This window comes from Bos indicus x Bos taurus, chromosome 8 (genome assembly GCF_003369695.1).
Source record: "Bos indicus x Bos taurus breed Angus x Brahman F1 hybrid chromosome 8, Bos_hybrid_MaternalHap_v2.0, whole genome shotgun sequence".
NCBI classification, from domain to species: domain Eukaryota; kingdom Metazoa; phylum Chordata; class Mammalia; order Artiodactyla; family Bovidae; genus Bos; species Bos indicus x Bos taurus.
In genome coordinates this window covers 65,302,423-65,374,511 of record NC_040083.1, presented here as the reverse complement: position 1 = coordinate 65,374,511, position 72,089 = coordinate 65,302,423, and the positions used below count along the sequence as shown (strand labels likewise).

The 72,089-nt window shown below is 40.8% G+C and overlaps 2 protein-coding genes and 1 long non-coding RNA gene across 3 annotated transcripts in view; 1 reads left to right on the top strand and 2 right to left on the bottom strand.

The window, feature by feature from the left end:
- LOC113897462 (putative serine protease 47) overlaps positions 1-5,922 on the top strand; it is an 11,613-nt gene extending 5,691 nt beyond the window's left edge. Inside the window, exons 5-6 of the mRNA XM_027550216.1 lie at positions 5,363-5,436; positions 5,809-5,922. Coding sequence (XP_027406017.1) covers positions 5,363-5,436; positions 5,809-5,922 — 188 coding nt within the window. The remainder of the gene's footprint in view (positions 1-5,362; positions 5,437-5,808) is intronic.
- An 8,713-nt stretch (positions 5,923-14,635) lies between these two features.
- LOC113897461 (testis-expressed protein 10-like) lies at positions 14,636-47,616 on the bottom strand. The gene is made up of 9 exons (XM_027550215.1): positions 47,609-47,616; positions 46,487-46,662; positions 45,005-45,182; positions 41,025-41,131; positions 39,605-39,738; positions 28,871-28,951; positions 25,722-25,903; positions 21,079-21,191; positions 14,636-15,750 (listed from the first exon to the last, which is right to left on the bottom strand). Exons 1-9 carry the CDS (start codon positions 47,614-47,616, stop codon positions 15,677-15,679), a joined length of 1,053 nt encoding a protein of 350 aa, XP_027406016.1. The 3' UTR covers positions 14,636-15,676.
- A 455-nt stretch (positions 47,617-48,071) lies between these two features.
- Positions 48,072-58,824, bottom strand: LOC113897258. Its single transcript, XR_003512308.1, has 4 exons — positions 58,437-58,824; positions 54,564-54,746; positions 48,887-49,125; positions 48,072-48,181 (listed from the first exon to the last, which is right to left on the bottom strand). It is a non-coding gene; the product is annotated as an uncharacterized LOC113897258 (long non-coding RNA).
- Between the last annotated feature and the right edge of the window lie 13,265 nt (positions 58,825-72,089).

Below are 72,089 nucleotides of genomic sequence, written 5' to 3'. Positions count from 1 at the left end.
CTCACCTGTTCTCAGGGCCTTGGTTTCTCTGGGGAGGGGCTGTGTTGCCTCTGCTCTCTTTGTGGAGCCCCTGGGACTTCCCATTTCCTCCTCCATGCGTCTTCCTGGGCTCCATCCCTTGGCAGTGTCCGCCAGGCCACACCCCCTTCATAAGTCCCTTGCACATGAGGGCATCTACAGCATCTATTCTTGAGGCGTATATTAAAGTGTTTTTGAAGTATAACATATGCGGGGAGCCGGTGAGGCATTCCACTCGTGACAAAGGTCATGAGGAAGGAGGCTCGGCATACGCAAAGGCGGGATTGAGCCTCAGGAGTCCCCCCGGAAATTCTCGAGCATTTTCCCCCAAAAAACCAGAGTCTGCCTACTTTATTGCTTTGTGCTCTCACCTCTGACTTTACTGGGGGCTGTCCCCTACCACCATCTCGCTCTCTCTCTGTCAAAGAGTTAACTTACAGCTCCAATTAATAAAGTTCCTGGGCAATTAGGAGTGTTTAAATCCAAACCCCTCTGATGGCTCTCTAACTCGCCTGACAAGTTTACCCGGACTCCTGCAGCTATGCATACGATTGTTTACAGTCTCCCAGCCTCAAGAGGCATGGGAAGCTTAAGATATTCAAATAGCTTAGAGCCTCTCAGAGAGTTAAAAACTGTCAGAATAAACTAGTAAAGGATTTCATTGATGAGTCAATGCTTGTTGCCAAGTTTTCACATCCCCTGAATTGTATCCTTGAATATGTATCAATTAATAGTGGGTATGTAGAAAAAATAAGTAGTGGCCTTGGTGTTAGTAACTTTAGACCCTTAAGGTAATAAATTCTTTCTTTGTTGTAAACCCATTACACATCCGCCCTATAGGAATGCAATTTTATCTTTGGAAGATGGTGCCAAACCTTGAAATAATTACTCTTAGAGAAAGTAAGTCTTTGTTGATAAGTCCTTGTCAAGAGTCATAAAATGTTAGTAGGCCTTCTGGCCAGAAGATGATGTAAATCACCTAAACCATTTGTATACGATACATTTGCAGGAAAGAAACCTTGGTTTTTGATAAGAATCAAAGACTGCTGACTTTGCATCCCCTATTATCCTCTATGTGTAACTTAGGGTATAAAAGCCCCTGTTAAAAATAAAGCTACGGGCCTTGCTCACCAACGCTTGGTCTCCCCATGTCATTCTTTTAACTTCCAGCTGAGTCTCCATCTGGAGCGCGGAACCCACCACGCTTACTAATCATGCCTGGGCTTCTAAGACCCACTCGAGAAGGTGTCTAGGGTGAGACACCTTCCGCTATTCGAGAGGGCGCCTGCGGCCTACGTAAGTGGTGCAAACTTCTTGTCTTGAAGTTTTATTGGTCTCCCGCGTAAACCAAGCTACTCAGCTTCTTTTCTCCACTGAAATTTCCTACTGAGCTATCCTCATTCTATTGTTCTCTATATCTCTAATTAGCATATAAATAGTCGCCGACGCCGTCTCCCCTTCGAATACCCTGGATCAGCCGGGGCTGGTCCTCGGCAAACATACATACTAAAGAATATATCCATGCTCTTTTCATCAGTTGGATGAATTTTCACAGTGAGGCAACATGTGATCAATACCCCAGAGGCCCCGCTCACACCTCCTTCCGGTCACCAACACCCAACAGAAACCACCATCTTCACCTTTAATACCTTAGATTTAATTCTGAATGTTCCATAAAAGAAGAAAAGAAAGTGAAGTTGCTCAGTTGTGTCCGACTATTTGCGACCCATGGACACCAGCATCCTCCATCCATGGGATTTTCTAGGAAAGAGTACTGGAGTGAGTTGGCATTTCCTTCTCCAGGGAACTTCCCAACCCAGGGATTGAACCCAGGTCTCCCACGTTGTAGACAGACGCTTTACCATCTGTTCCACTTGTCAGTCTTTCTTAACATTAGATTTGTGAGATTCATCCATACGGTTACCTGTTCAGAATCCTTGCTCTACAGGACTCTACTGTGTGCTTTGAATTCTATGATCAGTTATACTGTTCATGGATATTTTAGTACTTTCCAAGTTTTTCATTTCGTTTCACTTCCAAATGTTTTATCTTCTACTTCACAGAACCCTTGAGTAGAATTGTTGGAATAAATAGTATGTGTATATTCAGCTTTGGCAGATATTACCAAACATCTCCAAAGTGGTTCACCATTTCCACTCATTCAAGCAGTGGATTAGAGTTTGTATTCTCATCAATACTTAGCATTTTCCATCTTTTCTCATTTTATATGTTTGTTTTTTATTTAATTTTTTTATTATTATTATTTTTACTTTACAATGTTGTATTGGTTGTGCCATACATCAACATGCATCCGCACGGGTGTACACATGTTCCCCATCCTGAACCCCCCTCCCACCTCCCTCCCCATACTATCCCTCTGGGTCATCCCAGTGCACCAGCCCCAAGCTTCCTGTATCCTGCATCGAACCTGGACTGGCAATTTGTTTCTTATATGATATTATACATGTTTTAATGCCATTCTCCCAAATCATCCCCCCCTCCCTCTCCCACAGAGTCCAAAAGACTGTTCTATATACATCAGTGTCTCTTTTGCTGTCTCATATACAGGGTTAGTTACTATCTTCCTAAATTCCATATATATGTGTTACTATACTGTATTGGTGTTTTTCTTTCTGGCTTACTTCACTCTGTATAGTAGGCTTCAGTTTCATCCACTTCATTAGAACTGATTCCAATGTATTCTTTTTAATGACTGAGTAATACTCCATTGTGTATATGTACCACAGCTTTCTTATCCATTCATCTGCTGATGGACATCTAGGTTGCTTCCATGTCCTGGCTATTATAAACAGTGCTGCGATGAACATTGGGGTACACGTGTCTCTTTCCCTTCTGGTTCCCTCAGTGTGTATGCCCAGCAGTGGGATTGCTGGATCATAAGGCAGTTCTATTTTCAGTTTTTTAAGGAATCTCCACACTGTTCTCCATAGTGGCTGTACTAGTTTACATTCCCACCAACAGTGTAAGAGCGTTCCCTTTTCTCCACACCCTCTCCAGCATTTATATCTGGTAGACTTTTAGATCGCAGCCATTCTGACTGGCGTGAAATGGTACCTCATTGTGGTTTTGATTTGCATTTCTCCGATAATGAGCGATGTTGAGCATCTTTTCATGTGTTTGTTAGCCATCTGTATGTCTTCTTTGGAGAAATGTCTATTTAGTTTTTTGGCCCATTTTTTGATTGGGTCGTTTATTTTTCTGGAATTGAGCTGCAGGAGTTGCTTGTATATTTTTGAGATTAGTTGTTTGTCAGATGCTTCATTTGGTATTGGTTTGCATTTTCCCAATGACCACTTAAAGGTACTTTCACATATTTATTATTATTGGATATCTTTTTTCTGTAAAGTTTCCTTTCATGATTTTTCCCCCCTCTTATTTTTCTGTTGGGTTCTCTGTTTCTTCCTTTATGTATTTTATATATTCCTGATATTTGTTTACTGTTGGGTATTTGGTTTTTGTGTGTGTTTGTTTGCTTTCGCATCTGTTTGTCTATTTTGTTTTGCTGTGTTGGATCTTGGTTGTGGCACACAAGCTCCTCATTGCAGAGCGTGGGCCTCTCTTAGTCATAGCGTGCGACCTCCAGAGCACATGGGCTCAGGAGTTGCAGCATGTAGACTTAGTTGTCCCGTGGCATGTGGGATATTAGTTCCCTAACCAGGGATGGAACCCATGTCCTCTGCAAGGAGGGAGGACTTTTAACCACTAGACCACCAAGGAAGTCCCCTTGTTGGATATTTTAATTGGGAACCTTTCTATACACTCTGTGTAGTGCCCTGTTTTATAGTTGAGCAAACAAGCCGGGAGAGGGAAAGTGGTGACCCTAAAATAAGGCAGCACAGCCTGGGCCCCTGTGTTTTCACTCAAAGCCTACAATGACCTCCACTGCATCCCCCTCAGGGCCGAGCCTCCCAAGCTGGCATCATGTGCCAAGCTCTTCCGTGGCCCTTCGTCTGCTTGCCTGCTGGACACCCATAGTGCCCTTGAGCCCACTCCTCCTCTCATTTCTCCTCAGTCTGAGGACACCACTGAGATGGACCCTCAAGACCTAAGGCAGCATATGACCCCGCTCCTGCCTCTCTCAGCCTTTCAGTCACCACAGCCTACCTGAGAGACTCCATCTAGACTCATCTTCTGCTGTATCTCTGGCCCCCATGCTCCAACTCAGGCCCCTCTTCTCTCCCTGAAAGTGCCTCCCCCCTTGCACAGGGCACCCAGAAATAGGTCTGAGGAGCGACAGACCACAGGGGCACTCAGTGCTTAGACTGTGGGGCAGAAAAGACCTGGTTCCAGTATTCAGTCTGTCATTTCCTGGGATTGTGACCTTAGCTAAGCTTCCTCACCCAGGAAATGGATTTGCTCAAGTCTCCTCTTAATAAGAAAGATCCCTGTGAGGGGCTGCCGTATATGGGGTTGCACAGAGTCAGACATTACTGAAACGACTTGGCAGCAGCACTAGGAAATTTAGTACTGTACTGGCATGCAGGAAGTATTTAGCAAGTCTTGGCTTTCAATCTCCTGGCCTGGCCTGTCTCCGTCTACCTGGGTTGTACCTGCTCTTCTGGACGTGTCTTCGACCTATCCTCTCACCCAATGTGGAATTCACTGCCCAGGCTCCACTCAGCACACACAAAACCCACACACCCATGCTCAGTTTTCTCAGTCTTTTCAGTAGTGCAAAGCACAGCTCATTTTCCATGGGATATACTAGTGGTGGGGCTTCCTCTGCCTTCTCAGAACTCCCGTTGGGTCAGGAGGCTATTGGAGCCCTTCCCATCTCCCCCATTCTGGCCCAGATTCCACCATAATATCAGCAACCACAAGACTCATCTGCATGAATCCCTGAGGCTTGGAGTGTATAGTGACCAAGCCTTCCTTGGCCTTAAAGTGCGAGGTATGGGTACATTAAGGGGAGGGCCAAGGGGACCCCAGGTGGGGACCCCAGAGGAGAAGAGCTGAGGGGATGATGGCACATTCCCAATGTCCAAGAAGCCCCTGGTGTGACTTTCTTGGTGCTCTGGTGACATCACCTTAAATTGGTGGCTCAGAGAGCAGGATGTACTATCTTACATTTCTGGACGTCAGAGTCTAAAGTCAAGGTGTTGGCCTGGCTGCTCCCTTCTGGAGGCTCTAGGAGAAAATGTTTTCTTGCTTTTTCTATCTTTTTAGAGGTCCTCAGCAATCCTCAGTTCGTGGCCCCTTCCTATGTCACCAAATCACATTGCTCCTCCCTCTGCTCCTGTCATCACATCTCCTCCTCTGACTCTGACCTCCTGCTTCCCTCTTTCCTCATGAGTACCTTTGTGTTTATGTTGGGTCCAACCAGATCATCCAGGATTATCTTCCTATTTCTTGATTCTCTACTTCATCACAGCTGCTGAGTCCCTTTTGCCGTGTAAGGTAACATAGCCCCAGGTTCTGGTGATGAGGATGGCCGTCTTCGAGGGATACTTTTGGCCAGCCACACCACGTACCCTTCTGTTTCCTTCAAGTCACCACTTCCCCCACCCTTCCCTCTCAGCTGGAGAGCTTGCTTCCTATTTCACTGAGAACACTGAAGCATTCAATGGGACTAGGTGCCATTCATCTTCCCAGTCCAGCAGGCATCTTCCATCTCTCCTGAGCCTCCTGTAGCCAGTCCCTCCTGGAGCTCTGGGTGTCCAGAGGCTCCCTTGCTCCATGTCTTCTCTCCACTTTCACGGCTCTTATATAAAGATGCAGTGGCACTCTCCTTCCTGTTACTGCCCAGTTTTTCTGCCTCCTTTCAACCAGAGACTCCTCCTAACAGCCCTGAATCTAACCCACTCTGCCCAGGAGCATTCCAAGTACCACCAGAGCCTCATGGCCAATGTCCCCAGGAACCTGTCTTGCCAGAGACACCCATAGCCCCAAGTCCTCCTCTCATTCAGCACTTGACCAAGTCTTACTGCCGTTCTGGGCACCAGGACCAGCCAGCTACTCCACTCTGCACTGGTCCCCTCCCCTCCTACCTCTAAACGCTGGAGAACCCAGGGCTCTGTGCTCAGCCTGCTCCTCCCCGCTACACTTCTTCCATGGTTGGTGAGACAGGCTCAACTTTGACAGGTCCTGTTGCGTCCTTCAATATATTGTCCCAAATCTGACTGTTTCTTACCGCCCTGGCCCCTCCCCACACATAATCTCTCACCTTCTCTCCTGTAGCTGCCTCCAAACAGGTTCATTCTCCACACAGCACCAGAGCAATCCAGGTGCTAGACTGACCCAGCAGTTCTCCATGGGTGTCAACTCCAACCCCCACCTAAAAGCCCTGGGAACCTGAGTCCTGTCTACCCGCCTTGCTTCCCACTTGTCATTGCTCTTCCTCCCACCCACCTGGCCATCCCTCCTCTCCTCGTCTGCACTCACTGCTCCCTCTGCTCCAGCATCAGAAAGTTGGGTTGTCCTATTTAGAATCTCAGGTTGGGAAAGCTCCATGCTTCCACCCTATGAAATGTCCTTCCCTTCCTGTCCTGTCCTTTCCGTGGCTTGCTTCCACATGTCACGTCTGACAATGGCAGCCTAGTTGGATTCTTTACAAAAGCTTCATGAAAGAGGAACTTCGTCATGTCACTCCTGTGCTCAAGGGCAGAAGCTGCCCTGGATGCTGGATGTGTGTGTTGGACAGGTGCTTGAAGGGGACCAAGCACAGCTATGGCCCCTGCTCCTCTACCCACCTCCAACGATGAAACCTTCCGTTTTGCTGGTGAAGTGAGGGAGTTTCCACCCAGATGGTCCTGCCCTGACAGCATTTCAGGACTCCAGTAACTCCCAGAGGCTTTCAGGAGACCCTCAGCTACTCCCTGAGCAATACAGGCTGCCTCCACCAGGCCTGGGTATGGGCACTTTCTGAAGAAACTCAACCAAGAAGTTGAAAGAAAACTAAAGGCTTGACTAAATGAATAAAAAAGGATGACGACTCAGGTGGGGATGTGCTGCTGCAGCTCAGTTTGCAAAAGCCATGTCTATTGCAGCTTCGGCTGGCCAGTTTCCACTCACACACCAGCTCTCTCTGCATCAAATCCTGTAGCTGTCCCTTCTTGGCCTTAGAGAGTGCTTTCTAAGAGAAAACCTCCGTATATTGATGGATTTACATTTGTGATTGTTCTGAGGGTCGATCACAAACTTCCTGAAGCATGATTCCAGTGCTTACCAGCATGACTTAATCAGGCTGGTCAGAGTGGGAGGCTGGTGCTTGGAATTTCACAGCTGTCCCACCCAAGTGAGGCTGGAGGGCAGAGACTCATAAGCCCCACTTTGCTACCTGGTCTTCTCAGACCTGGCTCAGTAACCCACCTGAACTCCCATTTCTTTCCTAGAGTGATTCTGAGGGGCCCCTGATCTGTGACTTCACTAGTTTTGGGTTCTGATGGGGCTGGCCAGCTGGGGCTTTGACTGCCGACACCCCATCTACCCTAGCATCTTCACCAACGTCACCAACTGGATGGATGAGATCCAGAGACTCACACCCCTCCCTGAGCCCACGTCTGCTCTCCTCCACAGACCCAGTTTCCACAACAGCCTCCTTGCTGGAACCTTCCCCCCTCCAGTGGTCCCTTCTTGACTTTCCTGTCCATCAGCTGCGACCCCCACAAACCAAGCTTGAAACACCAAATAAAAATGGAAGACTCATCCCAATCCTGTCTTGGGGCCCTATTGCTCCTCCTGATCCTCAGCACTCACCCCTTCACTTGAGGTTTGTCGTCTGACCCTCCAGACAAGGGAACAGCAACTGGCAGGAACATTGCAGCAGGAGGAGGGCGGGGGTGGGGACACTGGAGCCCAGCTGGGGAGAAAGGGCGTCTCCACTTGCACGCACCATTCCTACTGTGGGAGTGCACAGACTTCGGAGGAAGGACATCAGTCAGCTCCAGCTGCCATAACAAATATCACAAGCAATGTGGCTTAGACAACAGGAACCTTCCTGGCCCTCAACCCCACATGACCGCTCCCTTCTGGCCAGGGGCCCAGGCCAGCCTGTCCCAAGGTATCCACACACCTTCAGCAGTATGAGCCTAGGACTCCTTTCTGCTTAGCTGACTCAGGACTCAGTGACCCTGCCTATAAGCCTTGCAGCAATGCTCTCATCATCTTTCCTGCTAGTCTGCCTGACACAGAGTCCTTGTGTAGCCAGCAGAATCCAGGAAGCCTCACAATGCACTTGTCCCAGCCTTCAGAATTCCTGATAATCTGGTAAAGTTCCCCTTTAGCACATAGCCAATATGGACTAGATGCTATTCAAAAGATTCAGGCCAAATTCTTTCCAATCCTGGCATTGCCCACATATCCCGGACTCTCACTGGCAGATGAGCACAAATGGACTCACATGGACTCTCACACGGATCCCACTGGCTGGAGCCAGGAACTTGCGCAGGAACTCCCTCCCCAAGATGAGCTTGGAGGTGCATTCCCAGCATCCACACATTTCCACCGTCCCTGCCTCTGGGTGGAGTTCTACCACTGAGGTACCACCATGCTTAGCCATGTGTCCACCACCAGCATCAGCCCTTAGGAGCCCAGCAGTGTCTGGAAGGGGGGAGACTAGCATTCCCTCTCTTGTTGAACTCAGTTATGGATCCTCAGGCAAGACTGCTCAGGCCCTTGGAGTCAGTGAGCTACTACCACACCACGTGGTCCACACACATTCCCCAGATCAGGGGAGCTCAGGCAGCTTAGCTGCACTTGTAGCCACTCCACTGGTCCTAAGTTCTTATTTTCTTCCCAACTCCAGCATCCTCAGGCTGTCTGTGCCCTGGAGGCTGGCCTTCATACACCTTATTTCTGGAGTTAGGTGGTCCTCTGTCCCTCCTGGTTGTCCTTAGATCTCTAATCAGGGGATCCCAACACACACCTCATCTGTGTAACAGATGGACCAAATGTTAACTCCAGCCCAGCCAGTTCCCCATTGCCTGAAACTGACTTAGTGCTCAGCATTATCTTGTTTTAGCTGCTTTTTGAAGATAAATGGAAGCCTAGCAGGGTTAAGTAGTTTTTCAGAAATGACATAGGTAGGAATCAGTGGGAACAGGAATTGAAATCTTGACTTTCTTACAGAACTTGAATATCTTTGTTCTTTGTACTCCTGCAGACTGTACCCAGATGCCTGTTACCCTGTGTTCATTTTCCTGGAGTAAACAGCCAGGGATGCAATTGCTGGACCATATGGTAAGTACATATTTAGTTTTTTTTTAAGAAATAGACAAACTGCTTTCCAGAGTGACTTTATGATTTTACAGTTCCATTAGTAACACTATGAGAAATCCAATTTCATGGCATACTCTATAACAATAAAGTTAATTTTCATTTTAGCTGTTCTAAATTAACATTATTCTCATTGTGTTCCTAATTTGAGTTTCATTAATGACCAGGAGTTTTGAACATCTATTCATGACTTCCTTGCCAAACACATGTCCTCTTTGGTGAAATATCTCTTCATAACTTTCCCCCATTTTCTAATTGAATTTTGCCTATTTTTATTGAGTTTTGATAGTTTTTTATACGTTTTAGATACAAGACTTTTGTCAGATGTGTGACTTGCAAATAATTTCTCCAAACTCATAGCTTCTTCTCATCCTTAACAGAGTCTTTCTGATAGGAAAATACTGAATTTTAGAAAAATCCAATCTTCTCTTTTATGAGTAATGTTTCTGCTCTCATGTGTAAAACCTCTTTACCAAGCCCTAGGATCCAAAAATTTTCTCATACCTTTTTAATAAAAGTTTCAAAATTTAAAATTTTACATTTAAATCTATGTTCCACTGTGAGTTAATTTTAATATTTGTTAAAAACTCTATCCTTTTTCCATTATACTGCTTTTTAACTTTCGTGAAAAGTTAAAAATGCAGTAGAATCTCTTGGGATAGAAGTTTTTCTTTCTGCTTAAAAAGTCTTTTGCTCCTTGTGAAAAAAAAAAAGAGGAAAAAAAAAATGCCTCAAAGGGGCAGAGGTGTATGAAAACCTAACAGTGGCCATACTGAAAAAGAGAACTGGGAATCCAGAGCTCACGTTTCTTTCCTCCTCTTTGTTATAATTGTGTAGGAAATTTGTCCCTAACTCCTGCCCTACTTCCTCATGATTCCTAACATTTTTCCTAAGTCTAAATCTGAAAGATTTCAAATATAAATATATATATATATATATATATGTATATATATAATTTCAGAGGGTTTTACCAGTCACTTGAAGGGAATGACTTGTCCATCTGGATATTTCCCAGGTCTTTAACTACTCTTCCGTACAGAAATATCTTCTTACATGCACCTTACTTTTTATTTTTTATTCTCTGGGTTAGCCACTCTGTGCACTCTCCCTTGACCTTAGTTAAGAAGATGAGGTGAGTCAATTTAAAGAAAATCACAGTAAAATTAAAAAAAAAAACAAAAAACATTAAGGGTTGAAGAAATTAACAACTTGGAGACATTTCTCACTATTTGAGCTTTTCTCATGGGAAAAGATGAAATTATTTTTAACCAGGAACTTCATACTAGAGGAATGGGGAGGCAAAATATTGTACCCTGGCACTCCAGAAAGGCCGGCTTTCTTATTGGTTCTTCCCTTTGTCCTGTAAATCAGTTGTTACGAGTCTCATTCATGGCTCTGAAGAGGATTTGAGTAAGTCTTCTCAGGGCCACTGACATACAAATTAAATTGTGGAAAAAATTAACCCATCTCATGTCTGCAATCATTTTGTACTCCATCAATATCTCAGACCACAAGGCAGATATAATTAAATCAGTCCAAAAGTAATTTGGGGAGACAGGCATTAGAAGGGAGTAACTAGAAGTCCTTTGGACCATGATCTCTGACTATGTTTCCTTGCAGGTTTTTGTTATCAATCAAACATGCAAAAAGGTGGGGGCAGGTAATGTTTGCTGAGGAAAAAATCTCTGGGTATGGATCACAGACCTCAGATGACCAATCACATTCTACTGAATAATGGAACATTAGAAGTACAGTGCGGAGAAGGCGATGGCACCCCACTCCAGGACTCTTGCCTGGAAAATCCCATGGACGGAGGAGCCTGTAGGCTGCAGTCCATGGGGTGGCTAAGAGTCGGACACGACTGAGCGACTTCACTTTCCCTTTTCACTCTCATGCATTAGAGAAGGAAATAGCAACCCACTCCAGTATCCTTGCCTGGAGAATCCCAGGGACTGGGGAGCCTGGTGGGCATCTGTCTATGGGGTCGAATAGAGTCGGACACGACTGAAGCAATGCAGCAGCAGAAGTACAGTGGGATCCCATGCTTATGTCTTGTAGAGTTTTCAATCTGTGTGCTTGGAGGCTCTCAGTATTGTTAGATACCAAGGGTTTTAAGAGGTATCCTGTGAAGTAAAAATGGTACTAATCTTGGAATTGATCACTAAGAATCTGATGATCGAATCTTCTTTCAAAAGTATTACCAACCCAAGTCAATAAGTTGATTCTGCCACTATTTTTTTTTTAAGATTCAGCAGCTAAAATTCTCCAAGAAATAATAAAAATGAAAGGGAGCATAAAATTATTCCCATGCTACTGCTATCTCAACTGAAACTGACCCAAATTTTCAAGTCTTAAAGTGATTGATTAAAAAAAACCTGAAAGGAAACATGTGAGAGTCATATAGTAAATAAATACAGTAAGAAAAAGTATTCTAGTAGAGTGAATGCATTTGGATAGTCCAGGAATGGAGTCAGCAGACAGTATCTCAGAGCGTTTCCCAGGTCTGAAATTCTTTGCCAGAACTGTTCTTTAATGGAAATTTTTGGCCTATGAGGGAAAAGGACCTCCTGTTTTTTGACAGACATAAATAAGAACCAAGGAACTGCAGTCCAAGGGCATGAAAGGGCATAAAAACACTTTCCCAATTTAAGGATATTGTGCTTAGGTAGAGTTCTCCAAAACTCTTGTATCCAAGTGCATGAATGTCACATGTGCAATGTAAAAATCAACAGTAACACATCTCATAAGAGCTGGTTTTAAGAAGAGAGTGATATATGAAAGTTCCTGGTGAGAATCCATGGACAGAGAAGCTCCCCAGTGTGTCCGGACCCTCCACTTCTCTCCTCTCCTGCAGCGACCTCCTGGGACAGTTGGCTGTGTGCCCCGTGTCTGCATGCATGCACTCACCCTCTGTGGGCAGGCTGATGGCCATTATCCAACAGCTGCTCCCAGCATCTGTTCAGGTTGTTCCCTCAGAAAGACAGGAGCTCTAGCTGCAGTAAGGAGGGCAGAGCCCCATCGGCTAACCTGGCTTGGGCGGAGCTCTCATGGGAGTCTCTAGAATCAATTATAGGAACTTTGAGGTAAGGGAGACACAGATTCTTCAACCCTCAGGTGTTCGCTCTGTGCTGTTTTTCACCCTGGGGGTTACTTGTGCCCTGGTCAGCGTAGGGAGACTCCGCTATAGCGCTCAGTTCCCTTGCAGTGTTTACACCAGGGTTATCGGCACCTCTGGGGAGCAGGCTGCAAGAATGCTTCCCTGACTGCAGGGCCTACGGTGGAGGATAAATCGTGAGAGCAGTTAAACAAGTGCCATTCTACTCCGTGCCTTCTGAGGAGTACAAAAACTACAGGGAAGTTCTTCCACTTGAAAGCCGTCATCCAGTTGGCAAGAAGTACCGCACGTCATTGGAAAATGAGTTCAAAGTGAGAAGATCTAAGATACATGCTCATAGTTTCACGAGTTTCTTCCTTTTGAATATGGCTCCGAGTTTCATTGGTACAAAGGAGAACTCCAGGGCCCTTAGGACCAGCTTACTGCTACCGTAAGTTTCTCTCCAACAAAGAGCAAAGGAGAGTGATGGAAAAACGGGGGACAAATGGGGGACAAACAGTGTGCTACCCCCATGGGCCACAGCTGTCCTACAAAGAGTAAGTGGACCAGTCCCAGGGACTGGACCTTCCCTCCCAGGGAATCAGGTCCCCTTCCGGGCAGGCCTGCCAGCATCCATCAAGAGTGACAAGTGTCCCAGGCCATCCCCTCCACTGTCCAAGGCACTTCTTCAGAAATACACCTCTTTTGGTCAATCAGAACATGCTTGTCACAGCTCTGTGAAAGGAAAACTCTTCTCCAAAAAAAATGCATACCATGCATATGAGAACGTTTTTCTCTCATGTTAGAACATCCTCTGTGTGCTAAAAGCTTCTTCCTACCACAAAATTAGTTTCCTGAAATGTTTTTTCTCATGAGAAATGGTGCTCTGTCTGTGCCCTGCTGGCGGGAAGGAAATGGATCAGGGTCCACTCTTCCCAGGTGCCTGCTTTGACTTCCATATGGGACGAGGCCATGGAAGGAAAGTGAACCCCAGCATGGATACTCATCCATACCCTAATTCCCTCCCTGCACCTCAGTGTCCATACCAGCATTACAGAAACAAGCAACAGCATTCAGGATACGTCACAGTGAACTAAACCTAAAGACCCCCCTCTTCTCAGGATCTAGCTCTGTGGTCTCCATTTCTCTACCCTGAAATTGTGAGGCTGTAGGGAAAGAGTTTGCATAAGCTGAAATTCCCCTCAGGCTCAGAAAGCGTCAGAGAAAATTCACATGTCAGAATAAGGAGGGAGTTTGGGGCACTGCTGGCCCGGGGTCCAGGGTGAGAGATCGCCCCCGTGTAGTGGTGGGATTAGATGGCTCTGTCCTGGAAGCCCCTCCTCTTCCAGATGGGCTGTAATGAGATGGGCCAGGCCTGTCGCCCATCCTCTGTCCTTCTCGTGCTCTGGAGCAGTGGCGAGGATGAGGCCCACACACTCTCAGCTCTAAGCGTGTGCGGTGTGGAGCATGGAGGCCTCCAAAGGCCAGTCCACCTCCACCCTGGAGAAGAGGACAGCCCTGCCCATAGCACCCACCTCTGCCAGGGAATGGGCAGGGGCATGTCTTTGTGTGCAGTCACCTCACTGTCTGAGTGGGACACTGTGCACCTAGTGCTGGACGCGGGGAAAGGAGGCAGGGGGCAGAGCTGTCTGTAGATGGTGCAGTGACCAAGGAGCCCCTGGTGTCCCACCAGTGTCTACAGGCCCAGAGGAAAGAAGTTAGGGGCCCATTGACTCCTGGTGGCCCCACCCCAGAGTCTCCCTTCTACTCTAGCTCCCAGAGCCCAGAAAGAAGGAGGCCACCTGGAGTCCCTGACAGAGGGCCAGGCTCCCAGAGACAGAGGAGCCTCAGAGCAAGGAGTCTTCACTTCTCCACAGTGTAGTTAATCAGCTTTCACGGGACGGGGAGCTCAGGACAGACTCGCGGTCTGGGGCCTCTACCTATGCATGTGGCCCAAGGAGGCTCCCAGAGGACAGGTGGGACTCAATAGGCCCAAGGGCTCTGCTGAAGTCGTAGCAAGTCTCACTTGTTATTAACCTTGCCCAGCCCAAAGCCTGGAAGAGGAGAAAGCCAGCAGATACGATGTGTTACCCAGCAGGTGGCAAGTGACCTGTGGAGAAGGGAGCGGTCAGCTTTCTTCCCTAGGACCCATCTACACAGCAAAGTGTTAAGTTACTCAGTCATGTCCACCTCTTTAAGACCCATGGACTGTAGCCTACCACGCTCCTCTGTCCATGTAATTTTCCAGACAAGAATACTGGAGTGGGTAGCCATTCCCTTCTCCAAGGAATCTTCCTGACCCAGATATCGAACCCAGGGCTCCTGAATTGCAGGCAGATTCTTCACCATCTGAGCCATGATGGAAGCCCTGGAAAGCAGGGAGACAAGAGCAATTCTTAGAGTGATTCAGGGCTTTGTGTCATAGTCACTAAGGCTGTGGAGAGACCAGCTCCAAGGAGGGCCTCTGATCCAGGTGACAGCTGGAATGGCCCTGCCCCCATGCCTGTTAGGACCCCACATGTGGGACAAGGGCCCCCACATGTGAGACAAGGACCAGGTTTGCAGGGAAGGGTGCACAGGCCTACTTGTGCTGTGGTTTCTACCTGTAGCCAAGTCTTGCCTCTGGGTCCCATCCCCCAGGGTGCGTACAGCAGTGGGGGCTCAGCCAGGACCTAAGGGAGAGGCTGAAACCAGGACACAGAGTGGCCTCCAGCGCTCAGGCGGGAGGGAGCCATAAAGCAGAGACTCTGAGCCTAGGCGCTGCCTGGTCCTCTCAGAGGCATTGAGAGGTGAGTGCTGAGGGCGGGGGCGCTGAGTCCAAAGACACCTGTGGGGATAAGTGACACAGAGGGACACCAACAGGACAGCAAGAAACCGGAAGGGGAAAATCCCTGTGCCCTTCTCCTGCTGTAAGGGGAAGAACAGCAAGCAATTAAGGTCCCCTCACTAAGAGTCTCCACAGAGAGACCCACACTGTCCCCACATGGAGACCTCCCCCACACCTACTCTGAGCAATCTCACCCAGAGACCTCTCAGAGCATCCCAGAGAGACCTCTGTCTGAGACCTCCCACGCACACGCCTCACAGGTGTTCTTTAGGATTTGAGTATCCCCCCACCGACAGGTCCATCATGGTGATTCTGGTATCAGTTAACAAACTGGCAGCACAGGAGAAGGACCAGAGATGGTGTCCAGCCCCGACTCCTGCCCCCAGAACTCCAAGACATCCAGACATCACCAGCATTGTCCTAAACGGGGGTGGGGGTGGGGTCTCTGCTGGGGAAATGCTCATACCTTCTGTCCTTTGTTACCATTGCCTCTGAACAAAGAGTCACAGTGTTCTATGTGCAGACCTGCAGAAGTCTTTCCTCCACAGATCTTCATTAACTTCAGCTCTGTCCATGGCTTAGAGAATCACAGATTTTAAACATGAGTTCAATGCTGCCAACTTCCCATGAAAGTATCTTATTTGTCCCATTTTATTCATCTTCCTGTCAGATGGTGCCAAGATCGCATTTTTTTCTTTTCTTATCCAAGGAGGATAAGATCTGAACTCAAGATGCAGATTTCTTTACTTTGGAAACAAGGTGAAGGACTGTAGCAAATGGGCTGTAGAACAAAATAAAGCAGCAACAAGGTGTGTGCAGTTTCATTCACCTCCCAGGGGGCTGTGCAACTAACGCAGCATTTTGTACAAAACAGCTTGTGTCAGGCTTGGGTTTTATTTTTCAATGAAAATGTGTATGTTTTTCAAATGAATCATCTATCTGGCAATATTCCTTTTTGGTCTCCTGCAAAAATACACTTATTTCTTTCTCAAAATATGGTAATACCCTCAAATGATATTATGCATATTTCCAACATATGATAAAATTCTAATGTCCAGGTAACATAGCTTAAACTGAAGAATTAATTATAAAAGAAGATTCAGTATTTAAATAATTCTTCAAAATGTACAATTTCCAAGACTCAAACAGCCTCCATTTTATGTTCATTCCAGGCCTAAAAAAGGATACTTTGCCTCAAATAGTGTGGAATTTACAAAAAGATATCATATAGTCTATTTTGATGTATACTCATCCCCTAATAATATGACCAGAAGGGACTTCACATCTGAATTGAACAAAGTTTACATAAATAATCAAAGTGTGCATTAACATACACAACGTGTACAGCAATCATCAAAATCCTCACATTGTATATCCAGCCTTTCCAAAGAGGGACTTCAGTGATATCACAGACATACTTTTCATTGCTCATAAGCAACTAGTCCCCCTGCTTTGATAAAATTGACTTAAATGACAGCTGGCATGCGTTTACCATTGTTAAGTCAGATTATCCACAGGATGACAATCTTTCCTCTAAGAGAAGCAGGGTTGATATGAGAGCTCTTTTGGCTGATTTATTTTAATCAGGTGGCATGGTGATAAAGTCCCCCCTGCAATGCAGGAGACATAAGAGACGTGGGTTCCATCCCTGGGTCAGAAAGATTCCCTGGAGGAGAGTATGGCAACCCACTCCAGTATTCTTGCCTGGAGAATTCCATGGACACAGTAGAACTCTGTCCAAAAAAGCTCTTAATGACCCAGATAACCATGATGGTGTCATCTCTCACCTAGAGCCAGACATCCTGGAGTGTGAAGTCAATTGGGCCTTAGGAAGCAATACTATGAACAAAGCGAGTGGAGGTGATTGAATTTAAGCTAAGCTATTTAAAAGTCCTAAAAGATGATGCTGTTAGAGTGCTGCACTCACTATCCCAGCAAAATTGGAAAACTCAGCAGTGGCCACAGGACTGGTAAAGGTCAGTTTTCATTCCAATCCCAAAGAAAGGCAATGCCAAAGAATGTTCAAATTACCATACAATTGCACTCATCTCACATGATAGCAAGATTATGCTCAAAATTCTTCAAGTTAGGCTTTAGCAGTACATGAACTGAGAATTTCCAGATGTACAAGCTGGATTTAGAAAGGCAGAGGAACCAGAGATCAAATTGCCTATAACTGTGGGATCATAGAAAAAGCAAGAGAATTCCAGAAAAACATCTACTTCTGCTTCACTGACTATGCTAAAGCCTTTGACTGAGTGGATCACAACAAACTGTGGAATATTATGAAAGACATGGGAATAAAAGACTACCTTAGCTCTCTCCCAAGAAACCTGTATGCAGGACAAGAAGCAAAGTTAGAAATGGACATGGAACAACAGACTGGTTCCAAATTGGGAAAGGAGTGTGTCAAGGCTGAATGCAGTCACCCTGCTTTTTTAACTTATATGCAGAAGTACATCACATGAAATATTGGGCTGGACGACTCAAAAGCTGGAATCAAGATTGCTAGGAGAAATATCAATAACCTCAGATATGCAGATCTACTTTAATGACAGAAAGTTAGAGGAAGTAAACAGCCTCTTGATGAAAGTGAAAGAGTTGAAGGAAACAGGTGGGTTCCAACTCAGCATTCAAAAACAATGATCATGACATCCAGTCCTATCACTTCATGGCAAATAAATGGAGGTAAAAATGAAGACGGTTCAGATTTCATTTCTTGGGCTCCAAGATCAATGCAGATGATAAGTGGGGCCTCAAAATTAAAAGATGTTTGCTCCTTGGAAGAAAAGCAATGACAAACCTAGACAGTGTATTAGAAAGCAGAGACATCATTGTGCTGACAAAAGTCCTTACAGTCAAATCTATGGTTTTTCCACTAGTCATGTATAAATGAGAGTTGCACCATAAAGAAAGCTGATGCCGAAGAATTGATGCTTTTGAACTGTGGTGTTGGAGAAGACTCTTGCGAGTCCCTTGGACTGCAAGGAGATCCAACCAGTCCATCCTAAAAGAGATCAGTCCTGGGTGTTCATTGGAGGGACTGGTGCTGAAGCTGAAGCTCCAATATTTTGGCCACCTAATGCAAAGATCTGACTCACAGGGAAAGACCCTGATGCTGGGAAAGACTGAGGGAAAGAGGAGAAGGGGGCGACAGAGGATTAAATGGTTGGATGGCACACTGACTCAATGGACGTGAGTTTGAGCACGCTCAGGGAGACAGCGAAGGACAGGGAAGCATGGCGTGCTGCAGTCCATGAAGTCGAAAAGAATCAGACAGGACTTGGTGACTGAACAACAACTATCTCAGAAGATAATACATTTATAAACAGGGCAGCTAAAGTTGGCTGAATGTCCTTTTTATTACATGGAACCCCAAATGCAGTAAAAAGAATGCTTCCAAACTAGCTGTAGAATGGCACAGACTCTTCCCTCTTTTGTTTGTATGATCAAATAATAGATCAATCAGTCTGAGCAGGGATGATTTTAGAAATGGCTTATAAAAAGTCAGTTGTTATTTTGGAAGCCTTTTAAGGTTGCTGTGCTTGCTTAGTTGCTCAAGTCATGTCCAACTCTTTGTGACCCCGTAGACTGTAGCCCTGCCAGGCTCCTCTATCCATGGGGATTCTCCAGGCAAGAATACTGGAGTAGGTTGTCACGCCCTCCCCCAGGGGATTCTTCCCAACCCTTGAATATCATCCCAGGAGTTTTCCATTTTGCTTCCTGCATCCATCTGGGGGCCTCTCCCGGTCCTGCCAACATGTGTGCGAGCTGAGAAAGATGTAGCACTTTGGGGTCACAGGCCCTGACAATGAGTCTTAGCTCTTCAAAAAATGTTGGGGCTCCTCCTTAAGTTTCAAGAATACTTTGACTAGAGCTCTCAGTTCAGTTCTGACAAGGAGTAAAGAACAAGTGAGGGGGCTCGCCTAAAACCTCACGTACAGTTGTCTTAAATGATAATAGTTAAACATCTCTTTAGATGTATTTCAGAGAGCGAATTAGTAAAACATGAGTACTCAGGTGGAAAAAGACGTGGTAGGTCGGCAGTAGGATTGAAGTCCTTAGTTGCATCTGTCTGTAGTCTTCTTTTGTAAGGTAACTTTTGTCTCTTTAATTTTTTTATAAACATTTTTATTTAGAGGATAAATGCTTTACAATGTTGTGTTGATTTTGCAGTTTAAGAATGTGAATCAGCCAAAAGTATATGCATATATATATACTCCCTCTCTAACCTCCCTCCCACCCCAACTCATCCCACTTCTCTAGGTTGTCAAAGAGCAGGAGGTAGAACTCCCTGTGTCATATAGCAACTTCTCACTAGCTAAATATTCTACATAGAGTAATGCACCCATTTCAATGCATTCATTAGCTTTTTGTACTGAGTCCTTAAAAGAAACAGGCCTTTATTTAGGAATCTTGAAACTTTCTGGAAGCTTTTTCATATCAATTAAAGTAGGCATCTCATTCTCCTCGTCCAGTTTGGCATCTGATGCTCTCTAGAGTTTTCCTTAAATGAAATCTTGTCTAACTGGAACACTCCAAACAATGAGTACTATAATTCTAGATCAATATTAGTAAAATTTTGCCATCTTTCTAGATATCTACAACCTCAAGATCTATAGCTCTTACATATAAAATATAAAATAACTGGTGTGCCAGAAGGTGGTATGCTCAACAGAGGTATGGCTACCATTTCCTTAGCTAGCGTTTGTCATCCCAAAACAAGACAAACAAACCTGTGCCATAATATATCAGCACTACCCGAGAGATGCTATGACCACCTGCCTAAATAAGGCCTGGCATGCACAACCACCAATTCCCAGAGAACCTTGTACTGAGGAAGAGCATAGAACCAGGAAATCCCAAGAAATGAGGACTACAGACTGATTCTATGCAAAATGAAGTATAGCTGGTCACCAACAGTTCTGAGTGCAGAATCTAGGGGCTGATACTGATTCCAACACATGGGGAAGTAAAGACTACATTGTCAGCAGTTCCCAACATGGGGTCTAGCAAACAAAATTAGGAGCTAGGGTTTACCACTCAAAAATAGATTGGCAACAACCAAGAAATGTTACTGTGCACTGGAAATTTGATCTAATAGGTGGGTTTGGCCTCGGGCAGAATGATCTGCCAGCCAAGCCAACCTGCCCTGAAAGGAAAGCCAATTAGATTAGGGGCACAAATGCAAAGAGAATGGAGCTCAAACCAAGAGGAGCTTACTAACAACCTCCGTGAATGCCAAGAAAGACAGCGGACTCAGAGGATGTGTGGGCACCACAGTTGTCCCTCCTTGTCTCCAAATGTCATCAGAAATTCCCTTGAGATCCCATTGCTGCAACCAGTATATTAAAAAACAAAAATTAACTGAGTAAAGTTGAAGATTTACTTTGAATTTGTAATAAACTGACTCTAGTAAATGATTCACGAACCAGGCAGCATTTCATTCAAAAGACAGGGATATACTCCAAGGGGTTAAACATCATTGATGGGTTCTAAGCTAAGTAGAGCAGGACAAGGAAATAAGTCATCAGCAAGAGAACAAGTGTAACATCTGTGGAGGAAAGTAAACATTCAGGTGACAATGGCTTCTCATTAGCTAAACTGCAGAATTTTCTATTAGCTGGGTTTGTTGCTGGCCAAAAGGCAAGTCTTCCCTCCTCCAGCTGGAGTGGTAATGTGGCTGCACTTCTAGTTTGGGAATGCAAGGTGTATTTCTTCCTGTTGGGATATGTAAATGACCTCTTCAGGTTGAAGTAATGGAGGATGAATGACAGGGCGTGACAGCGCCCTCTTTAGACCTTGCAGACTCCAATTATAGTTACGGTTTACTTTTCTTAATTTTCACAGCTTGTTTTGTTAGCAGGAGGATTCACAATGAGGGAGAAAAGGCCAGAAGACTCACCATTAAGAAAGTTCAGAAATTCCTGAGTGGATGCATGGGAGGCAGAAGGTGGCTGTGGGGTCAGCTGGAGTCCACACTGATCACATGGCTCCATCTGATGGCTTTGCAGCTTGCTGTGGAATAATTAAAAAAAAAAAAAAAAAAGGGTCACTTCACCCCATCAGTGAAACATGAAACTGAGATGAGCTTCCCACTGCTAGAAGAATCCTAAACCATCACAAAGGAACAGAGAACACGTCTAAAGGATTTGGGAACATCAGAGTCATATCTCCTCATAGTGGGACTCCTCAGTCTCTCCAGTTCTCAGACCTCAACTCTTTCTCAGGGACAAAACCTCCCCACTATTAGGGAAATTAAATAAATAGTCTTTTTCAGGCTTCAGAGACAGAGCAGAGCAGGCCTCTGACCTAGCTTCTAACTTGCCTGCACTCTGCCCTGACTTTGAGTGCCCTGATTGCCTATGGTGAGGGCAAGCCTGGTGGCACCACAGATGATAGGGGACGAGTCTTGAAATTGCTGAGCCCTGGGAGGGACCCTGTTTGCATTGCTTTGTCTTGGGGATGGTCTTGGGGATGACGAAATGGCTTCTGCGGAGGCCTTACCACATCTGAGAAAAGAAGGGAATGAAAGGCAAAGAGAGAAGGAAAGACACCCATCTGAATGCAGAGTTCCAGAGAAGAGCACGGAGTGAGAAGAAAGCCTTCCTCAGGGATCAGTGCAGAGTGAGAGAGGAAAACAACAGAATGGGAAAGACTAGAGAACTCTTCAAGAAAACTAGAGATACCAAGGGAACATTTCATGCAAAGATAGGCACAATAAAGGACAGAAATTGTATGAACCTAACAGAAGCAGAAGATATTAAAAAGAGGTGGCAAGAATACACAGAAGAACTATACAAAAAAGATCTTCATGACCCAGATAACCACAGTGGTGCTATAACTCACCTAGAGCCAGACATCCTGCAGTGTGAAGTCAAGTAGGCCTTAGGAAGCATCACTATGAACAAAGCTAGAGGAGGTGATGGAATTTAGCTGTGCTATTTCAAGTCCTAAAAGATGATGCTGTGAAAGTGCTGCACTCAATATGCCAGCAAATTTGGAAACTCACCACAGGACTGGAAAAGGTCAGTTTTCATTCCAATCCCAAAGAAGGCAATGCCAAAGAATCTTCAAACTACTGCATAAATGCACTCATCTCACATGCTAGCAAAGTAATGCTCAAAATTCTCCAAGTGAGGCTTCAACAGTACATGAACGATGAACTTTCATATGTACAAGCTGGAGTTTGAAAAGGCAGAGGAACCAGAGATCAAATTGCCAACATCCTTTGGGTCATGGAAAAAGCAAGAGAGTTCCAGAGAAACATCTACTTCAGCTTCATTAACTATGCTAAAGCCTCTGACTGTGTGGATCACAACAAAGTGTGGAAAATTCTTAAAGAGATGGGAATACCAGACCACCTTACCTGCCTCCTGAGAAATCTGTATTCCAATCCAGAAGCAACAGTTAGAACAGGACATGGATCAATGGACTGGTTCCAAATTGGAAAAGGAGTAGGTGAAGGCTGTATATTGTCACCCTGCTTATTTAACTTACATGCAGAGAACATCATGTGAAATGCTGGGCTGGACGAAGCACAAACTGGAATCAAGGTTGTCATCTGAATAACCTCACATATGCAGATGACACCACCCTTATGGCAGAAAATGAAGAGGAACTGAAGAGCCTCTTGATGAAAATGAAAGAGGAGAGTGAAAAAGCTGGCTTAAAGGTCAACATTCAAAAAACTAAGATCATGGCATCCAGCCCCTTCACTTCATGGCAAAGAGATGGAGAAAGAATGGAAACAGTGGCTAACTGTTTTCTTAGGCTCCAAAATCACTGCAGCTGGTGACTGCAGTCATGAAATTAAGAGGCGCTTGTTCCTCAGAAGAAAAGCTATGACAAACCTCGACAGTGTATTAAAAAGCAGAGACATTACTTTCCCAACAAAGGTCCACCTAGTCAAAGCTATGGTTTTTTCCAGTAGTCATGTATGGATGTGAGAGTTGGACCATAAAGAAAGCTGATGCCGAAGAATTGATGCTTTTGCAGATTAAAGAGTGAAGTTAAGTCTCAAGCAGGGTAAATAATAACAAACCTACGCTAGGATATAACCTGACTTTCAAGACAACAAAGAGAAAAGAGTCAAAAACCATAGAAAAGAACAGACTATTATCTACAAGACAAGAGGGCTCAGTTGAAGAGCAGATCTTTCATTTATTAACAGAGTCCAGGAAACAATACAACAGTTTCTTCAGAGAACTGTGGCTACAGTTTTGAATACCTCAATTGGTCGAGCCCGATTTTTTGGTTAGCACTTGTGAAATCAAAAGTTCCCAGTAGTTTGACTGGCACTCTCATTATCTGTAATCCCACAATTACCTTGTGTAGAAGGGTAGGAGCAGCCCAAAAGGGAAACTTAAGTACCTAAGGCTCGGGCTGCCAATCCTTTCTTGTGCCTAAGTAATGTCATCCAGAGATGCATGGTATGGTCCTGGTAGTATCAAACTTTTCAATAGCCAGCACAAAACACTTTTAAAACAGAATTTTTAAACAGGCAAAATGTATTAAACACACAGAATTTTTTTCAGTCCAACCACATACAATCAAAGCAGAATGTTCTATAAGAAACTAAGAAGATTCCATATATATATGGGGAGGGAGGAGGGAGGAGGGTTCATGATGGGGAACACATGTATACCTGTGGCAGATTCATTTCGATATATGGCAAAACCAATACAATATTGTAAAGTTAAAAAATAAAATTAAATTAAAAAAAAAAAAAGAAACTAAGAAGACCTCTGAAACATAAGTATACCACGAAGGGCCTATATTTCAAGTGACAGGAAATGACAAATATCAAAATACGTATTTCATAAATGGGGATGTTCATTATAAAGTTTTTATAACCCAGAGAAGTTCCTTGCTATTTACAAAGGTTTTTCTTGGGCTATGAGACCTAAAATTTGATGATGTGTAAGAAAAGTACCATCAGATCTATTTATTTATGTGTAATTTTTACAGGATATCAACAGTGAAATCTACCAAGTTTTAAATACACACAACACTTTGTGGGAAAAATCCCCATCAGTAAGTTACAGTACATTCATAAAGCGGAATACTACAGAGCACGGGTACCAGACCACAGCCAATCCTGCTTGCAGCCTGTATTTGTAAATAAAATTTTATTGGAACACAGCACACCTATTCATTTATGTATCATGTGATGCTCCTTTCATAGCATCAGGAGTGCTGAGTAGTTCTGACAAGTTCTGACAAAAACCTAAAATATTCACCATCTGACTCTTTACATAGAAAGAAGTTTGCTGACTCCTGGTATAGAGAAACAAAATGAATTACATCCTTAAATCAACATAAGTAACTCTCATGATGATGCAAATCAAGTCATAAAAAAATACACTATGATTCCTTTTATATCAAACTCTTAAAACATGCAAAACAAAAATGCACTGTTTATAAATGCACATAAAATTTTTATATAAAAAGGCAGCAAAGTACTAACACAGAAGTGATCTCTGGAGGTGTAAAAGAGAAATTTAACTATGGAAAGGACATGGACAGAGTGCATGCTGACGACATTCTATTCCTAAACCTGGAATTTAGCTAAATGGATGTTCGGTTTATACTCTTTAAACTATTTAAATGTTTCATATAATCATATGTATGACATATTTCTATGACACTTAAAAGCTCAAAAAAGACTTGAAAGGCAAATGTCAAAATGTGACAGAATGATTTTTATTTTCTTATATGTGATCATCTCTTAAGACTGTTTAATAACCTTCTTGCAATGAACTGTAAACAGCATACCGAAAAGAACATAAGCATGAGAACACTTTTTGAAAATGAAAGTGAAATCTTCCATACTATCCTAGAAGCTTTAGTCCAAAAATTATATAGGAACAAAAGTAATAATTAAAAAACACCAGCATCTTAGAACAATTTCCTTAAACCCATGAATTTAAAATTTGACTCTGGCTAGTTCTGCTAACTGCTAAGTCACTTCAGTTGTGTCCAACTCTGTGCGACCCCATAGACGGCAGCCTACCAGGCTCTCCCGTCCCTGGGATTCTCCAGGCAAGAACACTGGAGTGGGTTGCCATTTCCTTCTCCAATGCATGAAAGTGAAAAGTGAAAGTGAACTCGCTCAGTCATGTCCTACTAGGCTCCTCCATCCATGGGATTTTCCAGGCAAGAGTACTGGAGTGGGGTGCCATTGCCTTCTCCGTGGCTAGTTCTAATGAAGCCCAAACAAAATACAAAGGCTCGTATTAATAAGTCCATTCTTCTAAAACATAGAATTTTCTTGCCAGATCTATGGCAAAGTTAAGGAACGCTCCCAAGAAACTCTATAATACCATCTAACTTTTCAAATTTGTAGCTTACAAGAAAAAACAAAAACTAAGACTGGTATACCTCATCACAAAGGGGATTCACAAAAGAACAAAGAAGCAGGTAGCGAGGGATATACAAACTCTAAAAAAGAAGTAGATTTTGGAAATATCTTTTATGGATTGATTGACTGAAGGGAGTTGAGCAAGTAGGAAAAAAATTAAAAGTTTAAGAGTACAAAACTGTTACCTTTTTCTTAGATGTTCTGCTTCTCCTTTCTCTAAAGTAAGCAGAAAATAAAGCAGACTATAGCAACAAGAAGCCAGAAACGGCAGTAGAGTTTCACTAAGTACACACGTATGATCCAGGAGCTTACAGATAACACCCAAAACACAGCCAGCCGTGCTGTCAGGAATTACAGTCAATCCAACCTAGGCAGAGAAAAATGAGGTTAATGACCTCTTCACAACAGCCCTTCTCCCCAGAATAAAAACAAACACCATCACCTGGACAATTAACCTCCCATCACTACTGGTAGCTCAGATGGTAAAGAATCTGCCTGTAATGTGGGAAGATCCAGGTTTAATCCCTGGTTTGGGAAGATCCCCTGGAGAAGGGAATGGCAACCTACTCCAACATCCTTGCTGGAGAATCCCACGGACACAGAAGCCTGGCAGGCTACAGTCCATGGGTCACACAGTCGGAGATGACTTAACGACTACACTACTACTACTACTGGTGGAAATCGGTACAACCACAATACGTGCCATGCCCCCCACCACACCTTAAGGTCCCGTTTTCCTCTGACAACTAACTGCTACCTGAAATGACTCTGAAAATATTTAAATTCAAGAAATACTATCACACTCTCCGACATACATCACAGCAGGATCCTCTATGACCCACCTCCCAGAATATTGGAAATAAAAGCAAAATAAACAAATGGGACCTAATTAAACTTAAAAGCTTCTGCACAACAAAGGAAACTATTAGCAAGGTGAAAAGACAGCCTTCAGAATGGGAGAAAATAGTAGCAAATGAAGCAACTGACAAACAATCTCAAAAATATACAAGCAACTCCTACAACTCAATTCCAGAAAAATAAACGACCCAATCAAAAAATGGGCCAAAGAACTAAACAGACATTTCTCCAAAGAAGACATACAGATGGCTAACAAACACATGAAAAGATGCTCAACATCACTCATTATCAGAGAAATGCAAATCAAAACCACTATGAGGTACCATTTCACGCCAGTCAGAATGGCTGCAATCCAAAAATCTACAAGCAATAAATGCTGGAGAGGGTGTGGAGAAAAGGGAACCCTCTTACACTGTTGGTGGGAATGCAAACTAGTACAGCCACTATGGAGAACAGTGTGGAGATTCCTTAAAAAACTGGAAATAGAACTGCCTTATGACCCAGCAATCCCACTGCTGGGCATACACACTGAAGAAACCAGAAGGGAAAGAGACACGTGTACCCCAATGTTCATTGCAGCACTGTTTATAATAGCCAGGACATGGAAGCAACCTAGATGTCCATCAGCAGATGAATGGATAAGAAAGCTATGGTACATATACATAATGGAGTATTACTCAGCCATTAAAAAGAATACATTTGAATCAGTTCTAATGAGGTGGATGAAACTAGAGCCTATAATACAGAGTGAAGTAAGCCAGAAAGAAAAACACCAATACAGTATACTAACGCATATATATGGAATTTAGAAAGATGGTAACAATAACCCTGTATACGAGACAGCAAAAGAGACACTGATGTATACAGAACAGTCTTTTGGACTCTGTGGGAGAGGGAGAGGGTGGGATGATTTGGGAGAATGGCACTGAAACATGTATAATATCATATATGAAACAAGTCGCCAGTCCAGGTTCGATGCACGATACTGGATGCTTGGGGCTGGTGCACTGGGACGACCCAGAGGGATGGTATGGGGAGGGAGGAGGGTTCAGGATGGGGAACACATGTATACCTGTGGTGGATTCATTTCAATATTTGGCAAAACCAATACAATATTGTAAAGTTTAAAAATAAAATAAAATTAAAAAAAAATACTATCAATCCAATCCCCCACATCCCCTTCAAGACAAAGTCTCTTAAATTTTCTAGATGTTACAATTTCTACTGTTGGCCAAAAACATTATTTAAAAGGATTATTTCTTGCATCCAAAGAAAATCTTGATACCAACAATCACATTTACATGATCCTGAGTATTCAGACTGGAAAATGCTAATCAGGCACCACCCTCATCCCAGGAAATTAAATGCACAAACCAGAGTTCATTTTATAATTATCCTTCCCCTGCCCTTTGATTTGACCGGTCATTCAGACATAACCAAGGAAAATCATCTGCAACGGAGTAAGGTAATACCACACTTACTCTTGACTGCCTCACTGCCCCAGATCCAGACAGGGGACATCATGGTACACTAGCTCACCTGGACTCTGCTGTATAAACAGTCATTAAGGTGGACTCTGTGTAAGTATACACAGTCAAAATCTCCTGCAAGCAACTGTTGAGTAATCATAGTCTGCAGGCTCTGAGGTCTTAACCTTTCCACCAGGCTGTCTGAAGAAAGTGACCGACTGGAATGCTGATCTTGGAACAGTGAATGTAATCAAAGGAGGGCATACATTTCTAGAGTGGAAGTTAAAAAAAAAAAAAAGATGGGGATCTTTGGAGATACAATGTATATGGATTGGAAGTTTAATAGCAGGAAGAAAAGGGTACTGAAGTCAAAGTGGTAGTCTTCCAATTTGAGGGTAGTAAAAGGGGGTATGCATGTGCCTATAAAATTATCCAAACAAGTGACAGTCCCTTGAAGAAAACCTTGGGGGCTCTCCCTTGCACTGTAATATATCATTATACTAAAAAGTCAAAGATCAAAGTGTAAAGGTTGGAGGAAGTTAAAAGCAAAACCCAGGCATACCTAATGAGAATTCAATACCACTGGGAACAAGAGACATCCACAAGCCCAGAGACAAGTAAGTTTCATGGCTAAGCTCACTGTTCCCAGTGACCAGGCCTTAAGCTTGTGAGGTGACAGCCCTACTCCACACCTCACCCCTTCTAGGTATGACACCAAGCACATGTTCATGAAAGCATTTCAAGTCAGAAAGATCCAAGGTATCATTTTAAGGTCTTTCATTGCTCATATGTAGAAAGTAAGGGCCATTTCCCTAAGGTCACAGAATTAATTAGCAACAGCCAGCAAACAAACCAAGATTTCTCAGTTCTCACCACAGATGAGAGGCCATGAAATTATTAAGCTTAGATTCTGGACACTCAGTCTCTCCCCGATTATGGCAAACCAAATCTTAACCAGTGAATCTCTATGCTTTTTGTGTAACAGAAAAAATTTTAAGTATATTTACCAAATGCTTACTGATGGCAGTCTGCAGGACGTCAAAGCTTTGGCTTCGGACAGGGACAACCAATAAACTGTGACAGACTGTCTGTGAGAAAGGAGAAAACCGGTACCAAATCAGAACACTGTAGGTCAGAAACAAGTCCAACAGTTTTTTTTTAAACCTAGTTGCTCTACATATTAAAAAGAAACTCAACAAGAAGTGACTCTAAAGATGCAAGCACCAAACAAGCAATCCTCATATATATGTGCTAATTTTCCAAATAATTCATTTATTAAATACTTACTGAGCACTGTGGAGAAGGAAATGGCAACTCACTCTGGTATTCTTGCCTGGAGAATTCCATGGACAGAAGAGTCTGACAAGCTACCAAATATGGGGTCACAAAGAGTTGGACACAACTGCCTGACTACCACACAAACTGAGCTAGTCTTATCAGGCGCTACACACAGGAGTGAAAGAATGAGAAACTTCTGTCTCACAGCCCTCGGGTAGCTTACAATCAACCAAGGTAGAGCCCACATTCCCATTAAATAAGTGCTACAACAGGGAGGTCTCAGTGATGTAAACAAAGAGCGGACAAAAGCTTTTCTCCCATTCGGTGGAAAAATACATCATTGAAAAAAACATGATCCAGAAAATAGAAATACCACGTGCAAATTATGCTGCCTCTTATTCCCTAAAGGTAAAAGAACAGTCTATAAGGAAGAAAAATATGAATGAGATGAGAATCAAATCTTTAGTATTTTTAATTTTCTAAGATCTTAAAACAAGAAGCAGAATGATAGCATCAAGTCCTTCAGAGAATCACAACACAACTCCAGAAGTTGATGGAATGCAGTACCAAAATGAAGTATGTAGAAAAATCCCATGGGGAGACAAAGATAAGGCTAGTGGAAATAAGACTATGACTCTAGGAAGAGAAGGAACAGTCAAGATAAATTCAAGAGAACTGTCAATCCTCAAAAATCAACAGTATCTGCATTATGTCTCTATAAAACCTCTTGCAGAGTGATAGTACCCAGAGTTTTCACAGGGCAATTGTCTCCGCTTTTAAACCTGTAGGTAACAATGTAAACAGGATTATTTTCAATGCTATCTTCCTTCTTCAAAATGAGCATAGTGAATATTATCATTCATAAAAGGTAAATCATATTTGAAAGGCCCATTCAATAATAAATGATCACTCAATCCCCTCCTTTTTCCATTCTGCCTCCCTCCCCTCCTGAACAAATCAGTTCTAAAGCTACTGCATGAGGCCAAGCTAGACATCAGCACTAGAGTCAATGGGAGGGCTTCAGTGGCCCAGAGTCAGTTAACTGTTAACAAATACAGGTGCTCTGTCCCCAAGAATTGGGAGTTCAAATGGGATAAGAAAGATGCCCACAGGGGAAAAGGGTGGCACCAAAAGGAGACGATCACAGACGAAGTGACCGAGTAGGTAAATATATTAAGTAAATGGAAGTCGGGTTTCTCACCATCAGAAAAAGCAGATACAAGAGGGAAAGGAGAAAACCAGAATGAACCCCATGGTGTTGAATTCCTGATTTCTGTTCACTGATAAGGTCTGGGAACAGCAACATCAAATAGCAATGAACACACTTATAAGAGTCGAGGGCTCCGGCCATATCAGCCTGAAGGCGCCCGATCTCGTCTGATCTCGGAAGCTAAGCAGAGTCGGGCCTGCTTAGTATAAAAAAAAAAAAAAAGAGTCGAGAATTGTTTCCTAAAATGCATTCTCCACCTAAAGGAAAACTGGGCTTCTTAAAGAAATACCTGATTGCTGGGCTGGGACAGGGGAAATACAACACGAATCTGAAACAATCTGTGATACAATAAAGGTAGTACAGCTAACCCTTGAACAACACGGGGAGGGGATTAAAGGCACAGACCCTCTGTGCGGTTGAAAATCTGCACCTAACTTAATAGCGGGCCCTCCACATCTAACGCTGTTCGTATCTGCAGATGCAACCATGGGTCCATGCAGTAATGTAGTATTTACTACTGAGGTAAATCTGCATGTAAGTGGGCCTGCACAGTTCGCACCTGTGTTGTTCAAGGTCAACAGCACTCAGAGAAACACGAGGACATGTCAAAAGAACAAAGACGTTTGCTTCCAGGAGGTGACCATGGCAAACGTGAGTATCAAAGATAATAAAGATAGTAAGGAAATTTACCCCACTGGAAAATATAAGAAACCATACTAACAAAAAGAAAGAAATGAATAAAAGAGAAGACCAAAAAGAAGTGATATTTACACTGTTTCAAAACATCATAAAATGTTACTAAAGGGGAAAAACTAGAGTGCAGAAGGTGACCAGATACCACTTACTCAAGTGGGCAAAGTGAACATCTAATGGGACAAATCAAAACCCTGCACCGTCTGACAAGCTGCCATCAGAATCCCACAGCATCACTTGTCATATTCCTGCCACATCTGTACAACCTGATTTAACCATGCGGAAATAAACCTGAATTGAGAGAAATTTTACAGAATAACTGTCCTGCAAAAAAGATGCTTACTCTTTAGAAGAAAAGTTATGACCAGCCTATACCTAGACAGCATATTAAAAAGCAGAGACATTACTTTGCCAACAAACGTCCATCTAGTCAAGGCTATGGTTTTTCCAGTAGTCATGTATGGATGTGAGAGCTGGACTATTAAGAAAGCTGAGCACCAAAGAATTGATGCTTTTGAACTGTGGTATTGGAGAAGACTCTGGAGAGTCCCTTGGACTGCAAGGAGATCCAACCAGTCCATCCTAAAGGAAATCAGTCCTGAATGTTCATTGAAAGGACTGATGTTGAAGCTGAAACTCCAATACTTTGGCCACCTGATGTGAAGAACTGACTCATTTCCCTGATGCTGGGAAAGATTGAAGGTTGGGGGAGAAGGGGATGACAGAGGATGAGATGGTTGGATGGCATCACCGACTCAATGGACATGAGTTCAATTCCGGGAGTTGGTGATGGACAGGGAGGCCTGGAGTGCTGCAGTCCATGGGTTTGCAAAGAGTCAGACATGACTGAGGGACTGAACTGAACTGATTCTTCAAAAATGTCAGGGTCAATGAATGACACTGCTTTATCAGCAAAGTCAGTGTACTATTCTAAATCCTATGTTGTCATTTCAACAATCTTCACATCTTTACCAGGGGTAGATTCATTTGCTCATTCTTTGCTCATTCATTAGAAGCAACTCTTCATCTGTTCAAAGTTTTATCATGAGATATCTGCAATTCAGTCACATCTTCAAGCTCCATTTCTAATTCTAGTTTTCTTGCTATTTCCACATCTGCAGTTACTTCCTCCACTGAAATCTTGAACTCCTCATGAAGGTTGTAATCAACTTCTTCCAAACTCATGTTAATGTTGATATTTTGACCTCTCACTATGAATCACAAATGATCTTAATGGCATCTACAAGGTGAACTCTTTTCCAGAAAGTTTCCAATTTACTTTGCTCAGATCCATCAGAAGAATCTCTATTTATGGCAGCTTATTTCTTAAATAATAAAACTTGAAGGTCTAAATGACTCCTTGATCCATGGACTGCAGAATGGATGCTGTGCTAGCAAGCATGAAAAAAACATTAATCTCATTGTGTATCTCCATCAGGGTTCCAGAATGACCACTGTTTTGTCAATGAGTAGTAATACTTTGAAAGGAAGCTTTTCTTCTGTGCAGAAGATATCAACAGTGGGCTTAAAATAATCAGTAAACCATGGTGTACTGTCATCCAGGCTTTTTCCTTTATAGGGCACAGGCAGAGCAGACTTAGCATAATTTTTAAGGGTTCTAGAATTTTCAGAATGGTAAATGAACACTGGCTTCAACTTAAAGTCACCAACTGCATCAGCCCCTCACAAGAGTCAACCTGTCCTCTGAAGCTCTGAAACCAGGCACTCACTCCTCTCTAGCTAAGCCAAGTCCTAGATGGCATCGTCTTCCAGTATAAAGCTGTTTTGTCTATGTTGAAAGTCTGTTATTTAGTGTAGCCACCATTTCAATACTCATCTTAGCTGGATCTGCTGGATAATTTGCTGAAACTTCCCCATTAGCTATTTCACCTTACACCTTCATGTCATGGAGACAGCATCTTCCCTTAAGCCTCATGAACAGTCTCTGCTACCTTCAAACTCTTCTGCAGCTTCCTCACCTCTCTTAGCCTTCAGAGAATTGAAGAGACTTATTAGAGTTTTAGGGCTTCCCTTGTAGCTCAATTGGTAAATCTGCTTGCAATGCGGGAGATCCGGGTTCGATCCCTGGGTCAGGAAGATCCCCTGGAGAAGGAAATGGCAACCACTGCCAGTATTCTTGCTTGGAGAATCGCATAGACAGAGGAGCCTGGTGGGCCACAGTCCATGGGGTCACAAAGAGTCAGACACGACTTAGCAACTAAATCATCATCAGGGTTTTGCTCGAGATTTGGCTTTGACTTTAGGGAATGTTGTGGTGGTTTGATCTTCTATCCAGATCATTCAAACTTTTTCCATGTCATCAAAAAGGTTGTTTCACTTTCTTATTATTCCTGTGTTCATGGAATAGCACTTTTAGTTTCAAGAACTTTTCTTTTGCATTCACAACTTGGCTAACCAGCAGAGAGGTCTAGTTTTCAGCCTATCTTTGCTATCAACATGCTTTCCTCACTAAGCTAATAATCATTTCTAGCTTTTGATTTAAAGTAAGAGATACCCAACTCTTCGCTTCACTTGAACACCTGGTGGCTCAGACGGTAAAGAATCTACCTGCAATGCAATAGGCTGGGGTTTGATCCCTGGGTCAGGAGGATCCCCCAGAGAGGGAAATGGCAACCCACTCCAGTATTCTTACCTGGAGAATTCCATGGACAGAGGAGCCTGGCAAGCTACAGTCCATAGCATTGCAAAGAGTTGGATACAACTGAGCAACTAACACACACACACTCACAGAGGCCTCTGTAGGGTTATTAACTGCCCTAATTTCAGTACTGTTGAGTCTCAGGGAACAGGGAGACCTGAGAAGGGGAGAGATAGGGAACGGCTGGCTGGCGGGGCAGTGAGAACACATATTTCACCAAGTTCACTGCACTATCTCATGTGGGCACGGTTCATGAGGACAATTAATTACAAAGCCCGAAACAATTACAACAGTATTATCAAAGATCACCAATCACAGCTCACTGTAAGAAATAACAATGAAAAAGTGTGAAATATTCCAAGAATTACCGAACTATGACACAGAGACACGAAGTGTACCAGTGCTATTGAGATGACAGACAGCCTCAATGCAGCGTTGCCACAAAACTTCAGTTTGTAAAAACTGAATCTGCAAGTACAATAAAACACGGCCTACTTGTGCTAAAGTAGGGACTATGGGCATTTTGTCAAATAGTTTAAGAAAACAGAAGTTCTTTCTACTGCAGTTGTAATTTTTCTCTAGGTCTGAAATTGTTTCAAAATAAAAGTAAACAAAAATACAAACACAGAGACACACAAACATACACATACACAGGCAATCTTCACTTTTGCAACTACAGTGTGAACCGAAACTTGCATACCTCCGATTCCTGACCTCACAGTACACAATTCCAGAACAGGCACGGCAATGTGCTAGTGTGGAAACTAAGAGTTTTTAAAAAATACAAAACTTTACTTTTCCTAAAAAGATTTTGTATGTTTAATTTCTACACTGAAGTATTTTCTACCTAATTTTATACAGAAATGTCATACACATAAAACTGTTAATAAAATCAGAGGTTTCAAAAACAAAGAAAAATGGTCTATTTCTTAAACTATGGTAACGTTTTCTTATTATTCTTCCAAATTTAGTTAAAAAGTAGTCTTTTCAAACCATTCAAAATTTTATAACGACAATGAAAATTAACCATAAAACCTTCCACTGGCTCTGGAAAAGACACTTCCATTTGGGAATGATATCTCTGTCCAAAGACTCCTTTTCCCTTTGTGATCTTTCCCTTTTAACTACTATTTCCAGCATTAATGGCAAGATCATACAATTCTTCCTTCAGTGTTTAGAAGAAATGATCACAAAGACACCAAGTGAAAACTGCAAGGTCCAAATCAGAGTATGTTATTTGTATAAAAGGAGAAGCCAAAAGAATACATATAATCATTTGTGAAGACACAGAAGTTATCCAGAAGAATACATTTAGAAACTAAGGAAGGGAAGTGGATGGCTGGGAGACAGGGAATGGAAGAACACTTTTACTATTATCCTTCAGTTCTTCTAAATTGTACTTTGTGGGACTTTCCTTGTGGTCCAATGGTTAAGAATCTGCCATCAATGTAGGGGACACAGGTTCAATTCCTGGTCTGGGAAGATTCCACAGGGCAACGAAGCCTGTGTGCCAGAACTAATGAAGCCCTAGAGCCCATGCTCTGCGACAAGAGAAGCCACCACAGTGGAGTGTGAAGCCTGCACTCCACAACTAAAGAGGAGCCCCAGAGAGTAATCCCCACTTGCTGCAACTGGAGAAAGCCTGTACATGGCAACAAAGACCTCGTACTGCCATATGTAAATAAATAAATTCTTAAATGTATTAAGTAAATAAGTAAATTATACTTTGTGAAGAAAATCTACTCAGAAAATAAAGGTCCGATTTAAATAAAAAACCACTTCAGACTAAGCAGATAAAACAACTAAGCAAACCCACTCCATGGACTACTAACTTTTTCAAATGAAATAATAATAAAAAATCAATTTTTACACTAAGGCTGTCAAAAACTACATATATTTCAAATAATTTCATATGAAAAGGCCAACTTAAAGGCAAATTTTATCCAAAATAGAACTGGAATCTTAACTTCAAAAATGAACAATGTAACTTTCAGATTTTTCCTAATTTATGTCTTAACATTTCAAAGACAGCATCCTTGAAGTTTAATACATGTCCTTGCCAATGTACACTCAGAAATATAACCAATCACATTTTCACGACATGTGTCTTTACACAGATGATGTGATTCTGAAAAATTAAAATTGTCAAAGAAAGATTATTGGAGTTGTCCAAGTTATTAAACTAGACACTTAACAAGTCTATGTCTGGAATCTGGGGCCCACTGATGAATCCCCATACCATGCTTTCCCCAATCCATAATGATGTAGTTTAAAAACATTAGAAACAATCTCACAAAACAACTACTACTACTAAACCCAATCCTTCCAATCGAGTAGTGTGCAAGGCCTCAATCTCTTCATGCACTATGGATTAAGATAAAATGCCAGATATTAAATATGCAGGTTGGTTACCTAACTCATTAGTTTTCACTGTTTAAAATCCACTGTTTTTTGAATGCCGATATATGAACATAGTTAGGCACCGGGTAATAAAGAGAAGAAAGTATCCCTGGCATGACCTAAGTATTGTGATCAGAGTCAAAAAAACCATGAGAGAAATGTGTTCAATGTCTACAAAAGGTGTAGCCCTAAGATACAGGAAGGACATAAAGATTATTCTGGAAAAGAATGAAAGTAGTAGTAAATAGATCAGCTGAATAAAATCAACTGGTATAGCAATAAAACAGATTTAGGTTCTAGAGACTACCCTGTTGAGAACAATGACAAAGGTTGTTTTTTGTTTGAAAAGGCTATGGCCTAGCAATTATGAGTTACAAGAAAAGAATATACAGTCAATGCTCTAACCAAAAACCTTATGAATCATTAAAAAAAAAAAAAAAAAAGTTAGCTAGCACAGAATACAACCTCAGAATTTGCAAGAAAGGTTCCAACCAACATTATTTGGGATGACACAACTGCAATCCTACTGGGCAAGTACCTTTCAATGCAAGGAAAGAAACTGAAGAAATAAATAAAAGAAATTAACTAATATATAAATATCTTACAGACTCAAATCCTTAGTGCTAGTATTTATGATGCTTTTACATATTTATATATTTGTAACATGAAACAATTCTGACCATTAGCGTAAAAGATCAGCCCTATAATTCCAATTTAAAACACTACTAACAGCTAACCTAGACTTGTAGTTTTAATCTGAATTTCACTATAAACAGTACTGAAACTTAAGATATTAAGATTCACCATGCTTGTAAGTTTATTAAATGTTTTAAGATTTACCATAAAAATTGTGAAGGTCTGTCTGAAAACTGAACTATTTACCAAATAGTGAATATATTTATTTAAACTGTTTTTTAAAGCTTAAAATATATTTGCAAAAGGGATAAAATGTAATTAAAGTCTCCTTTTAAAATGATTGCCTAAACTTACTATATTTATCTAAAAAGATTTGTTAGGTTGAACTTTAAAATTCAAGGGAAATTTGGGGTTTAAAATGTAACTTTGATAAACTATATACTAATTCTTTAAAACCAAAGGAACTTCCAAATAATTTTTTCTGTTTAGAAAAACCCACCTTCAAGGATACAAAATCCTACTTGACTCTTACTCATCCTTCAATATCTGTGCAAAATTCTTCCTTTTCCTTTAAGCCTTTCCTCTTCTCGTTTTTATTTTTTAACTTTACAATATTGTATTGGTTTTGCCATGTATCAACATGAATCCGCCACAGGTATACACTTGTTCTCCATCCTGAACCCTCCTTCCTCCTCCCTCCCCGTACCATCCCTCTGGGTCATCCCAGTGCACCAGCCCCAAGCATCCAGTATCGTGCATCGAACCTGGACTGGTGACTCGTTTCATATATGATATTATACATGTTTTAATGCCATTCTCCCAAATAATCCCACCCTCGCCCTCTCCCACAGAGTCCAAAAGACTGTTCTATACATCAGTGTCTCTTTTGCTGTCTCGTATACAGGGTTATTGTTACCATCTTTCTAAATTCCATATAAATGCGTTAGTATACTGTATTGGTGTTTTTCTTTCTGGCTTACCTCACTTTGTATAATAGGCTCCAGTTTCATCCACCTCATTAGAACTGATTCAAATGTATTCTTTTTAATGGCTGAGTAATACTCCATTGTGTATATGTACCACCGCTTTCTTATCCATTCATCTGCTGATGGACATCTAGGTTGCTTCCATGTCCTGGCTATTATAGACAGTGCTGCGATGAACATTGGGGTACACGTGTCTCTTTCCCTTCTGGTTTCTTCAGTGTGTATGCCCAGCAGTGGGATTGCTGGGTCATAAGGCAGTTCTACTTCCAGTTTTTTAAGGAATCTCCACACTGTTCTCCATAGTGGCTGTACTAGTTTGCATTTCCACCAACAGTGTAAGAGGGTTCCCTTTTCTCCACACCCTCTCCAGCATTTACTGCTTGTAGACTTTTGGATTGCAGCCATTCTGACTGGCGTGAAATGGTACCTCATAGTGGTTTTGATTTGCATTTCTCTGATAATGAGTGATGTTGAGCATCTTTTCATGTGTTTGTTAGCCATCTGTATGTCTTCTTTGGAGAAATGTCTATTTAGTTCTTTGGCCCATTTTTTGATTGGGTCGTTTATTTTTCTGGAATTGAGCCATAGGAGTTGCTTGTATATTTTTGAGATTAGTTGTTTGTCAGTTGCTTCATTTGCTATTATTTCTCCCATTCTGAAGGCTGTCTTTTCACCTTACTTACAGTTTCCTTTGTTGTGCAGAAGCTTTTAAGTGTAATTAATTAATAAATTAATTATGTTTATTTTTGCTTTTATTTCCAATATTCTGGGAGGTGGGTCATAGAGGATCCTGCTGTGATGTATGTCGGAGAATGTTTTGCCTATGTTCTCCTCTAGGAGTTTTATAGTTTCTGGTCTTACGTTTAGATCTTTAATCCATTTTGAGTTTATTTTTGTGTATGCTGTTAGAAAGTGTTCTAGTTTCATTCTTTTACAAGTGGTTGACCAGTTTTCCCAGCACCACTTGTTAAAGAGATTGTCTTTAATCCATTGTATATTCTTGCCTCCTTTGTCAAATATAAGGTGTCCATAGGTGTGTGGATTTATCTCTGGGCTTTCTATTTTGTTCCATTGATCTATATTTCTGTCTTTGTGCCAGTACCATACTGTCTTGATGACTGTGGCTTTGTAGTAGAGCCTGAAGTCAGGTAGTTCCATTCCTCCAGTTCCATTCTTCTTTCTCAAGATTGCTTTGGCTATTTGAGGTTTTTTGTATTTCCACACAAATTGTGAAATTATTTGTTCTAGCTCTGTGAAGAATACCGTTGGTAGCTTGACAGGGATTGCACTGAATCTATAAATTTATCCTTTTACCCTATGGCATGCCACTCCAGTACTCTTGCCTAGAAAATCCCATGGACGAAGGAGCTTGGTAGGCTGCAGACCTGGTAGGTTGCCAAGAGTCGGACATGACAGCGACTTCACTTTCACTCTTCCCTTTCATGCATTGGAGAAGGAAATGGCAACCCAGTCCAGTGTTCTTGCCTGGAGAATCCCAGGGACTGGGGAGCCTGGTGGGCTGCCGTCTATGGGGTTGCACAGAGTCGGACACAACTGAAGCGACTTAGCTGCAGCAGCAAAAAGAAAATAAATGTGTCTCTATCATTCAAACAGCTGATTTATTTTATTCTAGTGGCATAACTTTTATGAACAGTCTTCTTTAGGAATCTACATCGCGTATCCAAGGATCACATGTACTTTCAGAATAGGGACTGTATTTTATACTACTCTGCTGCTGCTGCTGCTAAGTCGCTTCAGTTTATACTACTCTCAATCTCTAAAAATATCTTACACAAGGCAATGCTAACACATAGTAACTATTGGTGGCTGATGAACTGAATTCTAACAATCTTGCATGCCTTTTCAAATGGACCATTACCTCTGTTACGTCCCAATGGTGTAAAAACTGATCCAAGTCAGTGAGGTAAAGTAGCACAGGGGAAAGCTGCGTCTGGATGACATGAGGCACTCCTCGAAGGCTCTGAAGCCAAGTCAGTTCCTCTTTTGAAAACCCTAATTTGAGTAAGAAAGCCAGTTTAAAATAAATTGCAAAGCATGTAACATTCTCAAATAATTTTTAAAAAATAGACATGTATCTTCAAGTTAAATTGTTCAAGCTGTTTTCCCTGAATTTCTTCATGTATTATTTTAAAAAATGAAATGCCAGCAATGTAATAAAATTCATATAATTATGTACACAAAGATGTGACCTGAATCAAATGTGTAACACATCAAGAAACAATATTATACCCCTTACACTGAGGACTTTCCACCTTTATACTGAAATAAATGTGAAAGACATAATCATTCTAATTAATGTCAGGTTTAAAAAGCAAATGAACAAGAGTAACAACATGCTCCTTCATACATATACCAAACTCGTATTCTTACATAATAGCCTTTCAAATGTTTTAAAACTATTCCATCCCTCCTAAGTCTATTTCTTCAACAATTACTGTGTACTTTCTTCTACCTATCCTATATAGTAAGATTTCTGATTCTCTTACCACCTCTATTATACCTAATCTGACCTATACAAACAACTTGCCAAAGCCCCTCCTGAAAGACAGCTCTTAGAATGATCAGAACACCAGCACAATGTGGTCTGACCCCAGCTACCTGCTTTGATGTTTTCAGATCACTGCACTTCCACGAACACGCCCTAAAGAGTCATCATCTGGTTTGGAAGCCATATCACACTCCTGACTGAGTCCTCATGAGTTTCCTAAAACCACTAAACCCTCTGACAGGTACTACTAATTAAAACATAAAGCCCTCACACCCATCTCAAATGCATACATCCAAAACTATCAAACACACACATACAAGTCTACTTGTTTCTCTTATATAATATTTATCTTGCGACATTCAGCTCTTTATCAGAACCTTCCAAGCTATTTTGCGATTCTGACTTAACATATTAAATAAGTCTCTTAAGTTTAAGTCTTCAGAAAATTTCAAACACTGTCATCTTTATCATCCAATTACAAAACACTGAAGACAGTACAATCATTTAAAACAACAGTAATAATACTTACCAATCTAACACATCAAGACTCATGTTACTAATTTTTCTTTGAAACCAATGGAAAGCAAAATATGGCTAATTAAAATCTGACGTTTTTCCTAACACACTGACCATTTTAAACATGTTTAAAATGAATATTCTGTTCACCATCTTATTAAACTATGCAGCGAGGTTCAAAACTTGGACCCAAACAGCTAAGACAGTAAATCTCAGGAGAATTTTCATCCTAGGTTCTTTTCCTTTCCTTAACTTGGCAGCTCAGTGTAGTTACCTGTAAGTGTTGAAAATAAGAAGCTGAAATAGTCCGCATTACTGATGTTTAACTGAACACTTCCATTCTGTTCTTTCACTGAAGACTTCCATCCAGAAAATGACAATCTATAATAAATGGAGACCTAGTACTAGAAGTGACCAACTTGAAGACTCAGGAATGAAGCACAGAATATACGACTATTTTTCTTTATTGAAAACAAGTCTAATTTAAGAGCTCAGACTCATGTATCATCTTTACATATAAGGGTTCAAGTACCATAATATGGAAAACATTTTTAGCATATATTTATGTAAAGTTTCCTTGAAAAGCATAACCGGTCCACATATATGGTACAACTTAAAAAACTTTCCACAGCACTCAAGACTCAGATTCCAGGCCAAGATGAAGTCCTGCTTTTCAGTAGCAGGTCCAGCCGCTGTGTGTTTACTCCCTCGTCTTTATAAGAAAGTCTTGCCCTGCTTACATAAATGAGCTAGGTTTAAACAAGCTCCTGCTTCCTACCTGAGCAAAAGCGTCTTAACTAGGTAAAGAATACCTCAATTTAAAGCCACTCTGTGATAACTATGCATTCCTATACTTTGCAAAGCTTTATAACTAGTCTACTTCACAATACTGCAGCTAAAGTATTGGTAGGGGACTTAAGGGAATAGCTAAACATAAAGCAGCTTCTCATTAAATGAAGATCATCTGGTTCCTGCTATGAGATCAGTTTCCAGTGATATCTTTAAAAACTCTCTTCAAGGTAAGACTAAGGAGGAATACAGCAAATGTCAACCATGGATACAGCAAAAAAAAAAGAAAAAGGAAAACCTGAGAATAATCAGATCCACAAAGCTAAGACTACAATTTTTTATCACAGAAATCTGAATAAATGTCAAGACAAAATTAGGAGTTTCTAATTCAATGAGAAGAACTTAAATTTTTTTACCACTGAAATAACTGTATTTATTAACATTCTTAAAAGTTGGGGAGTTAAAAATAATGGAAACATTCTTCTGAATCATTCCCACTTAAAGGACTTCTCTTTGCTTAAAGGGCTATGGAGGGAATATCACAAGCTAAGAGGTTATAAAAAGTCAGAGATGCTCAATGGAAATGAGTACAAAATGGTGATTAGAAAACAAACCAATATCCTCTTGAACCCAGAGAAAACTGTGCCATCCAGTGGCTAAAAGGGGTAGCAAATCCATTTAAAAACCTAGTTTGGACAAAAGACAAGCAATGTATCACACTGTCCTTAAAACTACCATGACCATATATCCTGGACGCACCAGAACACTTCTGAGAATAGAAGAGACGCTTTCATCAATTATGCTTGGACAACAAAAGTAAACCAGACCTGCTCCTGGCAGCCCAGCTCGCATATTCACTCTGCTTCAAAACCAGGCTGAATTTCTCAGTAACTTCTCCCTTCTCTGATATTTTTATCTAACAGTGTAGATTACGTTTCCACATCCATGTCTTACGTTCCCCAAACCAGCTGTAAATTAACTAGGGGCAGAGAGGATAAGGAAGAGTAAAGGTCAGCAGAACAACACAGGTGGATGGAGGGGGAGAAAAAACTCAAACTCAAAAAAGCTCTAAGTGGATGGTAATATAGGTAGGAACAGCAATTCTAAGTACAGTTTTTAAAAGATAAACTAAACACCAACAGTTTTAAGTTGATGGGTTTTTCACACATTGAACAAACTGAGATGATCTGCTCTTAGATAAACTCCCTCTGCTAGAGACAACAGTGTCAGAACTATAATACCCAAAGTGAACTAGATCGTAGAGCCCAATTAATATAACAGATGAAAATCAGAAATTATTAAAGGAATATTTCAGGAAAATTAACCTGGCAACAGTGCATGAAATACATGGAGCTGAGAAGCAAGACTACTTACAGGTGGGAGATAATGAAAAAGCTGGCTGGTTTACAGTCATGATTAAGGACAGAAAGGGATATTTTGAAGAAAAAAACAAAGATATGAAATAACCCAGGTGACTTCTAAGGAACCAAACATTATTCTTCAATTCTAAATCTAGAAAAAGTTATGCAATAATAATACCACTGGCCTGGGAAAGTTGAAAAGCCCCTATTTTGTTAGTTTGAATAGGGACAATACATCTACAGAAAGAGAAGTCTACTAAGACTCTGTGCACATGCTAAAAGGCCAAATTTAACTTAGTAGACTTTTAACTACATGACAATTTGCTTTCGATGATTATAAACTTCTATTACCATTACTTGTAAATTACTATTTTCTCAGTACGTGCCACAAATAAAAAGGTAAAAAAAGACTTGTGAAAAAATCCTTGACAAAAGTTACTGAGCATAAGTCAATCATAACTGATGCCAATAAATACTAAATACAAGTTCTAAAGAGAATTAATTTTAAGAGGTGTTCCAAAGTTGCTTTTAAATGAATGTTAAAACAGATCCTCCACTAGTTCTATCATGGGAAAAGCGTGCCCTCTACTGGAAGTTAACAGACATGAACCCACTTAAGTTAAATTGTATTTCTTAAAGACCTGGCATTAAGTACTGAACTAGACAAAGAGGGGTTTCACATATAGGCAACACATTGCAAACAGCTCTCTTTTGCTAAAAGGAAAAAGTTATTATCAGTTATGAAGCACACTTTGGGTGACAACATTCAAACATACATCCTATTCTGGTATGAAGAGACTGGCAAACAAAGCTAAAGAAAATCTACTAATAAAGTGAGCTACTCCTGTTTAATTGGGACACAGGATCTGCACAAGAAGCCAGCTACAGCCTAGATTCAATTCCTGCCTAAACCTATCAGACCCTGGCCTTGAGCCACAATCAGTAACAAACGGCTGAATACAAAAGTACTATGCCTGATACAAACATTAAATTTTATAGGATACTTTGAACACTCGCAACATTAAACACTATTAGTTTTAAGACGTTTGAGGGTAAAACGGTACAGTCACACTCTGGAAAGTAGTTCCTCGAAAAATTAAACAGAAAATTAACATATGATGCAGCAATTCTACTTCTGGGTATACAGCCAAAAGAATTAAAAGGATTCAAAGAGGCATCTGCACACCAATGTTTACAGTGGCATTATTCATAATAGCCAAAAGGCAGAACAACCAAGTATCCATTGACAGATGAATATATCAAAATCACGAAGACAAAATAGTGGTAAACAAGGGCTGGGAGAAGGGGAAATAATCAGTAGAGTTTCAGTCTGGAATGATGACAAGTACTGGAGATGAAGAATGGTAGTAGCAGCTGTACAACAGTGTGAATGTACTTAATGCCCCCAAACAGTTCTAACTGTATACCTAAAACTGGTTAAGATGGTAAGTTTTATGTTATGTGTATTTTACCACACACACACCCACCCAAAGATATTTCAATGATTCCTTGTCTGAGTCCGCAAGCTTTTATTTCACCACCTACATTAAACTGAGCTCCCTTCCAAAAAGGAAGATCTGTATTACAATTTCATAACACCAAAAGTTTTGAAGCACAGCACTCTCATCTCCACTGAATCCTTACTATGGCTTACTTCTGATACTTTTAACCCTTGTTCCAATCTACCTACACAAATCACATATGTTTCTACCTGATGGCTCAGCAGTAAAGTATCCACCTGGGGTGCAGGAGAACAAGGGTTCAATCCCTGAGTCAGGAAGATCCCCTGGAAAAAGAAATGGCAACCCACTCCAGTATTCTTGCCTGGAAAATCCCATGGACAGAGGAACCTGGTGGGCTACAGCCCATGAACTTAGTGACTGAAACCATGACAATGCAAACCACTGAACAAACAACCCGGAGCAGTCTTCCTCCAGAGAACTTCCTCTGTCAGTAATAACCAACAATTTTAACTGCTGTTTTAAGAGCAAACGAAGGGAGGGGCGGTCTTATTTTTAAAAGTCAGTTCATAAACTGCCAGTGACAGGCGAAGGGTGAGGGAGAAGATTATACACTTGAAATACAGCTCACTTCAGCATGCTACCTCATGTGCAGTATCCCGATAAGCATGGCAGCCAAATTTGCACTGAGTCTTCCCATAATACAGCAGCGACTTAACCGTAAAAGCAAGTCAGCAGGCAGACTGGGTAGAAAATACACAAGCTGGACCAAAAGCTGCTGAGACTCTGCTGGGAGAACCACCACAGTGCCTTCTTGTGGATCTAGTGAGGTAGGAAGACAAGTTAAATTTTAAAAGATATACAAACAAGAATTAGTAAGGCAGACTGATCGTTTTCACTGTGCTATGTTGAATTCTAATGGAAAAAAGTTTTATCGAAAAGCATATATGTGTGGCTTAAGGTACTGCCTAGAGTAAAAGACTAAATACAATCATTATTTAAAGATAACATTTAACACTCAATTTCATAACATTCAAATGTGTTTTTTGAAATAAAAACTGATGGAGTTAAAGGAATCAGAAACAAAGCAAAACAGTAAAAAAAAAACAAGCACTTTTGCCAAACAGGGACAATTATAATATCAACCTAATTTAAAACCAAAGACTTATTTGAGTATATACACACGCCCCTACATATAAACAATACTAAAAAATATAGATTTTATAATACCACACACAAAAGGTAGACACAAACCAATGTTGGTCACCTAATAAATGGATAAATATAAAGTGGTGGATCTTCAACAATGGAATGTTACTCAGCATTAAAAAGAAATACAGTACTCATATATGCTACAACATGAATGAATCCTAAAAACAGTATGCTAAGTCAAAGAAGCCAGACTGAAAAGATCCACATTATACAATTTCATCTATAAGAAATGACCAAAACAGGCAAATACAAAGAGACAGAAATGGTGAGCAGTGGTTGCCAGGAGCTGAGGAGGGAAGAACTGAGGAAATAGGGACGGACGACTAATGGGAGAGTTTCTTTCTGAGGTGATAAAAATATTCTGGAATAAGATAATAGTGACTATTGCACAATCTTGGGAATATGGTAAAAATTAATGAATTGCACAGTGTAAAATGGCCAATTTTATGGTGTATGAATTGTGTCCTGATAATAAATACTAATTATACATATATATATATGTCAGTATGTTTTTATTGATATTTTTGCTTAAAGAATGAAAAGGTTTCAGGGGTGAATAAAAAATTAATATATGAAAGCCATACAAGATATCAATAATGATTAAGTAAAAAGTGCCATCAAAGTTCCAAAAGAATTCTGTAAAAATACCTGTCAGTTTTGAATTTGTGAGTTTTGTGGCTTAAAAAACAATTTAAGATTTGAAGAAATATCTACAACCTTTTATTTTCTAAAACTATTGTATTAAGTAATGCTATTGAAAATGAATTTACTGTTTGATATTTTGTTCATTTTACCATGGTATAATTAATGTATAATTTGAAGGAAAAGTAAAACCTAAAGATCTCCCCTTTGAAACATCGTTCCTAAGTTGGGGTAGGCAGATTACTACTTACATAGGTAAACAAAACTCTTACCATAGATTTGGAGAGCAGTAACTTTTAAACTTTTGAGCAGCTCTTTATTTGCTCGGGCTGCAGCAGTATGGATAATGTCAATAAGCTGTGTTGAAAGTTCAGGGTTTCGGGAGCTGAGATGAGCAAGCTGCAGTGGTAAACCAGCCAACCAACGTGATAACACTTTACTACGGTATCTAAGGCCATCAAAGACAAGGGAAATACACCACATTTATTTAAACATTTGAGAGCCTATAAGATGGCTGGCATCATTTATTCAGCTTAGCATTCTCTAAGGTTTTACCCCCTGTATTTTAAAAGTTTATGTAATTTGGGGCACTATGTAAATTGTAATTTTATCTTAAAGGACACAGACTCTACTTAACTTCTTGTGAACTATTTACACTAATTTGTAATAATTATTTTACTATATTAAGTCACTGATGCACTCAGTATAGGGTGCCCCACATTAAGTGGCTTCAAACTTGGGTTATTTCAGTTCTTTCATATACTTGCTAACTCTCTAATGTCTCATCTCGGACACAGCAATCACTTTTGCCATCCCCCAAGAGTGATTTACACATGACCTTTGGAGTCTAACAGACCTGAACTTAAGTCTCAGTCTGGCTGCCCTTCAGCAGCATGACACTCACCGACTTATTTAACCTAAGCTTCCTTCTATAAGGCAGAAACCAACATACCTACATCAAAGTATGAGAATTACTGAAAAATTAAGAAAAGCACCTGACTCACAGTAAAGACTCGAATATGTCCTAATAACTACCTATGTATGCTGAGGTATCCCGAATCTCTTATCTTTCACCCAAACATCTCTTCCAGACTATCCCAAATAAACCTCAAACTCACTGTATCTAAAAACTGATTGCTTAGTTCTACTCTGTGTGTGTCTATGTCACCAGAGAGCACCCAACTAAGCCAGGAACTTTTTCACTTTAAAATACTCCCATTTTTTAAAAATTTATTGAAACATTTTTGACACACAGTATTATGTTAGTTTCAGGTATATATCACATAATAATCTGAAAACTGTACACATTGCAAATGGTCACAAGTCTAGTAACCACCTGTCCTAATAAAAGTTACTGTAGTATTACTGGTCATATTCTTTATGCTGTATATTACATCCCCATGGCTTATTTACTTTAAGTTTGTACCTTTTAATCTCCTTCACCTATTGTACACCTCTCCTCTTCTACTGCCCTCATTCTTATACCATATGTCCCAATAGTCACTAAGGGCCAGAGGTTAAACCTCCATAATTTTAATGGGAAGCAAAAGAAAAAGCTGAGGCAGCTACAGGTGGTTCCAATTGTCCTTTAGCTGTTAAGCAGACAAGTGGAAATACATGCTCAAAGAGACTTGTATCTTCTCAGTTATGTGTATAAAGGTTACTGGAACTATTATGTACGCCTCTTTATAAAAAAAAATTTTTTTTTTAATGAAACCAAAAAGGATAAAGAGAGAGAATTTCTCCAAAGATTTAATCACTCTATCATCTTATTATACAGATTACAAAGTAACCTGGTAAGAAAAAGAAAAGCAAAATAACAAAGGGAATGTACCAGATTCTATAAGCTCTCAGTTCTTTTTGATAGATTTTACTGAAAAACTTCAGTAACAAAGTCCGAACTGGAATGAGAAGGCTTCTCTGCTGATACAATGTATAAACTGCCTTTATGAGAGACTCTGTAGCCTCTAAAAACAAGAGAAAACAACTGCATGTGAGTCAAAATGTTTCTTCACCAGCACCATAATTCTTCTAAAAAGCACAGAAGCACCTTGTTCCTATGACAAAGCAGATTTTAGCCACAAACTGACCACTACCATCAAAATCCTACATCAATGGCCTAATACAAAAGTCAAACCAACCAGCAATTGCAGTACAAATTTTCCTAAGAGACAACAAACCTAGGAAAGGACAACAAAAAACAGAATACTAGAAAGGTAGATAAGCCAGGAACCAACCAGGAAAGTTCTGTTATGAATGAAAAGAATTAGTAAGTCACACTAAAAATTGACTTAATGCAACATAACTTCAAGTTACAAGAAAGGTAAAGAGATAAGTATCAATTTCTAGTCAAATTAGATCAGAAAAGAGTATTTCTTCATCCTTAGGCTCAATGTCACTTCCTCTTAATAAAACTTGCCTCCTTTCACTCCAAGTATGTAATCCAGTAGAAAACCTATCCATCAGCTTAAGAGTGGACCTACCCACTTAAAAAGGGGTCTTCTCAGCCATCAGGGTTCAAGGAGATATTCCTTCATGATTATGCTAGCTACCTTTTATGGCTTGAACGTAAATGACTATGTGAAATGTTTGACAGTTATGAACTCAAAGCTAGACTCTAAATATTAACAGCATGCATTAAGAGCTCCTCTGGACAAAGCATTAACACCTACCTCTGTTTGGCTATATATGCATTAACCTCCAAGAGACTCCAAGCAATCTGTTCAGCTGCTTACTATTTAGCCTAAAGCCATCTTCAAGGGTTTCTGTTACAAATTTCCTTATCCTTTCTATCCAACTGGAATCCTTCTGCAAAGTTGAGGCATTTGCCAGGGAGACCATGATATCAAACAGCGTTAAATTCAGTAAAAGATGATCTACATTATTCGAGAGAATCGTGCAATGCTTGATGCTAAAAACAAAGACACATAACTGTTACGTGTTGTATCTACCATGCCTGCTTCACTTAAATACTTAACTATTCCTCCCAGATTCCCTGGTAGCTCAAAGGGTAAAGAGTCTGCCTGCAATGCGGGAGACCCGGGTTCAATCCCTGGGTTAGGAAGATCCCCTGGAGAAGGAAATGGCAACCCACTCCAGTATTCTTATCTGGAAAATCCCATGGATGGAGGAGCCTGGCAGGTTACATACAGTCCACGGGGTCACAAAGAGTCGGACACCACTAAGTGACTTCACTTTCACTTCATTTCTCCCAGAATGCATTGCCAAGAAGGTAGGTATATAAAAGCGACTGTAAGTAAACCATTCATTACAGAATCAGAGTTGTTAAGGCATAAATTAAGAATGCATACTGCTCAGTTCATTACCCAAGTTGCTATTCACACAAAAAATACAGGCCCTTGAATTGGTAATCCTATATGTAATATGGGGATAAGAACACTTGACAACTTCAACACACTTGAAGATTTTAAGCAGATATTTATATTAGGATGAAACTCACAATAGACCTTGATTCTGCTTCTAACTAATTTTGACTTAACAGAATCACTAATTTCTCCTGGCCACAATTTCCTTATGTGTGAAACAAGAGAATGGTTTAGATAAGCCCGATTCTGAAACAACTTAATTTTATGACTCGCATATTAAAATCACTTTTTCCTAGCCATATAAAACACATTTCTTTCAAAGCGTGATAGAAATTTCAAAAAAAGGTTCTAATAGATTATCTTAACAAAACAAAATTTGCAACTTAGGATATAAACCACTAGATACATAAACACTATATAAACACAGTGCAGATTCCAGGCTACACTGCATTCAACAGCAGAACCTATTTATTTCCATGTTCAGAAACATGAAAGTTGATTAAACTAAAAAAATATCTGAAACTAACTTATTTTAAAAGAAAAAGTTAACCCTGGATTAGGCATGAGAAAGGACACAGTAGTAACGCACCACAAATACAAGGGAAGGGACCTTTTTAATATTTGGTGTTATTGGGGTATCAAATGTAGGGTTGAGAATGACAAATGGAACCAGATCACAAAGAGTTGAAAGCTAAGGACACTAAAATCAATTCTGCAAGCACAGGAGTAACATGGTTGAGAAGTTCTTTCATTTCTGCTGATGAAAAAGAAAAAATCAGTTATGAGACTCTAAACAAAGAAGTAGCTGTATGTCTATTTGAGCAACACAGGCCAAGACGTGACAAGCGCAAGAAACAATGCTGGTACAGACTAGGAGAAAGGGGGATATACAGGAAGAATAAAATTAGCTGGATCTGAAGTCTGCTTAAACATATACATGTATGTGAGCTTTTAGCTCAGCTGGTAAAGAATCCGCCTGCAATGCAAGAGACCCCAGTTCGATTCCTGGGTTGGGAAGATCCCCTGGAGAAGGTATAGGCCACCCACTCCAGTATTCTTGAGTTTCCCTGGTACCTCAGCCAGTAAAGAATGCGCCTGCAATGTGGAAACCTGGGTTCCATCCCTGGGTTGCAAAGATCCCCTGGAGAAGGGCATGGCAACTCACTCCAGTATTCTTGCCTGGAGAATCCTCATGGACAGAGGAGCCTGGCAAACTACAGTCCATGGGGTCGCAAAGGGTCGGCACATGAGTGAGTAAGCATAGCACAGCAAAGCAAATGCCCAGCAAAAAACTGGGAATTCTATCACAAAGAGAAAGAATGAATGAAAACTGGGACAGATGACTAGCAATCTATATACTACAAACCCAAAACTACTGGTAGGTTCTTTGCCCAACTGTTCAGTGTCCAAAACCAAGGCACATTTTATACGAACCACACAAAAACTCAACTGCAACATTTCTTCACCACAGGTAGAGCTTTTGAAGATCTACTTAAGTTTATCTTAAGCAGTATAACCTATTACTGTCTGGAAGGTGTCAACAGACATCCGAAAGTTGGGAGAATTCATCCTGCTCCTCCAAGAATTTACACAAAATTTTAAAGTCTAAATACACTGACCACCAATTCTATGAGGGAGGCAGGAAACTGGGGAAAATCATTTTCAGCAATGATAGAGGAGGAAATTAGAACTGATTCCCTTCCTGAAAATAACTTTAAAAGCTGGATGAAATAGTTTTTAACAACTCAAAAGCATTCAAGAGGTAACAAGATGATGAACAATTGCTGGGTCCCCAAAATAAAGCAAGACCATAGCACTCAAGTTCCAAGGGCTGCTGCCAATTCCAACGAAAAGGCTGGAAAACTGAAGTAACCTTTTGGAAGCCTCACAGGGAAAAGTCAAACCCCAGAGCCGGACAAACACGGGGACTCTGGTATATTATCCTCACTTCAAGCTGGACCCTTAAGGGCTTTCCCTTCCAGAGTAAGGTGAACTGGAAGTAAAAAGAGCTCTTAAATAAAACAGTCCCAGTTATGCATCATCTCAGTAGTTAACACAACAGTTTTTCCCAACTAGATCTATAGATTCAACACAATTCTAATCAAAACCCCAGCTTTATAGTTATCAACAAACTGATTCCTGAAGTTTATACACAAAGGCAAACACTAGACTACCCCATATGAGACTGAAGCGGAACAGTGTTGGGGACTCACACCACTCCATTTCAAGACTGACTGTACTACAGTACTCAAGACAGTATGGTACTGGTGAACGGACAGACAAACATAGGTTAATGCAAGAACCCCAAGACAGGCCTGCAAGTACAGTCAACTGATGATTTTAGACAAAGGAGCAGAAGCAATCCAAAATAGAAACAATAGTCTTTTCCACAAACAGTGCTGAATAACTGGACAGAAACTCTAGAACTGAAAAATAAAAACAAAACAAATTCAACAAATATATGTTTGAATGAGATAAAGAGAAACAGAAAAATCAGGAAGTGGGTCTTATACACATTCAATTAGACTCTAAAAGGAAGGAGAAAAACGGCACTAATTTTTTTTTAAAGATGAGATTTTTTCAGATGTGTTTAGACACTTCATTCAAGATCTCAGATTTAAGCAGCTCACTGAATTCCAAGGAAAATCAATAAAAAAGAAAACCACACCTGGATACATCATTGTCAAACTGCAGAAAATAAAAGACAAGGAGAAAAGTCTTAAGGGGGGAGGGAGTAACTTTTATAAATTAGCAATAGTTCAGACTCATAGCTGACTTCCTAACGGCAGTGGAAATCAAGAGAGCAAAGTGTTACTGTCAGTATGCTCAAACAAGAAAACTGCCAAACCCAAGTACTGTGCTCTGTTAAAATAGTCCTTGGAAATAAAGGAGGATACATATATTTTCCTTCATTATATATATATATGTATTTTGTGTGTGTGTGTAAACCCTCTGCTGCTGCTAAGTCGCTTCAGTCGTGTCCGACTCTGTGCGACTCCATAGACGGCAGCTCACCAGGCTCCCCCATCCCTGGGATTCTCCAGGCAAGAACACTGGAGTGGGTTGCCATTTACTTCTCCAACAGCAGCTTCTAAATAAGCCTAATGAAGAGAGATGAAAAAAATGAAGAGCAAAAAAGTAGGATATACAGATAAAACTCAGATGGTGGATACAAGTTCTCCCAAAATATTAATTTTTGCTTGAAAGTTCAAATTTTATCTCTAGCACAGACACTATTTTCCTGGAACTGATAGGCTTACTTTATTCATTTCTGAGAAAATATCTGCAAATACCCAAGTCTGAATTGTCCATCACAGAAAATACAAACAGAATGACAAGTGCATTTCCTTGAGACAACCATCATTCTTTGGTATGCAGACAAAACACTTCAGGCACACTTCCCATTTCACCACACAGAATATTAAAAATACGTGTTTTCAAGGATTGTGACTTAATAAGATCAGTAACTTTTACCACTTCATTAGGAAGAATTTTAAATGAAACTGGCATGTTCTTTTAAACTGTGAGTGCATGGTGGTGAAGAATACTGTTAGCCCTCCAGACCGTTCTGCATCCACGTATTCAACCAAGTGCAGATGGTGTATCATGTTTATGAATTGTGGTTTTCTGAATCCATAGATGCAGAGCTTGCATATTTGAGGGCAACTTGCTTCTAGGACAGTGAAAACACCACGTATGACACCGTTGTCTTACACAAAACTCAGACTGTACAATGCCAAGACTGAACCCTAACACAAACCAAAGACTCTGAGTATAAATGATGTGTCAAGTTCGTATTTTACAACAAATATACAGCTCTGGTGTGGGATGCTGCCAGTGAGGGAGGCTATGCGTCCACAGGGGAAGGAGTAGAGTATATGAGGACCCATACTTTCTGTTCAATTTTACTATGAATCTAAAATTGCTCTAAAAAATAAACTCCATTAAAAAAAAAAAAAGGAATGAAATGCTAGTAGTGCCACAACATGAATAAACGTTAAAGATACCACACTAAGTGAAGGTAAGCCGGACACAAAACAATATTTAAGTTTCTACTGAAATGTGGTACCTAAAACAGTCAAATTAATAAAGGAAGAAAAATGCAATAGCAATTCCCAGTACCTGGGGGAGAAGAGGAAGGAAAGTGTTATTTAATGTGTACTGAGTTTCAGTTGGGTAACGTGAAAAATGTGAATGTACTTAACTGTTGAGTGAAAAAATATGACAAAGCTCTGCACTGGAATACTATTTGACAATACAAAGGTATGAAGTATTGTTCTGATATGTGCTGTAACATGGATGAACCTCAAAAACATGCTAAGTGAAAGACCAGTAACAACAGACCACATTTCATGATTCTATTTATATGAAGAGTCCAGAATAAGCAAATCTTTACTGATAGCTTAGTGGCTGTCTAGTGGGGGGAAGAAATGGGGAGCAACTTCTAATAGGTGGAAGGGTTCTTTCTAAAGTGACAAAAATGTTTTAAAACTAGATTACTGTGATAGCAGCCTAACAATGTAAATATATTAAAAACCACTGAATTGTCCACTTTAAATAATAAAATTATGTGCAAATTACATTTCAATAAAGCTGTTACATTTTTAAGCAATACTACTGCTTAAATTTCAATTAATTTCACATTTACTATGAATCTGGAATAGCTATGCATTGTAAAGGTTCAAAAATGGGTAAGACAGGGTCCTATCTTAATGAGCTATAAAAACAGCTGAAGACCTGTCACATCAGAAACTTGACACATCAAAAAGATATAAAAATTACTTCCAGATGACAAATTATTAAATGAATATACAAGGGAGAAATCACTTTGACTTTAGCTGAGCAAGTCTTTCTGGAGGAAGTGGGAAAGTTGTAGTGGCAGCATCACCTCTGAAAAATAGATAAACTCCAATCTTCAGCCATTAATAAACCCTAAGAGTTAAAACAACTTTCCATAAAAGTACACCATTCTAGATGACTTCAAGGATAATCCTATCTTATCAAAAAAATGTTTATGATTTACCTTTATGTTTTCTATTGTTTGTTGGAAGTGTTACATCCTCTTTCAGCTGCTCAGGCAGATGTATAGTCTTCGTTTTAAAGTTTGTAAGAGTAGCATTTTCTGACTTGGGCTCTTCTTACCAACTTTTAGTTTTACTTTCTGAAAATCATCTTGGCGTTTTCTTTTTTTGGTCATTCTTGAGTACTATGATGAAAGAATTAATTTAAAAACAATGAATACAGACCAAAGATAAATTATAAGAGAATAAACAAGGTATTTTCTAACCTTTAAATTACTCTAACATTGTCAAGATCAACAATAACCATGCCAATGCATCAAGATATTAAATGGAAAATACCTTTATAAAGTAAAAAATAAAAAAAAAAAAGCCTCAGTTTACTTAAGATATTTCTGGCTACGGAACCTTTTGTCAAGCAATGTTCTAAATAGGAATCTTGGGTCGAGCGATGTGCTAAGTAGAAAACTTGTGTATACTTCAATTAATACATTTATACTTCAATAAAAAAGGAAAAAAACTTCTGAAAATGTTTTGTTTTCATAGGACAAGAGGGAGGTAGCACAGAGTTGCTAAAAGTATACCTTGCACCTACTGGGAAGCTCCTGGCCCCCAGAAACCCCCAAGAAACTCTAGCAAAACAAAGTCTAAACCAATGTTATTACTGAATGCAGCCTGTAACAGCTAGGAAAAGTTTCATGAACCTAAGCTGGGTGCCTGAAAATGGGGACGATTCAGATATGCAGCAAGGACAGTCACTGGGCATTTCATGAGCAAGGAAAACAGTAAAGATGAAGAACAGGGGATACGCTTGGTAATAGGCAAAAATCAAAGTACTAGCATTCTGAACACCAGGAAAAGTTCAGACTAGATATAAACCGGAAACAAAAAAAAGGAGGGAAAAAAAAAATATAAAAGGAAATACAGTGTAACAGAGGGCTAAGGAACAAAGACCAGCTAGGCCACTATTATAATAAATAACTCAGGTATAACCCTGTCGAACTGCACTTCTCGTTCTCCATCACATTCTTTCAATTTACACACAGATTATCCCACTTACACACAAAATCTTTGATCTGTGCATTATACCCATTCCCAGCCCCTGCTTAAATCCTTTATTTCAACCCAAGACTGTTCAAGTTTCCCCACTAGTATTCCTGCCTTGTCACCAGTGTCCACCTCATGGTCCATTTGGTAATCACCAGAGGGCTCTTTCTAAACACAGATCTGATCAAGGCTCACAAGCTTTCAGCTGCTCCTTTTACTTTCGTACAGTAAAAACACCTGGGTTTGACAGATCAGCCATCCTTCCTAACTTCCTCTACAGCTTTATCTTCCCATCAACTAACCTCTATTTTAAAAAATAGCCTTCTATACCTGGAACTAGCTCAGCCCTTCTTGAAGCCTTTTCCACACAAAAATAATGAACCCTACCTTGCACTGTATTCCCACCAGAGTAGGTGTCTCTGGAATAAATAAAACTTCTCCTGATCTATCATAATTATCCTATGCCTAGCTACTTTTTTTTAAGTCACAATGCTACACGTGGGAGTTCAAGAAATTTGAGCAAAATGAAGCTTTGCATTAAAATTAATAAAATGGCTGGTGCAAGACCAGAAACTTGAAGTTTAAGGAATCCAGAAGCCAATCACCTATGACATTACATTCAAATTCACATGGTTACAAGGTTTTAACACATTAGAGCCCTATCATCTAGGGTTTGGCTACATAGGTTAAGAGCAGATGCAAGAGAGCAACTAGCTCTTATCCAGACTCTTGCACTTTATAGCCATAGTTAAATCACTGTATCTCAGTTTTTATTTACAAAATGGGGCTAATAATAATGCTTACCTCATACAGTTGTTACTAGGTAAGATGAATGAGGAGCAAATGAGCTCATGTGTAAAATACTCAGAACTGTGCCTGGCATGGTAAACAGATATGCTATAAGCACAAACATGTATATTTTCTTAGTCTCATGACCAGTACATACCAAGCATAATAGCAGATATACAAAAGCCTTCAGTTCTCACAAGACCATGCAAGGAAGGTAGTGCTAAAACCATTTTAAAGATGTGTCAACCTTTACTAATGACTTGAAGAGGGTTTCATAAATAAGACTGAACTCCTTAAAACCAACTTTATGTTACATATACTGCAGTCCTAGTGAGAACTGGGGGAGGGGTGGCAAAATGGCTTGCCTTATTTCATTTACCCCAATACCAAACTTTCAGACCACCCACACCTCCAGTTATTCTGGTCTAAAATATGAGTAAGTAAAAACTACAAAGAAGGCCCTAATACTCACTTGGCCTCTCTGAAATATGCAAGCACAGTTTGTGAGCTTTCGCTACAATTATTATCTAGTACCAGAGAAGAAAACAAGTAGAACAAGATATTCAGAAAAATCGAATCAATTCACCCTCCACCCCTTAATTCTCTGTGCTATCTTTAGCCACTAAGTAGCTGATCAGGGTCCAACACACATGTACAAGCATTACCCACCACTTAGTATCTGTTCTCCATCTGTTAGGAAAGCTAACAGGACTAACCGCCCCTCCTTGACTTTTCAAGCTATTAAGATTATTATTATGGTACACAGGGAACATTTTTATACTAGGAACTCAAAGTTCTACAGCAACTGTTATTTTCGCTTAAAATCAAGATTTTCATAATACAGCAAACCAAACGGCCTCCCTGGTGGCTCAGAAAGTAAATCTGCCTGCAATGCAGGAGACCCGGTTCGATCCCTGGGTGAGCAAGATCCCTAGAGAAGGAAATGGCAACCCACTTCAGTATTCTCGCCTGGAAAATCCCTTGGAGAGCGTATGCAAGAGTCCATGGGGTCACAAAGAGTCGGATACGACTGAGAAACTAACACAAGCCATTTTTACAGTAGCTGGTATGGAACAGATGGTAGGAACACCAACCTCAGGGACTGAGCTCTCACATCACTTGAAGCAGGTGAGCCTCAAAAGTTTTCAAGATGAATTTCATATGCTCCAACTACAGGCTTTCTAATTTCAACAAAAGGGAGAGTCTAGTCTATCAGGATTTCAACCGAACCGAATCTCAGCTAGTTTGTCTGCCACCTCACTACCCTCCCCTAGTTTCCAACTTCTTTCCACCCGCCAAAAAAAAAAAGTCAAGAAGTCACATTGTACTCGGCCTTTGGTAATTTCCTCTCCAACCCTTTAGGCTCACGAGTTCCTCCAAACTCTACCTAGGGGCCAATCGGAGACACCTGACTTTCCAAAGAACAAATATCCCAGACCAGGACCACCCGAGATGCCCGATGGTCCGAACCTGCTCAGTTGCTTACTCCACACCCGAACTGAGAGGGCCGATTAAGAGATGGCTGCGCATCCTCAACCCCAGACTTTGGTCCCGCATCCCATAAGTGAAGACCTCGTGGTTTTCACTGACTCGATGGACGTGAGTCTGAGTGAACTCCGGGAGTTGGTGATGGACAGGGAGGCCTGGCGTGCTGCGATTCATGGGGTCGCAAAGAGTCGGATACGACCGAGCGACTGAACTGAACTGATCGTTCCTTCTCCCACCCGGGACGGCGGTCCAGACCACAGTCCAGGAAGCGGGGCCCAATCAACGCACACCGGCCTAAAAGTCTCCTAGACCCGAAACCGCGCGAACCCGCCCAGTCCCTTGAAAGGCTTCAAATGCCCGCCGGCCGCCCCGCCCCCGCGCTGCCCCTCTCCGCACCCAGGCCCTGCTCTGCCGGAGCGCCACGACCCTGCCCCCGGGGGATGCAGACTGACCCCAGCCCGCCCTACTCTCCTGGCCGCGGACCAAGGGGCAACGGTCCCGCGCGCCTTCCCGCACCCCGAGAGGGCCCGGCCCGACCGGCGGCGGGCGCTCACCTGCGGGCCCGGCCGGGACCCGGGCGCGGAGGCAGAAGGGAAGAACGTGCGTGGAAGAGCCCAGTGGGCAACGGCGTGCTCCACGGGACTCATCCTCTTGCTCCCGAATGGTGTTTTCAAATCGCCTCTTCCTCACACGGCCCGTCTCCTTCCGCCGCCCGGAAGTCAGGGCCCCTCCTCCGCTGCGCCGAGCTCACGCGACCACGGCCCGCAGCAGCGCTCAGCCGGGAAGCGGGAGCGGGAGCGGGAGCGGGAGCGGGAGCGGGAGCGGGAGCGGGAGCGGGAGCGGGAGCGGGAGCGGGAGCGGGAGGCCCCGCCCCCAGGAGGAGGGGGCCCGCGCCGAAACCTCTCCGCGCTCCCGGAATCCGAGATCGCAGAGCGCAGGATCCAAGGACAAAGCTTGGCCCTCCCTGAAGTTCCCTGGCGTGCATTTACTGATGGGTGTCGCCCTGGTCACAGCTAGTTGAAGGCTGGCGTCTTCTCTCCCTGCTAGAGCACTGTTCTTCAGACCTGGAGCCACATTCAAATAAAAGTATAAGTTGAACTGAATTGAAAAAGAGGAAAGTTTGGGACTGCAAGAACCCTAGTATTCCTGGGAACTTGAACCTGGATGGAGCAATTAAGAATTAGTTGACAAGAGGGCAAAATACTGACCTAGCACCTGGAGTCCGAAAGTCTTAGTTGAGGATTTTCTCTAATATTTAGTTTCTCAGCCCTAGGTAGGGTTCCTGCTGCTGAAATCAAGTGGGCCCAGAGAATTTAAGAGAGAAAGTTGAATGCCTAGAAAGGAAGTGGGAAAGCAAAGACAATGCGTCTTTGAAAGATAGCCTTGCCAAAGATTGCAGGAGGCGTGGGGCCCCAGATATGAATTTTAGAACTTGATTTAAATTTGTTTCTCCAGTTTACCAGGTTATAAGACTTAGTAAAGCGAATAAGGAGTGAGCCTCAGTTTGCTGGATAGGGATTAAGAGCAGTGATGTCTGGGAGCTCAGTGGAAGAATCTGGTCCATGCCTCTCTCCAAGTTTAAGCTTTACATGTTTCTTCACTTGTAAATGACATTCTCTCTGTCTTCACAATATCTTCCTTTCTTGTGTGTCTGTGCCCAAATTTCCTATTTATAAGGACACACGTCATTTAGGGCGTCCCTAATGACCTCATTTTAACTTGATTACTTCTGTGAAGACTGTTATTTCCAAATAAAGTTACCTGAGGTAGTAGGGGTTAGGACTTCAACATGTCTTTTCAAAGGGACACAATTCAACCTTTAACACTCAGCAAAATCTGTGTCCAGAAATGGCTTATATTTCTGAACATCTTTGCTTTCTTTGACTATGCTCAGAAGCATCTCAAAATTCTAACCTATTACCGCAACATCTACCTAAACTTTGCATCTTCTTTGTTCTGTATACTGGGCTTCCAGTTAATATTTGCTTTGGAAATAGTGTACCATTGCTTAAAAAAAATTTGAAGCTCTATTAATCTAATAAACTTGATTTTATAAAGTCGTGTTAATTGTTCAGTTGTGTCCAACTAATTGTGATCCCATGGACTGTAGCCTGGCAGGCTCCTCTGTCCACAGATTTGTCCAGGCAAGAATACTGGAATGGGTAAGCGGTTCCATTCTCCAGGGGATCTTCCCAACCCAGGGATTGTACCCAGGTCTCTTGCATTGCAGGCAGATTCTTTATGATCTGAGCCACCAGGGAAGCTTTTATAATGTCAAAACAAATAATAAAAGCGTAAGCATGTTAACCTGCCTCTTACATTTCAGGTCTACTGCTAACACAAAACCAGAGACTCTCTGAAGAAATGTGAAAAGGATGAGTTCAAATTTGCTACAGTGATCAGGGACTGGAAAAGTGCATTCTCTAGGAATTGATCGATACAGTATATGCAAATGACTCGATACACTGCCTGGCACACAGCAAGGCTTCAATAAATGGCAACAGATTTTCCTGTTGATGATGTGTCATTGGACAGTGTTTGTGCAAAATGAAAACTTTTAGTCAAGTTTCTTGGATAAAGGAACCAGTTCTGACTTTAAATTAAAAGGACTTTATTCAGAGGATATTGACTAACACAGAAAGGTGAGAAAGGCTGCTGATCCAAGCTTGGATAAAAGGAAGGAGGGAAAATACTGGAGCCAGGAGTACAACCACTGTTACACTACAAAATCTGTCCAAGACACAAGAATTGAAAATGAAGATGTAAAATCATCTACATTTCTAGATGTAATTGTATGCCTAAAAAATATCAACTGAAAGGCTACTAAAAACAATAAGAGAATTTTAAAAGGGTGCTGCTGCTGCCGCTGCTAAGTCACTTCAGTCGTGTCCGACTCTCTTCGATCCCATAGACGGCAGCCCACCAGGCTCCCCCGTCCCTGGGATTCTCCAGGCAAGAACACTGGAGTGGGTTGCCATTTCCTTCTCCGTGAGTCAGTATAAAATTAACACTCAGAAATCAATAGACTTCACATACACTAACAATAACCAGTTAGATAACAGGATAGAAAAGGAGGCACCTTTTGCAATAGCAATCAAAACCTATAAAATTCCTAGAACTAACAAAAAATTTGATTAGAATATTTAACTTCCTAAATATACCTGTTGTCCCTAAATTAATTGGTAAATTGAATGAGATCCCAATAAATATGTCACCAGGGTTTTTTTCTAGACCTACACAAACTGATTAAAATTTTTATATGAAAAATTAAACAAGTAAGGATAGCCAACAATTTTTTTTAAAGGAAAGCAATGAGGAGGACCAACTTTATTGGATATGGAAATATAAAACCTCAGTGATTCAAACATAGTTTTGGCATATGAATAGACAAACCAGTGGGCCAAAATACAAAATCTAGAAATAGAACCAAATAAACATGAGAGTTTGTAAATTAAAAAAAAATTTATCTTTGGAGCCAGCCACTTAATAAAACATAACGTTGGGCTCATATTTCATGTATTACATTCAAAGATGTAAATTTAAAGCACAAATCCATAAAAGTCCCAGCAAACAAAATGAGTGTATCATTTACAACTTTGGATTTCTTCTAGAACTTAAATACCAGGGGAAAGCTTTTAAAATTTGATTACAGGCTTCTCCCAAAACCTTTAGAAATCTTCTTTATGACAGAAAAAACAAAAAAGAGAGAGAGAGAGAGGGAGAGAGAGATAGAGAGAGAAAGAAATCAGAAGACAAATTCTGAAAAAAAATTGCAACTCATATCACAGGTAAATGATTAATTTTCTTAATATATAAAGATTCCTAGAAATGGGGGGGGGGGCGGGAATCAAGTACCTGACAGAAAATTATTTATTTTCAGCCAGTTTACAGGAAAAGAAATAAATATCATCATTACATAAAAGATATCCAGCCTAATTCACAAAAAGAGAAATATAAATTAAAAATAAGATTTTCTTCCCCCCACTTTTAAGCTTATCAAAATCCAAACTTCTTTTAAAATTAATTTTTAAAGAACAATTTTGGGCTGTGCTGGGTCTTCGTTGCTGTGTGGGCTTTTCTTTAGTTGTGGTGAGCAGAGGTTACTCTCTAGTTGCAGTGTGTGGGCTTCTCATTGCAGTGGCTTCTCTTGCTGGTTTAAAACTCAATATTCAGGAAACTAAAATCATGGTATCCACTCCCATCACTTCATTGCAAATAGATAGGAAACAGTGGAAACAGTGGCAGACTTTATTTTGGAGGGCTTCAAAATCATTGCAGATGGTGACTGCGGCCATGAAATTAAAAGATTCTTACTCCTTGGAAGAAAAGCTATGACTAACCTAGACAGCATATTAAAAAGCAGAGGCATTACTTTGCCAACAAAGATCTGTCTAGTCAAAGCTATGCTTTTTCCAGTAGTCATGTATGAATGTGTGAATTGGACCATAAAGAAAGCTGAGCACCAAAGAATTGATGCTTTTGAACTGTGGTGTTGGAAAAGACTCTTGAGAGTCCCTTGGACTGCAAGGAGATCAAACCAGTCAATCTTAAAGGAAATCAGTCCTGAATATTCATTGGAAGGACTGATGCTAAAGCTGAAGCTCCACCTGATTCGAAGAACTGATTCATTTGAAAAGACCCTGATGCTGGGAAAGATTGAAGGCAGGAGGAGAAGGGGATGACAGAGGATGAGATGGTTGGGTGGCATCACCAACTTGATGGACATGAGTTTGAGCAAGCTCTGGGAGTTGGTGATGGAGAGGGAAGCCTGGCGCGCTGCAGTCCATGGGGTCACAGAGTTGGGACATGACTAAGCAACTCAACTTACTTACAACTTAGTCTCTTGTTGCAGAACACAGGCTCTAGGGCACATGGGCTCAGTAGTTGCTGTTCCCAGGCTCTGAGCACAGGCTCAATAGTTGTGGTGCACAGATTTTGTTGCTTCATGGCATGTGGGATCTTCCCAGGTCTGGGATTGAACACATGTCTTCTGCACTGGCAGCCGGATTCTTTATCATTGAGCCATCAGGGAAGTCCCAAAATCCAGATTTTGACACCACATCTATTGTTGACACTGTAGAGAAGCAGCACTCTCATATATTGTTGGTGGAAACATAAATTGGCATAAACTCTACAGAAGATCTATTTGTGAACATTAAGTTTGATGGAAGTAACAGTAAAACACAAGATGATGATTTACTTTTTCACATTAAAGTATAATTGCTAATTCCTGGCATTAAAGTCAAGATGTAGGCAGTCCAGTCTTCAGGTGGCTCTGTACCAGCAATCCCTCAAACACTCAGGCCACTTGTCTGTTGTTTCATCAGACTCAAGGTCACCTCATGGTTCAAGATGGCTGTTTTAGCTCCAGCCATCACACTCATATTTCAGTCAGCAAGTTAAGGTAAAGGAACAAGAAGGACATGGTCCTTCCATTTAAGGACACTTCTTGGAAGTTGCATATAGTGTTTCTGATATACATCCCTTTGGCTAGAATTCAGACTGCTGCTAACTGTATAGGAGCTGAGAAATGTGAAGGATATTCTGTAAGTAGTAAAATCTTCCACCTCAAACATGGTTTTATGATATAATTTTTGTTTCAGTTTTATATAAACCTGTATATGTATATTCATTGACAAAGCAAAATACATTCTTATAGTGGTTCTCAACTTTTTGAAACCTCAAAAACTGAGGCAACAATAGTGCAGAAAGAAAAACCACTTGTTATTTTTTCTGATCTCTAGGTGGAAAGGACTTCTCAAAGCATAAAAGCAAAGGGAAAAAGTGACCAAAAAAAAAAAAAACCATTGATTAATTGGACATAAAAATGGTTAAGGTCTATATATCAAAAATATTTTAAACAAAATCAGTAGAAAAAGATGGGTTAGATAATGATCGCTGTTAGGACAACTGATGAGCTCTTTAAGGGGTGGAGGGAAGTGGATTGGCCTCTGGAAAATTCCTAACAACAAAAGCATGCCATAACATGCAAAAAATCCAAAAGAAAAGATTTAAAAATTCAACAGCATCATTCAGGGTCCAGTCAGGAAACAAAAATCATGTTAGTTACTTTAAGAGAGAGAATTTAATATAAAGAACTGTTAACCAAGTACTAAAGAAATTAAAAGGCAGAAAGAGAATCTGAGATATCCTAGGAGAATAACTACAGGAAAGAGTTACCACACCAAGGGATGGGGAAAAGAGAGGGAGATAGTGGGGATTATTGAAATTTACAAGAGTGGACATGGAGCCCAATGAACTGGAGGTCAGACCCACAGAGAGGGCCATGGTGCCAACTACCTGGTATCTCTGTGGTGGTGTGATAGGGCTGTTTTTCAAGTATTGGGAAAACTGCAAATTGGGATGCTATTCTGAAGCTAGTTGCCACTGGGTGAAGACCAAATACTGCAGTGATGTTGACAGGAATGCAGGACAAATAGGAATAAGAAAGTCTCTTCCTTCTGTATTTTTCTAGTCTCACTCTTCTCTTGTCACTGAGAGCCCAGCAGGGAGATACCTGACAAAGCAGAAATGGGGTTTCCAGAGTCCTATATCTAGAGGTCATAAAAAAAGCAAGAAAGTTCCAGAAAAACATCTATTTTTGCTTTATTGACTATGCCAAAGCCTTTGACTGTGTGGATCACAATAAACTGGAAAATTCTGAAAGAGATGGGAATACCAGACTACCTGACCTGCCTCTTGAGAAATCTATATGCAGGTCAGGAAGCAGCAGTTAGAACTGGACATGGAACAACAGACTGGTTCCAAATAGGAAAAGGAGTACGTCAAGGCTGTATATTGTCACCCTGCTTACTTAACTTATATGCAGAGTACATCATGAGAAATGCTGGGCTGGATAAAGCACAAGCTGGAATCAAGATTTCTGGGAGAAATATCAGTAACCCCAGATATGCAGATGACACCCTGCTTATGGCAAAAAATGAAGAGGAACAAAAGAGCCTCTTGATCAAAGTGAAAGAGGATAGTGAAAAAGTTGGCTTAAAGCTCAACATTCAGAAAATTAAGATCATGGCATCTGGTCCCATCACTTCATGGCAAATAGATGGGAAACAGTGGAAACGGTGGCAGACTTTATTTTGGGGGGCTTCAAAATCACTGCAGATGGTGATTGCAGCCATGAAATTAAAAGACGCTTACTCCTTGGAAGAAAAGTTATGACCAACCTAGACAGCATATTAAAAAACAGAGACATTACTTTGCCAACAAAGGTCTGTCTAGTCAAGGCTATCGTTTTTCTAGTAGTCATGTATGGATGTGAGAGTTGGACTGTAAAGAAAGCTGCTGCTACTGCTAAGTCACTTCAGTCGTGTCCGACTCTGTGAGACCCCATAGACAGAAGCCCACCAGGCTCCCCCATCCCTGGGATTCTCCAGGCAAGAACAATGGAGTGGGTTGCCATTTCCTTCTCTAATGCATGAAAGTAAAAAGTGAAAGTGAAGTCGGTCAGTCATGTCCAACTCTTAGTGACCCCATGGACTGCAGCCTACCAGGCTCCTCCATCCATGGGATTTTCCAGGCAAGAATACTGGAGTGGGTTGCCATTGCCTTCTCCAATAAAGAAAGCTGAGCGCCAAAGAATTGATGCTTTTGAACTGTGGTATTGGAGAAGACTCTTGAGAGTCCCTAAGACTGCAAGGAGATCCAACCAGTCCATCCTAAAGGAAATCAGTCCTGAATATTTATTGGAAGGACTGATGTTGAAGCTGAAACTTCAACACTTTGGCCACCTGATGCAAGGAACTGACTCATTTGAAAAGACCCTGATGCTGGGAAAGATTGAAGGCAGGAGAAGGGGACGATAGAGGATAAGATGGTTGGATGGCATCACTGACTCAATGGACATGAGTTTGAGTAAATTCTGGGAGTTGATGATGGACAGGGAGGCCTGGTATGCTGCAGTCCATGGGGTGGCAAAGAGTCGGACACAACTGAGCAACTGAACTTAACTGAACTGCGCATCTGGAGGTACAAAGCAGAGAAGAGAGGGATGGGTTTGAAGCCAAGGGAAGGTAGCTTAGTAATCAAGCACTTCAAGCCCATGACAACTGTAAATCATTACACAAAATAACAAAAGTATAAGAAAAAATTTTATACAAGTATAATTTAGGGATTGGGGACATTTTCATTAAGAAGATAGGAGACAGAAGTCACTGAAGAAAACTATAAATCTATTTCACAACATTAGAAAATATTAAATGTAGTATGGCAAATGATGCCATAAATACAAACCAAAGGCAAAAAGTAGCTTAGGATAAAGATTTTCTATATATATATGAAAGGTAAATTATTAATATCTGCAAGATACAAGGAGCTCTGACAAATTATCAAGAAAAATGACAAAAAGAATTCAATTGAAACAAGGCAAAAACTATTAACAATTCACTCACCAAAAATCCAAATGATCAATAAACTTTGCAAGCCTGCTCAATCTTATTGTCAGGGAAAGGTAAAATTAATATAACAGTGGAATATAACACCTCATTTATCAAATTTACAAAATTATAAGATAAAGTAATGCCAACTGCTGGTAGGAATGAAGGGAGAAGTGCATTCTCATGCCCTGCTTTGTTTTTCATACTTTGTTGGAAATATATAATACTGCAACCATTTGGGGAAGGAGTCTAGAAATATCTTTTTAAAAGGTTTTAAATTCATACTCTTTCAACCTAGTAATTATATCCCCTGAGAATTTATCCCATAGATACAAAAGCACCAGTCTGAAGTATATACTTACGAGATATTTATTACAACAAAATTTGAGTAACCAACCACTAGGAAAAAATGAACATGCAATCAAAAGGGGAATAATTGAATGAACTGTGATAACTGATCTTTTTGGTACTATTGAAAAGGTTCCGTTCCATCGAGGGATTTCTCTGGTAGTCCAGTGGCTAAGACTCTGAGCTCCCAATGCAGGGGCCCTGGGTTCCATGCCTGGTCAGGAACTAGATCCCATATGCCTCAACTAAAGATACCTTGTATGGCAACTAAGACCAGCACAGGCAAATAAGTAAATAAATATTTTTTAAAAGATTCAGTTCCATCTATACTAGTTAATTTGAAGAGTTTTTTTCCTAATGTATTTTCAAGTAAGAAAATAAATATAATCTAATCACATTGTTATGAAATAAGCCAAAAATATAAACATCAATATATGTCTATATTTGTCTATGACCATGTAAACATGGAGAAAAATATGAAAAAAGTCAGAACGTTATTAATTACCTGGGAGAACCAGAGGGAAAGAGTGATATGCAAATAGCATAAAGAGATGATTGAAAGGATGGCTATCAAAAAGTTAAATAAAGTAATATTTAACACCATAATGTCAAGCACTGTTCTGTTTTTTATTTTAACATAGTACATTGTCAAAACCAGGAAATTGGTATAATACTATCAACTCAGGTACAGCTTTATTTGGACCTCAGAAGTTTTTACTACAAGAAGTGATTTTTTTTTTTTTTCAGTTTTGTTAAAGTATTGGGCTTCCCTGATAGCTCAGCTGGTAAAGAATCCGCCTGCAATGCAGGAGACCCTGGTTCAATTCCTGGGTCGGGAAGATCCACAGGAGAAGGGATAGGCTACCTACTCCAGTATTCTGGCCTGGAGAATTTCATGGACTGTATAGTCCATGGGGTTGCAAAGAGTCAGACATGACTGAGTGACTTTTACTTTCACTTTCTCTTAAGGTATAATTGATACACAAAAAACTACAGATATTTAATGTATGCAATACAATGTGTTTGGATATATGCATGTGCCCAGGGTACAAACATAACAATCAAGGTTATAAACATATTCATCACTTTCAAAAGTTTCCTTTTTTCCCTTTACTTTTTTTTCAAGTTAAGAAAATATTATGATGAGGACATTTAACATGAGATCTACCCTCTCAGCAACTTTTTAAATACACAACAGCAAATTGCTAACTATAGGCGTTATGTTGTACAGTAGATCTGTAAGACTCATCTTGCACAACTGTAACTTTATACTCACTGATATCACTGCCCATTTCCCACTCTCCCCATCCCCTGACAACCATCATTCAGTTTTCTGCTTTTCTAAGTTTGACTGTTTTGGAGACCTCATGTATGTAGAATCATGCATTATTTGTCCAAGCGTTGATTTTTAAATGCTTACTTAACCATATCCCCAAACTTGAGACATTAGCATGCCCTGTAATAACACATCTGTAAGTCCCATTACAAAGTTCTGGAGAAGATTCACCTTAATCAAAATTTTGTCTCTTAAAATGCCTGGAGAAGGAAATGTCAACCCACTCCACTATTCTTGCCTGGAAAATCCCATGGACAGAGAGGAACCTGGTGGGCTGCAGTGCATGGGCTTACGAAGAGTTGGACACGACTTAGTGACTAAACCACCGCAACTAAGACTTGATGCAGCCAAATAAGTAAATTAATAATAATAATAATAAAGCTAGAAAGCAAACAGACCGCTTAAGTAAGAAAGTACATTCTTTAACAAAACTTTTTGAAAAAGTCATGGAATCATCATAGAGGTTAAAGTGTTACCTTACAGGTCCTACACACCTTCATAGTCTCTGTAAATATTTTTCCACATCTGGATGTCACTTTTGACCCTCTCACTACTTCTGCTAAACAGGAAAAGTTTGCAGTTTCCACAGCCAGAGAGTGAATAAAGAGCTCTGTGGGAGAGTCTTACCGGGAGAATCCCATGGCCTGAGGAGCCTGGCGGGCTACGGTCCATGAGCTTGCACAGAGTTAGACACAACTGAGCAACTAACACACACCCACAGAGCTAGAGAGTGAATAAAGGGCTCTGCAGGTATCCTTGATTCCATGTTGAAAGTCAGAAGGCACAAGCACCAGGGTAACGTTCTTATTCCCAAGGATGATCGATGGTAGCTCAAAAGTTTTAACAAGTGATACAGCTCAACACCAAACAATCCACACAGAGGCCCAGCTTCAAAATACCAAGACAGCCAGCCTAGAGCCTCCCAAGTGAACATCAACCCTGAGGAAACTAAGATACAAGGATGTGCGTGTAACTATAAACTCTAAATCTGGATATCAAAGCCCCTAAATTTACAGGGAAAGAAATGAGACAGTCTTCCTTTTTATTTAACTCAACTAAAGAAAGTGTTAAAATTAACAAATGGCTGTTACAGAGCCTGGGGTATTATTTCCAAAATATTATCCCTTAAAACAGCATTTTGCAATTAACATACTATAGTCAGAAGTTTACTTTTTTAAAACTTTATTTCCATAACTTTAGAATGATTTTACACACACACACACACACAGCTATTCTATATTTGCCATTAGTTTCTGAAAACAATAGGTGAGTAAGCATGAGTGTCACCAGCAATATTTCAACATTTCTCCATGGTTTTGAAACTGTACAGGTTAATTTTTTATTTTTTTCTAATGTAAGCAATTGTTTTTTTCTTACTTCTCTGCATTCTATAAAATAAAATAACAAGCCTTGATTGTTCCTACTGTGCTTATAGTAAATGTGTGTGAGAATGGTTAGGATAGAGAGGAAAACCAGCCCTCTCATCTGTGGAGACAATAAGTTGGTGCTTTTCACTATGCAGTAAGAAAGTACAAAACTTTTAGCTCTAAGTCTTCCACTGCTAAGACTCCATTCTCAAAGAAAAACCAGATACATAAATAAAGGTTTATGTATAAGGTATATACAAGAATGTTGGTCCCACCAGTGTTTACAGAGTGGAAAACCAGAAACAGTCTAAATGAGCAGCAGTTAGGGAATGGTTATAGAAAGTATGGTAAATCCTTAGGAAGGAATACACTGAAGCCTTTTTTTTTTTTTTTGAAGTATTTTTGGGACTTCCCAGGTGTTCCAGTGGCTAAAACTCCACCTTCCGAATGCAGGAGAGCACATTCAACCCCATGTACTGCAATTAAGATCTGGCACAGCCAAATAAATAAAAATTAAAATACTTTTAAGAATATTTAGGGATGTGGGGAAATCTTCAGTGGAAGGATCGGATCAAAAAGTTCATCAGAGAACTTTTTTGGTAGAAATATTCCAGCTATTAAATGAAGAAGGAATGAAAGGATTAAAACATCACCATTTTCAAAAGCCCTTAGTAAACAAATGGCAATGATCATAAACAGCTTCTTAAATCACAGAGGGTGAAACAAACATTACATACCTTATTAAAGAACGCAATGCTATCTTCTAAAAAGACTTACCAAAAAATTCAAAGTTGAATACGATCAAGCCTAGATCTATGAAATTTATGTAAATTAAAGGCAGAAACGACACCATGGCAATGTAATCAGCACCTCCTGGATGTAGGAAACAAGACAAACCACCTGGTTTCTTCTGGGGAAAAGCTGATTTGAAGGAATAAAAAGAGACTGAGTAACTCTCTTGGTAATTGTCACATTGCACTTGAAATTATGTGGGTTATTTTCAAATATCTTTTCATATTGGTTTCTAACATAATTCCACAGTGATAAGAGAACAGACTCTGTGTGATTCCAATAGCTTTAAGACCATGAAATTTTTGCACCTTGTTTTCTGTCCCTGGGTAAGTTCCAGTGTCTCCTAGTTTACAGTCTATGGGAACTTGAACAGAATTTGTATCTTAACTGTTGTGTAAAAATGGAGAAGGCAACGGCACCCCACTCCAGTACTCTTGCCTGGAAAATCCCATGGATGGAGGAGCCTGGTGGGCTGCAGTCCATGGGGTCACTAAGAGTCGGACACGACTGAGCGACTTCACTTTCATTTTTCACTTTCATGCATTGGAGAAGGAAATGGCAACCCGCTCCGATGTTCTTGCCTGGAGAATCCCAGGGACGGTGGAGCCTGATGAGCTGCCATCTATGGGGTTGCACAGAGTCGGACACGACTGAAGCGACTTAGCAGCAGCAGCAGCAGCAGCAGTTGTGTAAAAATTGTATAAATCTTAATTATATTGAATTGGTTCATAGTGTTTTTCAGGTCTAGTATATCCTTCTATTTCTCTATGTACTCATTCTATTAATTTTTGAAGGTTTGATACTAAAACTCAAACTAAAAATCTTAATTTATCTTCTTTAAAAATAATTGTAATATACAGTGTAGCTATATGTAATCTTATTCTATATTTTCCAAGTTTCCTGTAAATGTGTTATCATACTTTCATAATTTAAAAAATTAAAATAAAAAACTACTATGTATAAAATAAATAAGCCCCAAGAATATATTGTACAGCACAGAGAATATAGTCATTATTTCATAATAACTTTAAATGGAGTATAATCTATAAAAATATTGATTCACTATATTGTATAACTGAAACAAATATAATATTCTAAATCAACTATGTGTTCGTGCATGCTCAGTCTCTTCAGTTGTGTCTGACTCTTTGCTACCCTATGGACTATAGAACACCAGGTTGTTCTGTCCATGGGATTCTCCAGGCAAGAATACTGGAGTAGGTTGCCCTGCCCTCCTCCAGGGGATCTTCCCAACCCAAGGATTGAACCCAAGTCTCCTGTGTCTCCTACATTGCAGGCGAATTCTTTACCGCTGAGCCACCAGGGAAGTAAATCAACTATACTTCAATATAAATATCCTCCTCAAAAAAGAGATTGAGTAGGAAGCTAATGGAGAAGGCAATAGCAACCCACTCCAGTACTCTTGCCTGGAAAATCCCGTGGACGGAGGGGCCTGGTGGGCTGCAGTCCATGGGGTTGCAAAGAGTCGGACACGGCTGAGCAACTTCACTTTCACTTTCATGCCTTGCAGAAGGAAATGACAACCAACTCCAGTGTTCTTGCCTGGAGAATCCCAGGGATGGGGGAGCCTGGTGGGCTGCCGTCTATGGGATCGCACAGAGTCGGACACGACTGAAGCGACTTAGCAGCAGCAACAGCAGCAGCAGGAAGCTAAAGATCAGAGATCTTAAGTGATACATCAACCAAGAACCCTGATTTAAACAAAGAAACTAAATTATATATTATGGCAATCAAGGAAATATGAACACTAGATCTTTGATAATATTAAGGAATCATGGATAATGATAAAGGAATTTTAATTATTTTTTTAAAAGACTTACTGCCTTTTAAGAAAACATGCTGAAACATTTATGGATGAAATGATGATATAAGATGGTTTGCTTTGCTTTTGTTTAGGATTTGCTTCAACCATCTCTATGAGGGGTTGGGGGGTGAGGTGGGTCGAGGAGA

What these genes read in the sequence shown, in the direction of transcription:
- LOC113897461 (XM_027550215.1), bottom strand. An exon ending in TACTGCTCTCCAAATCTATG is followed by an intron (nt 45,183 to 46,486) that starts GTAAGAGTTTTG and finishes CTACCTCACTAG; the next exon opens with ATCCACAAGAAGGCACTGTG. An exon ending in CTGCCATCAGTAAGCATTTG is followed by an intron (nt 25,904 to 28,870) that starts GTAAATATACTT and finishes TTCTCTGCCTAG; the next exon opens with GTTGGATTGACTGTAATTCC.